This window comes from Antechinus flavipes, chromosome 3 (assembly GCF_016432865.1).
Source record: "Antechinus flavipes isolate AdamAnt ecotype Samford, QLD, Australia chromosome 3, AdamAnt_v2, whole genome shotgun sequence".
Classification (NCBI taxonomy): Eukaryota; Metazoa; Chordata; class Mammalia; order Dasyuromorphia; family Dasyuridae; genus Antechinus; species Antechinus flavipes.
This window is the reverse complement of record NC_067400.1, coordinates 121881769-121953857: the sequence shown is the minus strand read 5'-3', so window position 1 is coordinate 121953857 and position 72089 is coordinate 121881769. Positions and strand designations below refer to the sequence as shown.

The window sequence follows — 72089 nt, the reverse complement described above, 5'->3', positions numbered from 1 at the left end:
CATCATATTTTAGGTAATCAGCTTATTCTGGGTGGGACATAGTTCCAAAGAATCCAAACCAAACAAAACTGATAAAAGTAGAGAGTTACTGGACAGTTCAAATCCTGGTATTCTATAAAAGGAAGAGTTTAGATTCCTATATCTGCTAATTAAAGTTCTTTACGACATGGCCCCTTCTTACCTTTCCACATTTATTAAACATTACTCCCCTTCATATGTATTATGATCCATCTCCTCTCCCCACCTCCCAGTGCCCTTTCTCTTGTCAAGGCAGGGACTTTCACTTTCATATCTATAGAATTTAAAACAGCAACTGGTTCATAAGTAAGTACTTAATAAATGTTTTTTGATTGATTGCTAGTGATATTCAATGACTAATGTTGGATCCAGTGAGATAAATAAATGACTTTAGTTCTTGAATACTAAAATCTTACACTTATAGTTGAAGGTTATATACTAGCAGAAGGTAGACTCTGGCAGGTTCATCCCTAGATGATGAATTGAAAGGTGAAAATTATTTGAACATGGCAACTTAGAAAACTGTCTACTAAGGTAGGTCAATAGAGAGGGAATCCATACTGATGAAATCAAAGATTTTTTTCAAGTAATGAAATAAGATGTAGAAGAAAATGATAGGACATAGTACTCCATACAATTAAACTAATATGAAAATGCTAGAATATAAATAAAGTAAGAAATTGAGACTATGGAATTCTTTTGGGGACTCCTGAAAATCAATGGCAAATCAATACTTTTGCTTTGGAAGCTGTTCTTAGCTTATTCCTAACTTACCTTCAAAACCTGAAACTAATGTGATGTGCACAAACCCCTGAATTAACAAACATTTATTAAGTTCCTGCTTTTATGCTAGGCACTGTACTAGGTTTTGATGACAATGAAAAACAATGAAATAATCACTGTCCGTGAGGAGTTTACATTTTAACAGGGAAAATGCTGTGTACATAAATATATACAAAAAACACACAAGTTTGGTTTTTCTTTTTTTTTGAGGGAGAAGGAAGAAGACAGCAATTGGGGGAGGAGAGATGAAGAAATGCTTTGTCTGGAAAGCACTGTTGTAGCAGTTTCAAACAAAACCAAGGATTTTAACACTAGAAGGACTCTATTTTAAGAATTTCTCAAAGAACCAAGCTGCTTCAACAGATGGAGAACATTTTTTTTTTTTTTATCAATAAAGAAAATAGTGATGGGATGAAAAATTTTATTTCAAAATAAAAATTTGTTATCAAGCGATTCTCCTAGAATGATGAAAAATTTTTATTTCAAAGTAAAACGATGATTCCTCCTCACCCCATCAATTGACCTCTTTTGTTTGGTAAAATGGTGAGATGGGAATGTATTCTTAGCAAAGGGATGCAGACATAGTGAGATAGGAAATGGATTGTTGTATGTGGGAAATAGTAAGAAAGACAGTTTGACTGGATTATAGAATAGAGATGGAAATAATAAATAAAAATATTGGAAAGGTAACTTAAGGCCAGATGAAGGTCTTTACAAGCCAGATGAAGGTCTTTACAAGCTAAACAAAGAAGATTATACCTTAGAATAAAGGAAAGTTCCAGTGTTGTCAGTGTCTTACTGTAAAGATCTCTTGGGCAACTTTCTGATGGCTTGTAGCTTATACCTCACACCACTAGATGCTACTCTTTCTCTATCACATAGGAATCTGCACGATAAACAATGCTGATGTAAATGCAACTTAATTCTTCACACCCTGGCTACTATTTAGATGCAAAACATGACCCTATTTTGTATATCTGATTATAGTCATTATTAGAACTGGACAATATTTAGGAAATATTTTGTTGGCTTGAAGCAATGAAGAGACCTCCAAGCAATCAATACTTGGTCATTTTTTGTTTGTCTTTTACACAACATCACAAGGCACCAAATTTCAAACAGTTCAAGGCTTTTCAGATAGTCATTTGCTGACATTTCTTTATGATCTAATTAATCTGCAATTACTAGTTACCCAATGTATTTTTTTAAATTGCCACAGTGATGACAACCTTTTCATTTTTTCCCCTGCCATTACAATACAAGTTTAATACCTACCCAATATTACTTCTAGGGTTATTATTGAATAATTATTCTCATGGAAGAAAAAATTATAGTCACCTTTACCATCTTCATGTCAAATTTCTAAGAATTTGGGGCCCTGTTTAATTTGCTTGTCACAGTATTGACTGCATATTGCTGTTTAGAGAATGCTTTTTGATAAAGAAAAAGTTAAAGGTTAAAGGAACGTAAAATAAAAACAATAAACAAATGCATCTAAACAAAGTGATTGCATGTTATAGTGAAGAAAAAGAAAGATTATGAATCAGGAGATCTTGGATTTAAGTCCTACCTTTGGCATCTACCAGCTGGGTAACTGCGTAAATTACAGCCTCCCAGACAACTCTCTAAATGTCCAACAGGAGGTAGCTGCCAATATGCATTGAAAGTTTGCTCTTTTTCAATAAAATCAAAGATGAGTTCCAACAAAACTCTAGATAAACTAGATACTTAAAACTTATTCTTTGCCTCAGTCTCAAGTTTTTTTTTTCTGGATATGGAAGCTAAGATAAAGGAGTGAAGGGTCCCTCTAAACATACCTTTAATAAAGTAGTTAAAAAAAAAAACAATCCAAAACTTCTTCCTATAAAGTGCATGTTTCAATACATGTCTAAACCTTTTTAAGGCTACAAAGTTCTTAAAAACAGTCTGGAAGGGAAGTATAATAGAGAATAGTAGTTTCTGGTGATGACTAATACCATGATTTTTTAAAAACAACATGTATATCTTGCATCCAATCAAGTCATCTATTCTGAAGAACTACATTTAAGGAACTAAAAGAATTGGCTTATTTAGTTTCTGAGTCACAGTTGGCAATCTTCAAAGAACTGAGGAAGATAGAGAGGGGGCACCACAGGTTTGAGTTTGGACTAATTATTCTTTTGATTCTTAAAATGTTCAAGATAGATTCTTCAAACGATAGTCAATTGGCTTGACATCAATTCCTGGCAAAATTCTGGAATAAATTTCTACAGAGTTGGTATGTGATCACTTAAAAAGGCAAGCTCAATCATTGTGAATCAATATGGGATCAATGAGAATAAATTGACAGTCAAACTTCATTTCTTCCTTTTTTGGGGGGCACAAGATTACTTAACAGATATATTAGGGAATCTGGATTTTAGTGACATGTTTAACAAATTTAACAAATAACAAATTAACAAATGTGGATAAAATAGAGGTACATGGATCAGAGGTATCAAGCATGCTTTCTGGGAGATAGTCGCACTCTGCAGTTGGAACTGCAATGAGCAACATTTAACAAAATAAAATAAATATTAATAAATATGTAATTTGTGGTTTTCTAAGTCATGATGTAGAACCAGTTTGATATCGTTGATGTAAATGATAATATAATTATTGTTCAGTCCAACCCTTGTTTTTCAATTATGTCTGACTCTATGACACCATTTGAGTCAAAATACTACAGTGGTTTGCCATTTACTTCTCTAGCTCCTTTTGCAAATGAGGAAACTTAGGCAAACAGGCTTAAATGACTTGCCCAGGGTCACATAGCTGGTTAGTGTCAGAGGCCAGATTTGAATGGAGAGGCCTCCAGAACTGTAGGTTGCTGGAATAATGCTCAGAAAAATGCATTGGTCCCAAAGAAATACTAAAGAAGGGAAAGGGACCTGTATGTGCCAAAATGTTTGTAGCAGCCCTGTTTGTAGTGGCTAGAAACTGGAAAATGAATGGATGCCCATCAATTGGAGAATGGCTGGGTAAATTGTGGTATATGAATGTTATGGAATATTATTGTTCTGTAAGAAATGACCAGCAGGATGAATACAGAGAGGACTGGCGAGACTTACATGAACTGATGCTAAGTGAAATGAGCAGAACCAGGAGATCATTATACACTTAGACAACGATATTGTATGAGGACATATTTTGATGGAAGTGGATTTCTTTGACAAAGAGACCTGAGTTTCAATTGATAAATGACGGACAAAAGCAGCTACACCCAAAGAAAGAACACTGGGAAACGAATGTGAACTATCTGCATTTTTGTTTTTCTTCCCGGGTTATTTATACCTTCTGAATCCAATTCTCCCTATGCAACAAGAGAACTGTTCGGTTCTGCAAACATATATTGTATCTAGGATATACTGCAACATATCCAACATATAAAGGACTGCTTGCCATCTAGGGGAGGGGGTGGAGGGAGGGAGGGAAAAAAAATCGGAACAGAAACGAGTGTCAATATAAAGTAATTATTAAATAAAAATTAAAAAAAAAAAGAAAAATGCATTGGTAACCATTCTGGAGAGTCATTTGGAACTATGTCTAAAAGGCCATCATACTGTGCATATCCTTTGATCCAGCAGTGTGTCTACTGGGCCTGTATCCCAAAGAGATCATAAAAAAGGGAAAAAACCTACATGTGCAAAAATGTTTGTAGCAGCCCTTTTTGTAGTGGTAAGGAACTGGAAACTGAGTGGAGGCCCCTCAATTGGAGAATGGATGAATAAATTATTGTATATGGATGTTATGGAATATTATTGTTCTATAAAAAGTGATCAGCAGGATAATTTCAGAAAGGTCTGAAGAAACATATATAAACTGATGCTAAATGAAGTGAGTGTAATCAAGAGAGCATTGTATACAGCAACAATAAGATTATGTGATGATCAATTCTGATAGACTTGGCTCTTTACCAAAAGGAAGTAATTCAGCTTTTTTGTTGTTATTTGCTTGGTTTTTTTCCTTTTTTCTCATTTTTTTCCTTTTTGATTTGATTTTTCTTGTGCAGCATGATAAATGTGGAATGTATAGAATGTATACATTTATAGAAGAATTGCACATGTTTAATGCATATTGGATTACTTGCTGTCTAGGGGAGGTAAGTAGAAGGAAGGGAGAAGACAAATTTGGAACACGAGGTTTTGTAAGGGTGTATGTTGAAAACTATCTTTGCATGAATTTTGAAAATAAAAAGCTATTATTTAAAAAAAGGAAAAAAGAAAATATGTGGTAGCGTATTTTGGTAAAATTCGTTGGTAATATATTTTAATCAGACTGGACTGTTAGCTCTTCTTAAATGATTTTCCACCTGTGCTACCACTATACCCAGAACATTTTTTCTATCTATAAAGGATAGAATATCCTCTACCCTTTATTCAAAATTCAAAATGCTAACTTCTATACAAAGCCTTTCTTGATACTCTCTCCTGCCTCCCCTTTTCCAGTTTCTTAGCAATCTCTCCCTTGTGAAATTAGTTTGTATTTATCTTTGCAGATGTTGTATATCCATGGTGGAATGTAAGCTCATGGAGGTATGATTCTTTCATTTTTGTTGTGTATATGCTCAAGGCTTAGTACAGTGCCTAGTATCTAAAAACTGACTGTTGAATTGAATTATTTTTTCCACAATCAGGAAATATAATCTAGTAACAAGGCTTTCTACTTTATAACTATGTACTTTTATTAGAACATCATTAAAGTTATTTGTAATTTTTGTTTCTCCTCAACATGTTCCTATTAATCTAACAAATTTTCAACGGGAAGAAAGAAATTGGCATAGCATTCTGCAACCTTGGGTTATTTTTCAAGGGAAAAGCACAAAAATTAAATATAGAAAGGAGGGAAAATGCATTTACCCTTTTTTACATAAGCAAAGGTGAAATCATTTCCAAATGAATACTTTGCAAAATCAAATTAGGAATCAAAGGAGAATGGAATGATTGATGAATTTTGTGAGCAAGAGTTCTGCAATACAAATGTATATACTACTGTAAATTTAAAAATCAATGGCATTAAGTACTGCATTTAGCACAGTGCATTAAGTACTTTATACATGTTAGTCATCATTATTATTACTATCATTATTATTGGGGTGCTCAGTGGAGTTATATCTTTGGTGTGAATCTTTTTCCTGGTTACTCATCCATCAGTCTGCCTGTCTCCCAACTCACTAGTGGTTCCAAGAAGCTGTAGCTAGTAAACCTTGGTAGATGGACTGAACTAGATTGAGGATAAATGAAAGTTCTCAAACCTGTTGGTGAATTAGGTGGATATCTACCCCCATGACTGAAGACTCCCTGGTGGAATGGGTGAATGAGAACAATTTATTCCAATGGCCTTGAAGGTGGCAGAAGCAGGTGCTGCACAATGTTTAGAGCTTGGTCAGACATTGAAGATGCCAAGGATATCCACTGCATTCTGGCCCATTGTCAGACACTTTGACTCTCATCCTGTCACTGAACTTTAATGTCTCAGAAAGAGAAAGTGAGACTGATGACTTTGTGCAATTCTGTCTTACTTAAATCCATTCATGCACAAGTTAAGATATCACCAGTGATGTCACTGGTCCTTTTTAAAAACAAAAGACAAGCAATAATTACTCTTTTATTACATGCAGAAGGAAAGTAAAATCTGAGCAGCAGTCCTACCACTATTGTCATTAGTGCTCAAATTTTATTTTTGTGTCATTTACAACTAGTAAAAATGTAGAGAATTTGAAGGTAGTCCAGAAGCGATGGTCAGAAAAGAAGATGCATACAATTGAATAATATCTTCAAGCACAGTTTTGGGAGAATGCAAGGATGTGCTAGAGACAGCTCAGGAGCCAATTGTTAAATTTTCAATGGGAGCATTTACAACTCAGAAATAGGCAAATGCTACAAAGTAGAGATTGATCTATTGTTTTGTTTATGGAATATAATATGTTAATAATAAAGATTAATTTTTAAAGTGTGTTTTATATACTTTTTTTTTTGAAGAACCATTTTAAAATATTTAACAGCTTCTGGGAGAAAGCCAGGCTGAATTAAGTAAAAATTGGAATTGTAAACATTTAAAATAGTTTTAGGAATTTCTAGATAAATAGGCATATATACCCACACACATATATAAAATATTTGTATGCGTACATATATGTATAATCAATTTACAAGCATTTATTATGCTTCTATTATATACCATAGAAATGTAACTCTTAAATGTTTCTAAATATTTACCTTACTTTAAAAAATTAGTATTTATTTTCCCCCAGTTACATGTAAAATTAGCTCTTAACATTTGTTTTTAAAACTTTGAGTTCCAGATTCTCTCCCTTCCTCCTATCTCAATCTTCTATCTCTTTAGAGATAGTTGTAGTGCTCCAAATGTTGGGGCCTCTTTATTATAGAAAATGATTTAAAAAATCAATTCAATTTAATTCAATATAGGTTACCTATGTATAGTTATGCAAAACATTTCCTTAACAGTATTGTTATGAAGGAAAACATAGGCTAGAAAAAGAAACCTTCAAGGAACATAAAGGAAGTAAATAAAAATCTGCTTCAATTCTTTTTTTCTGGATATGGATAGCATTTTCAAGTTGACTTGGACTGTATTGCTGAGAATACTTGTATTATTGTCAGATGATCATCTTACAATATGTATTTGTATATAGTGTATTTCTCTTTGCATCAGCTTGTAGAAGTCTTTCCAGGTTTTTTGAAGAGCATCCTGCTCATCATTTCTTATAGCATAATAGTTAGTATTCCATCATAATCACATAACACAATTATTCAGTTATTCCCCAATTGATGGGCATCTCCTTAATTTTCAGTTCTTTGTCCCAGAAAAGAGTTGCTATAAATATTTTTCCTTTTCCTTTTTTAAAAACATCTTTGGGATAACTGTTTGGACATGTATACATATATTGTATTTAACTTATACTTTAACACAGTTGTTCTCAAACTTTTGTTCTCAGTATCTTCATGTTGTTAAAAAACTATCGAGGATCTGTTCAGAGTTTTTGTTCACATGGGTTATATTTATAGCTATTTACTATATTATAAATAAAAATGATTTTGAATTTGTAGACCCTCTGAAAGGGTTTCAGAGACCCCAACAATTCTTTGGACTACACTTTGAGAATATGCATAGTTTTATAGCCTTAGGGCATAGTTCCAAATTGCTCTACTGAATGGTTGAATCAATTCACAACTCTATCAACAATGCATTAATATCTCATTTTCCCCACAGCCCTTCCAACGTTTTTAATTTTTCTCTTTTATCCCATTAGCCAGTCTAATAGGTATATGGTAGCATTTCATACTTTTAATTTGCATTCTTCAATCTGTAGTGATTTAGAGCCTTTTTTTCATATGGCTACAGATAGCTATGATTACTTCATCTGAACACTGTTCCTATCTTTTGAACATTTATCAATTGGATAATTCTATTTTGCTTTAATAATAAAATATGTCTACATATTTTCATAATTTACTCTCCTTTTAAGTCAAGTTTCTTCTGGGGTAAATTGCCATTGTTCCTACTGTCTCAAGGAATGCTTATTTCCTCTAATGGAATAACTCTGAAGTCTAGGTGAGAGTTAAATGTTTTTGACAGCTTTTTAAAAGTGCTTACTTTCACCTGGAAAGATTCCATCTTCTATTGTTCTAACCAAGATGTATTATTATATCTGGGGGAAAAATTGCATCTGTCCTCTTCATACTGAGTGTGTGAAACAGGAATATTAAAGTATATGCTGTAAGATTCATCTGTAATAAATACATTCATTTAACGACATATATCTAACGTTCCTAAATTAATAAAGGCAACATATTTATATAAACAGAATAAACATGCTCCAATACACTTATTGATGGTGTTCTTTCAATTTAATGAAGACAAAGGTAAACCAGCCCTGTTCATGTGGCATTATCACAAATTCTTAATCGATAAACTCTAAATTCAAGAAAAGGGCATTAAATAGGGATTATGACCAAATTTTTTGTAGACCAAGGAAGAATGCCCTTAAATTATTGAAGGATGGATGTTGTTTTGACAAAAGAAGTAGCTTCCTGACTATAAGAATATGAGATACTGAGGCAGACAGTTGCAGGAGAACTACATAATTTTCTTTCCAGGAATCTTTAATAACGGGGTAGGCACTTACCTGTATGGATGAGAAAGATGAAATAGAACTCAGATTCAGGGTGACAGACTAGATGCCCTCATGGAATCTCTTTCCATTAGTTTCAGTGGCAGGGACAATTAATTCGATAGCTCATGAAATGGTTGATCAGTTCCAATTATCATCCAGCAGACACTAACAAATGAACCTGGAAAGTAATAAGATTTTTGTAGGGTGAGTGGATGTGATGCAAATATAATTTTAAAATCATTTTCTACAATAAAGAGGCCCCAACATTTGGAGCACTACAACTCTATTACATTAATAAATTTTTATATTTATAGTAAAAGCTCATAAAAGTAGTAAATGTTTAGCCCCCAAGTTAACAGATGTTCCATTTCCAAATTAGTATTGTTGGATTTGTTTAAATGGAAAAATTAAAGTGATTGAAAAGCACTTTTGAAATGTGTAGTAATCATAGTGATAATATGACATTGATGCCAAATGTAGCTAAGGTTTTTAAAAAATGAGCAAGAACCATGGACCTCTTTCAAGCATAGCAAGTACTATTTAATAAGTAAGGTTTTTGCCATCAGAATACAGTCAGCCTAATTTTTCTTTCCTTTATAAAACAGAAAGGACTAATAAAAAGGCAATATAAATTCTCACAGCAAGATTTGTTTAGCAAGTTATTATTCATCCTCAAAGCATCTTGGAGTTCCAAGGGAATTTAGACATAATTCAATTCTACCTCCCTCCGCAAAAGAGAATTCCTTTAACAGCATGTCAACAACAACAACAACAACAACATCTCATCACTATTTGAATCTTTCAGTGATAGTGAGCTCACTAATTTTTGAGGGAGACCATTGCTCTAATGATTATAAAGCTTTTCAATATCCTAAGCTAAAATTTGCCACTTTTTAAAGGTTTTAACCTTTAGTTTCTTCTTATCATGGAAGAAAACAGACTAATCCTTTTCCAAGTTTTTCAAGTATTTAAAGGCAGTTTTATACTTTTCCATTTAATTTCTTCTCTTGGCTAAAAATTTTCAGTTCTTTTGATGATTATTCATATATCATTTCAGGAGATTTTTAAAATGCTGGGAAGCAACAACTGTTTCACTTGTCTTTTTATTCCCAATATCTAGGAAAAGTAAGTGACATAAACTGTAAGAAAAGTTTAATAAATATTGAGTAATATGACTTCCAGATCCTTTCCATCTCAGACACTCTTCCTAGTTCATCAGTGTCCTTATTTTAAAATGTAAGTATCCACAACCAAACACAGTACACTAGATATGGTTTGATTAATAAGTCCATTATTATTCCCTTTTGATCTAGACATTATACTTCTACTAACAGACTAAAGTTGATTTTAACTTTATTTGTGGTCATATCACAGGATTGCCCAATATTGAACTTATTGTTAATTCTAGCACCAAGTTTTTATCACACAATCTAGCAGTAAAGGGCATCTAGGTAGCACAATGGATAGAGCACTGAACGTGGATTCAGGAAGACCTCAATTCAAATTTCTCTGCAGATACTTACTAGCAGTAGAACCCCGGGCAAGTCACTTAACCCTGTTTGCCTCCATTTCCTCATCTGTAAAATGAGCTGAAAAAGGAAATAGCAAACTACTGCAATATCTTTACCAAGAAATCTTTAAATTGGGTCATGAAAAGTCAGACATAACTGAAACAACCAGACAACAAAAAAGCCAACTTGTCTGTATTAAACATATGCAATGCATTCTTTGAACCTAAATGCAGGCTTTTTTCCCATCCTTTTTTTTTGGGGGGGGAGGGGTTATGTTTGAGGCAATTGGTGTTAAGTGACTTGCCCAGGGTCACACAGTGTGAAGTACTTCAAGTCACATTTGAACTCAGATCCTCTTGATTCCAGGGCCCAGGCTCTATCCATTAGACCACCTAGATACCCCTAAATGCAGGATTTTAATTTTTATTAAATATTTTCTTGTTGGTTTCTGCCTATTGTTCCAGCTTGTTGAAATCTTTTTGAACAATCATTATTTCATTCATCATATTAACTCTCCCTTCTAGATTTTGCCATCTGTAAACTTGGTAATCAAATTTTTTATGCTATCATCTAAGTTACTGATTAAAAAAATATTGACTAAGACAAGATATTTCACTATAGAACTTCTTTTAGTTTGACATTCCATTAATCAATATTCTTTGAATAAAGTCTTCAACTAGCTTCAAAGTCTAACAATACTTCCATCCCTCCCACATTTCTCTATCTTGTCCACAAGGATCCATCTGACACTGAGGATCAGTTATGAATGAAGTGGTGTATCTGAAAAATTTAAGCTAAAAAAAAAAGATTGGCAATTTCATAGTGAAAATGAGGGATAACAGACGGATAGTTTTTGTATTCTACTGATATCCAAGAAATGTTAGAAAAATGCAAGGAAGACTCTGAGGGCACTGAGTGAATTCCTTTTGATGAATTTGTGGGAGGAAATGGTTGAGAGCTACAAAGGAGGAATAAGCATGGATTAGAGTGACCTACATCTTTGGGGAGGGGGTGGGGAAGGGAATGTCTGCATTGATGAGACCACAGACGTACAGAACTATTGTAGTATACATGGATATCATGAAATACTTTTTCAAATGTCTTGTTCATATCTGCATTTGATATGTCTATGATATGTCTTCTAATTATCAGCTTAGCAATCTTTTCAAAAAAAGAAAATGAAGCTATTTGGAATGACTAGCTCTTAGTGAACCCTTTGCTATTTCCATGTCATTATTATTGCCTTCTTTAAAGGGTGACAAACCCCCAATGTATAGCCCTTTTTAGAGTTCTGTTTGAGATTAGTGTGAAATTTACTAATCAATAATTCCCAAGATCTATATTTTTATTCTTTATTTTTTTAAAAACATGAATTTTATTAGGCAGGTCTCAGGCAGTTCTATGTATAACTATTCTGCCTACTTGTTTCCAATGAACTAAAAATGCTAGCCCAAAGCTCAGGGTGAGAAAGATTTATGGAATAGATGTGAGTATACAGTCACTAACAAATCAGTCAAGGTATTCCTGGTTTCTCTAATTCCTTCATTAGTCAGTCTATTGATAAATATCTATTATGTATCAGATATAAATCTCTCATTGGAAGCTGAACTAAAGTACCCCTGATACTAAAGTATCTCTTCCAAATCTAAAACTCAAATTCCATGATTTCAGTATTTTTGTGTACATGGAAAATATGTATATTTTTAAACATATCCATATCCATGTATGTGTATAACACATTGCTTTTTTGCCAGCTGATGTGTAACTATTATGCTGTGGCAGTTGGACTGGGAAGGGGCATTTCTAGTTCCCTTATGGATCTGAAGGGGAACAGTAAGACCAAGTATTAAGTATCAGTTCTTATTCCTCTTACAACTTTTGTTGGGCATGAGTTTTGTACCTTCAGTGTATGAACAGGAGACAGGTTCTCCTCTGCATTGTTGTGTTTTCATTTCTAGCATCATCTGCCACAGCTTGACAAAATCCGTGTTTCCCTTGAGGCAAGCACAAGTTTTCTTTCCCTTATGAAACCTCTATGGAAAGCAAATTTCAAAGAAATAATTGCTACAGTAATTTCTTCTATATAGGTCAGTTCCCAGCTATCTGTCAACCTCCAACCTAACCTAAGAATTACTGGCCCCTAGCCAGGAACAGCCTGAAATATTCTTATGCATGGGACTGCAAGAGGTGTTTGGCTTCTGAGATCTTTCTAGTAGAAGGTAAGCTCCTTGAAGTCAAGAACCATTTGGTTTTTTATTTTTTTAAATCTCTATTACACAATGTCTTATACATAATAGATGCTTACTTAATGTTTGTTTAATTTTTTTTTTAAAGTCAGACATTTTAATCAGGATTCAAAGTTTGAAACATTTTACATACACTATGTCATCTGAGTTCCATAACTATTCTGTGAGGTAGGTACTATAGATGTAAATTCCATTTTACTGATCAATTAATTGAAATGCAGTGATTTCAAGTGACAGAACCAGTAAGTGTGAGATTTGGTCCAACTCTTCCTAGAACAGCACCCTAACCCATAAACTAGGCTGACCTTCACTTCTAAATTGACAAAGGGGCATATAGCCCAGTTACCAAAAAGCAAAATGGTCTAAGATGAGACCAAATGACTAAATAAACTGTATGGTGAACAGAGTAGATTATTAACCAAAAAGCATTTTAAAATATCAATATTTGACTAAGATGCTCAGTGATCAGATGAAATAATTACTTTTTCATATGGCACATTTATTTAATGAGAAATTGAATCCTCAAGACAATCTAAATGCTATAGCAATTGCTCTTCTGAGTTTAGGTGCTGTTCCTTCAGGAAATCATTCCTGAGCTGCCAGTAGAGAATCTTTAGGAAACCTATTTGACAAGTACTAATATTTACATTTCTTAGCCTTAGAACTCCAATTATACTTCCTCTTGTGTTTAGGAAGGTATCTACATTTGCTGTATGTTGGTTTCTGAAGATGGTAGATTTAAGAATGAAAACAGCATCATAAACTATTGTTTTACTCTGTTGCTTAGAATTCCCCTTTGTCATCTTCCATTGCAGCTAGGACTAAAAATAGCTTGAATTGTTGAAGTAACACTACCCTTGCAAGGGATAATGTTGTGTAAAAATTATCCTGGCATGGATTCTGTCAATACAAAGTTATTATTAAATAAAATTAAATTTAAAAAAAAGAAGTAACACTACCCAAAACATCTTTATGTAGCCGTATAAAACTCCATCTATTCTATCCTTCCTTATTCATAGAAATTGAACAGGAGTAAAATGATCAAGTTTTTGCATAAATAAATACAGTAAAGCAAAGACCAAAAGGGAAACAATTGGGAAAAAATCTTTGAAGCAAGTTTCTTTGATGAAAGTGAAATTTGCAAGAACGGATTCAAATTTATAAAAATAAGATCCATTCCCCAATTGACAAATTGTCTAAGAATGCACCCAATCTCCGTGGCGTGTTTTGAACTCCTATGTATGATCAGCTACCATCAGACATATGATCAACCATTGCCGGTATGTGACCCTAATATCATTTTTGTCCTATTCAGGCACAAAGAACAAACAAGAATGTGAACAAGTAGTTTTCTTTCTTTCTTTCTTTTTTTTAATTTATAAATTTAATTTTAAAATTTTTTTTTTATTTTTTTCCTCCCTCCCTTCACCCCCTCCCCCAGATGGCAAGCAGTCCTATACATATTAAATATGTCACAGTATATCCTAGGTACAATATATGTATGCAAAACCTAACAGTTCTCTTGTTGCACAGGAAAAATTGGATTCAAAAGGTAAAAATAACCTGGGAAGAAAAACAAAAAATGCAAACAGTTTACATTCATTTCCCAATATTCTTTCTTTGGGTGTGGTTGCTTCTGTCCATCATTGATCCATTGGAACTGAATTAGATCTTCTCTTTGTCGAAGAAATCCACTCCCATCAGAATACATCCTCATACAGTATCGTTGTTAAGGTATATGATGATCTCCTGGTTCTGCTCATTTCACTTAGCATCAGTTCATGTAAATCTCGCCAGTCCTCTCTGTATTCACTTTGCTGGTCATGTCTTACTGAACAATAATATTCCATAACATTCATATACCACAATTTACCCAACCATTCTCCAATTCATGGGTATTTGTTCATTTTCCAGTTTCTAGCCACTACAAACAGGGCTGCCACAAACATTTTGGCACATACAAGTCCCTTCCCCTTCTTTAGTATCTCTTTAGGGTATAAGCCCAATATGAACAAGTAGTCTTCAAGGGAAAAAACTCAGCCTATATATAACTATATGAAAAAAAATGCTCAAAATAACTGCAATTCAAGCTGCAAATTAAAACAGTTTTGAGAGTCTGCCTCACACCCATCAGAGTAGCAAAGATGGTAAACGGGAAAAACAGATACATTGATCCACTGTTGGGAGATCTGTGGATGGGTATAATAATTCAGAAGCAATTTTTTTTTACTAAACAGAGCATACCCTTTGACTCAGCAATAGCCTAAACCTATATACTTCAAAAAACATTTTTTTAAAAGGAAAAGGTCCATATGTGAACAAATATTTATAGAAACTTTTGTGTGTGTGTGTAATGGCAAAAAAAGGACTAGATATTCACTTACTGCTTTAACAATTTGCTTTTTTAATTACAAATTCTACTTTGAAAAATAATTGAAGTTTCCATATTTAGGCTAAACTGCAAATTTTCTTGGGCAAATATATAACACTAGTTAAAATTTTCAGTGGGGTTGAGGATCAGCCTTTCCAGAGGCAACATGGTATGATGATTGGATTTCAGGATTTGGAATCGGGAGATCTGACTATTCCAGGCACATCATTTAAGCTTTTGGAGTCACAATTTCTTTGTCTATATAATAGAGATAATAGTATTTGTATTTCTTAGTTCACAAAATCATTGTAAGGAAAATGGTTTGCAAATTATGAATTATAAATGGGAGAAATATATGATATGAAGTATACTGAAAGTCTTAGCAGTTTTAAGCTATTAAAACTTAAAATATAGGTGTCCTATATTTTAGGACACTGTATATTATTTCCTGTCTATTTCTATTCCCTTACTTTGCTTTATGGATTCAGTCACCATTAATTTATTGAAGTCTTGAGAGGAATACTTGAGAATGTAACCAGTGGGATCAACCCTTCAAAGCTGGCTGCTTGGATATTGGAAATGTAGGAAAGCAAGGAATCTCATTGAACAGTTGATAATTTTAAGTTTCAGCACATTTTGAGCTTTTGCTTCAAAACAGCTCATTTCTCTGTAACTAGTTAGGAAACAAAATGAGCAGATTTTCCTTTTCCCCACCCCCCCATTATACTAAACAATCTTGTAATTATATGGAAGCCGACCAGGGCAGTCTAGTCAGAGACTTGGCTTAATGTCCTAAACCTCACAGTGAAATATGCAGACATACTGGAACCACATGTTAAAATCTCATTAGTTGATTCAGCCTTTCTTCTTTCTGACTAACCTAAACTCAGGATCATTTAGCCCATTAGAGAACTCTATCATGGGAAGCTTAAAAAAAACTATTATCTAGCCCTGAATAAAATGTCAAAAAATACTCCAACCAGAAACTACCTTTGCCTAGAGGCTGGCCTCATTCTGAACTAATTTCACCCTTGTGGGTTTGAATTCAGGAGGGGAGGGGAACTTTGGAAACAGTCTCAAGGTCAATCTTAGTTGAGATGATCCCAAGAAAATCAGGCATTTTTAGTTGCAATATGGGATTTCAGACCCTTTCTAGAATTGTCTAAGACCAGGACCAGTGGCCTGTCCTAAACCATAATTTTTAGATCCACTTCAGAGGAGTATCTTGGGGGGTTGGGAGGTGCTACACTACTGGATTTTTCTTTTATAGCCTCACCCAAATAATTATAACTTGTGACTATAAAATAACAATTCTAGTTTCCTAATATGGTTTGTAACTTCAATTTAAAAGCAGTTTCCAAAGAGGGGTGTAAAAAATGTTCTGAATGGCAGTATCACTGAAAAAAATAATTTCAATTTGATAAAAATATATCAAATGCCTACTATGTGCCAGGCAGTGGATTAAGTGCTGTGGTTATAAACAAGAAAAAGACAATTATACTTTACCCTCTAGGAGGGCAATGCAAAGGGGAAAAACACACAAAAGAAAGCTGGAAAGTAAGGGAAGTGTCACCATGGAGTACACTGCAGGGGATGGGGATGAGGGTGTGGAAGCTGTTCTATGGAGTCAAAACCAAGCAAAAATGTTACCTATATATATAAAAGGAAGGTTTTTAAAGGAGTTTATTGTTCTACCCTGCAGCACTAGAATAAGAAGGAGAGGTAACTGAGGGAGTTGAAAAGGTATTAGGTGTCAAAAGCTAACATTTGATTTCAGGCGATCAGCTTTTCCAGGGACTTGCTATTTTGAACAACACTATTTTTGATACTTTGGTTTAAGCATACAGGGAAGAACCATAGGATTTGTTATTATTTTTCAGTTGTGCCTAATTCTTTGTGACCCTATTTGGGGTTTTCTTGGTAAAGATGCTGAAATAATTTGCCATTTTCTTCTCCAGCTCATTTTACCAATGAGGAAACTGAAGCAGACAGGATGAAATGACTTGCCCAGGATCCCATAGTTAGAAAAGTGTCTGAGGCTGGATTTGAACTCATGAAGATGAATCTGCCAGACTCCAAATACAGCACAATATTCACTGCACCATGTAGAGTCAGCTTTAAATCCCAGCTCTACTGGTTAGTAGCTGTGAAACAATGGGCAAATCCTTTCATCTTTCTGACATTTTTAATCTATAAAACAGGAATCAGACTATTTGTAATGTATTATTTGTAATCCTTCCTCATTTATAACATAAAGAAAATTATACCTATCTCTAGAGGTTTGTATAATGATTAAATGAGATGGTGCATGTCCAGTGCTTTTCAAAGATAAACCCCTTACATAAATGGCAGCTATTGATATTCATAGTCAAATATTACAAGATTTTCATCAGATAATTTTAAGGCCACACCTTCAACTTCTCACATTCAGACATTTTACCATTCCAATCTGGATCCATCAAGATTTTTAGATATAGGTGACCCGATTGTTATATGCTTTGCATAACAAGTAATGGCACAGTTGGAGTGACTTCTTCCAGTTAATGAATCTCAGAAGACAAATTGTGTATTGTTGGTCTTTTGGAATACTGGAACCTGGATCTCAGCATTTTGAAAAGGGATCGTTTTGTTTTTGTCTAAAGCTAATAGATTAGAATAAAAATGAAGAAATAAACTAAGAATATGGCTGCTTCACAGGTAGCATTGAAATAAAAAAAAATAGCCTCCTAAAAAACAAACATGATTGATTGTTGAACTTCATTCTCCAAGAGCATCAAAATGACTTAATTACATTGGAATCAAGATACAATGAAGCCGAGCTCCGAAGACTCTACTACAGGTAAAGCACAAACAGTCCAGAAGAACTAATCCAGATAAACCCATTTGGAGTAGATATGTCTCTAAATTTGTGCATCTCTCATTTCTTTTGAGCTATTGCAATTCTGCTTTGCATAAAGAGCACAGTATCTTTTTTTGATGTCCCTTCTATGCCAGTAGCTCACTATCTCACTATCAATTCCAAAATTCTTCAGAAAGACCTTAAAAGACACATATACTTATTGTAAGACTACAACTGAGCACGAAATTGGCTAAGACCAGCTACTTGTTTTGCAGCCCCAAGGTTTTTTTGTCCTGGGGAACTTACTACAATGGTATCAATAATGACAGAAGAAAGGAATTAGGGCCCAGGATTCATCAACATTTTGCACCTTGTTCATCCTTGGACCCACTTTGGAATTTATGTTAACTACTTGGCTAATGTTTTTATGCTCTGTTTATAAGGACAGAAAAATAGAACATCCCAAACATACTCGCAAAATATTTATAAAGAACTTTTGTTCCTTTGATTAGTTTCAACAGTATAGACATGTAGAAGAATAAACATGTCACTGCATATTAAGATTTTATTTCTTAGTCACAACACTTTGGCAGCACTCTGGACAGAAAGCGTTCTCCTTTTCTTTTAGATGTTGGCATATGTTTTTCTAAGAGTCTTTCAGTATCTGTCTTCTTTCAGATTTATTTAATCTTCATTTTATTTAATCCCTGTGTGTCCAATTCTTATCTTCTTCCATATCCAGGTTTGAAGTCAATGACTTTCACAAGTTTCTGCATACAAAAAAGATTCACAGATGTAGAGAGGATGATAAATAGCTTAAATATTTGCACAGGATATTTTCTGATCTTGCCTCTTCCCACTGCCATTTATTTTATTGTCTCTCTTTCCTTCACTGTATTGTTGCACTCACCTTTCCTCAGTTTCCCATTTTTTTGCCCTCCACTTAAGTTTTTGCTTCTTTCAATTTTTTTCATCTCTTTCTTGTGATGCCCCTTTATATAACATTCCACTAACATAATATTCTTATTTGTACATCACCACCTAACTATTCCTTTCCTGGTTCTCTTCTCTGAGATGAAAATGGTTAATCTATTTGGGATCTCCTAAATGTATCTTTGGTTCACTTTACCAATATTCTTGGAACATTTTTACTTCTGAATTTCACAAACCAATAGATTTGAAGTAAAATATAGAAGAATTCATAAATGTCATTCTCACAGCATATAGTTACAGTTTTGAGACAATTTATTATTGGATGTTTCCTATTCTTCTGAATGTTTACCTTCTGAAAATAGACTTTCCTGCCAATAAATTGCCATATATATGTATGTATATTTGTAGGAAATGAGTTGTTCCCAATGTACTCTCTATTCTATAGAAATAAGTATTTATCAAATTAAGGATTCATTTTCTTTCCTTGGAAATAGGATTAGACTGTAGAGATAATGGTGACATGTATGTGTATCTATATCTACATATATGTATGCACATATATATATATATGCATGCATGTTTGTGTATATATATATATATTCTAGCTCTATAACTTGTTGGCCATATGAATTTGGGTAAGACACATTACCTATCTGAGCTTCAATTTCCTCATCTGTCAAACGAAGGCCTTGGATTAGATAATTTATGTGATTTCTTTCATCAATAACATTCTATGATGAGGGATTTATATAGTTCTTAAGCTATGGAAAGCTCCTGTACTCTACTGGAATCTGAATGATATTAAGAAAAAGCAAGGGAGGCCTTCAGTATATTAAATGGACCACATGTGGTGAGTTTATGGAAGGATATGTTTAAGGATTATCACCAATCTATTTCTGCATTTGAGTGTTTGAGCATAATCTTTAATAGAGGAATTGCTACTTAGAAACTACAGCCCTAGTTGGGTCACAGAGCTTTTTCCCTCTCTATTTCCAATTTTGTATCTCTCTTCCCTCAGCTTGCTATTGCTTGAAACTAACTCCATCCCTTACCACCATTCAATCATTTTCTCTGAGCTCCATTTCTTACCTTGAAACTTGTTCAATTGCAGATTTCAGTCATATGATTGGTAGAACCATCATCATTAACTTGGAGCTGGGGGAAATTCTGCTCCCATTGCTTAGTTGAGCAAAAAGAAAAATAAATAAAGCAGGTAAATCAAAGCTTACTGGACTGCCATATTGAAGGAAGAGAATTCAGTTCTGCCTGATGAAGTATCAGAGTTGTGTTCCTGGTATTTCTCCATGAAACTCTGAATGTACTGAAGATTTAATTATAATTTTCTGTATTATTTCTATGGGAAAAATATATTCAAACCTCCAAATCAAAAGGAAGAAGGTAAGGAAAACAATATTTATTGTTTACTATGTGCCAAGTACTATGCCAAGTGCTTTACAAATACTATCTCATCTGATTCTTGCAAAATCCTGGAGTTAGGAATTATTATTATTACTCCATTTCAAAGCTAAGAAATGAAGACAAACATTAAGTGAATTGCCCAGAATGACATAGCTAGTAATTATCTAAGGCTAGATTTGAATTCAAATCTTCCTGACTTCAGGTCCAGCATTCTGTCCCCTTTACTACCCAGCTATCTCTAAAAGAAGACAACTTATTAGTAAATAGTAAACCTATTTACTAGAAGGGAATATCAGATAAGAAAATTCTACAGAGTTTATACCTATGATTCCCAAATCAGAGTAGTATGAATAGTAAAGAACAATTTTATTGGTTTTATGGAGCCAATGACTCTGCTGTTTTTGTAGCATCTTTTCACAAACATAGCTGCTAAACAATAAAGATGCAGCTTCTCCAACCCCCGAATTTGGTACTGGTTCGCTTGGAACTTTGTGTTATCTATTAGTCATAAAAACAAATAAAAAAGTGTGGGAAAAGATATTTGATCTCATCATAGAGGATTTCCGCTATCATTTTGCAGACTGTAATCTAGCCATGCCTTTTCATCCCCCTCAATTATTGTGTCCCTGTCTGCCCTTCCAGAGATTCTCCATAAAATATCCTACCTAAAATGCAGAAGTCTTCTCTGGAGCTTTTATGAGTATTCTCACAGAAGGCAACATTTGAAACTAAGAATGACATTTACTGGGAAAATTAGTTGGTAAGCTCATTTTAGACAATGATATGGGATAATTATAAAGGGAAAAGAACTAGCATTGAAGTATTTTTGGGAGAATCTGCATTAGTTTAACTATTCATTTATACTGATCAAGTTGACTATTAAAGACGTTAGAGCTGGATAGAACCCTAAATAGGGAAAAATGAGAACCAGCCTGAGATCATCTGGCTAAGAAGTGATTGAGCCAGGACTGCAATTTAAGTCACAAGCAATGTGGCGAAGAGAAACATACAGATGATTTATAAGTGGAGATGCAGGATTTGAATTCTGGCTCTGTCTCTCTCTCTCTCTCTCTCTCTCTCTCTCTCTCTCTCTTTTTTTTCCTGAGGCAACTGGGGTTAAATGACCTGCGCAGGGTCACACAGTTAGGAAGTGTTAAGAAGCTGAGACCAGATTTGAACTCAGCTTCTCCTGACTTCAGGGCTGGTGCTCTATCCACTGTGTCACCTAGCTGCCTCTGGTTCTGTCTCTTAACTAGCTGTGTGATCTTAGGACCTGTTTTCCTCATCTATAAAATGAGTTGATTGGTTGGAGTGGATAAGCACTAAGATCTCTCTAATGTATATCTTTAATGATTGCACTTTGACTCTAAAAGTAGTTTCATTTTCCTATACTTGGTTTATTTTCTCTGTCATTTTGCTGCTTTGTTACATATAACCTTTTATTCTGCCCTGATTCTTTCTTTATTTATTCCTTGCAGCATCTGTAGCAGTGACTTTCTTATCAACAACTTAGAGATAACGTTATTGACCTTATCTCATAGAAAAAGTATCTGTAAAAGAAAATATTCTCATTGAAATGTGGGAGAGGCCCTGACATGGCCTACATACAGAGCTGCCTGCTGTCACCACTGGGGGTCAGAAGAACAGCAGAGCTTTGAAACCAGCTATCAGAGATCTGAGTCCTTTCTTAATTCCCAAAGCATCGGAGGGGCCAAGGGAAGTTAATCGACCAAGCTAATGAGTAATGGAGCAGGGACTAGCTAGAACCCAGGTAGAAAGAAGTCAGTTTTCTGGGCTCCAGGAGTCAATGCTCTTGCCACTCCCCTCTCACAAGCTACTGCCTGCTCTTAAAAAAAAAAAATTCTGAAGACATGAAATAAGCTGGCAGGGCAAGCTCTTAATAGAGAAATAAGGGCTAAACAATAGTATCTCTAAATGAACTCAGTTATACTAATCGCTTGGCGTTTGATCTTTTAGAAATAAAAAAATCTCTTTGGACTTAGAAGGAATTTGACAGCTCTTGTGGTCTCCCAGCCAAGATTTCACTGAAATAATCAGAGATGGAGCTTAATGATATTTCATGAAGATATCTCACTCTCTCTACGTAATCTACGTGATACAATCTGGAATTCCTCCCAATAGGAAACCTAAATTGTTCATGTTATAACCCCAAACTTGTTTTCTCTATTTTGAAGACTTAAGGAATCTTCTTAATCTGAAAATAAAACACGTTAAGGAACTCCCCCTCCGGTTGTATACTAAATGGAAACTAGTTTGCTTATGAGAGATTCTTGAATACATACATTAATGTCCACGAATCACCCTACCTCTAAGTGGAGAGTATTTTAGTCAATCTTGATTCTCTCTGGAGAACTTCCAGTAACGTAAGGATGCTGCCTAATTAGAACTGCTATAGCTTCAACTTTCCTAGGCACAGCCCAGCAAGTTTTATCTTTTTTTCCCTTAAGGTTTCATGCGTTCTTAAAAGATGCAGAGCTCTCCATCCAAGCTCAGGACCACGCCTCTTTCCTGCTAAAACCCTCCAGTTTCTCTCTCCCACCTCTTTCCACCTCTTCTTCAATATAGAAGAGAAAGAAAGTTGAGGGAGAGAGCGCGGCTCTAACTCGGTTTTGAGTGCGGAACTGGGGTGGAGAAGGGCAAACCGAAGGGTCACCGCAGCAGCTCTCGAAGCTGCGAGCCCGGTGGGGTTGGAGAAAGGCACAACGTCAGCGTTTAACATGCAAATATATTCCCCATCTTCCCCCTCCTCCTCCGCGACAGCCTCCTCCTCTTCTAGTTCCCCCTCCCCCTGCCCTGGGAGTGAGGAGGGAGCCCTCATCTCAGCAGCCTTCAGCTCGCTCCGCAGCTCTGCATCCACCCACGCCTCCTGGGAGTCGTGGCGGCAGCGGGCAGCTCTACATAAACACCGAGCGGGCTGCCGCTGCCCGGGACTCTCCCGCAGCCACAGGAAGAGGTGGTGCGCTGGAGTCGCACCGCGCAGCCCACGCCTGGGCGCACTAGCCGCGCGCTCTCCTTTACCTCCGCGGCTCGCTCTCTCTTTTGCGGGGCCGGGGCGGCAGCAACAGCGAGTCCTGTCCCTGGAAGGTGACTGCCCGAGACTCTCTCGGACGCCTCCTCCTCTTCCCTTGTCTGCTGTTTCTTCTTTCTCTTCCTCCTCCATCCCCATCCCACCCGTGTCTTCTCGATGGCTCTGGCGGACAGCACACGTGGATTACCCAACGGAGGCGGCGGCGGCGGGGGCGGCAGCGGCTCTTCGTCGTCTTCTTCGGAGCCGCCTCTGTTTCCCGAGATCGTGGAACTGAACGTAGGGGGCCAGGTATATGTGACCCGGCGCTGCACCGTAGTGTCCGTGCCGGACTCGCTGCTTTGGCGTATGTTCTCGCAGCAGCAGCCGCAGGAGCTGGCCCGGGACAGCAAAGGACGCTTTTTTCTGGACCGGGACGGCTTTCTTTTCCGCTACATCTTGGATTACTTGCGGGACTTGCAGCTTGTGCTGCCCGATTACTTCCCCGAGCGCAGCCGGTTGCAGCGGGAGGCAGAGTACTTCCAGCTGCCCGAGCTCGTGCGCCGCCTCGGGGCTCCCCAGCAGCCCGGGCCGGGTCCCCCGCCGCCCCATTCGCGGCGAGGGGTGTACAAAGAGGGCTCCGTGGGGGGAGGAGGGGACGAGCTGTTGCCCCTGGGCTACCTGGATCCGGAGCAGCAAGAAGGCGCTTCGGCCGGGGCTCCCTCACCCACTCTGGACCTAGCTAGTCGCAGCCCATCTGGGGGTACCGGGGGCCCGCTGCTCACTCCATCCCAGTCCCTGGACGGCAGCCGGCGCTCGGGCTACATCACCATCGGCTACCGAGGCTCCTATACCATCGGGAGGGACGCGCAGGCGGATGCCAAGTTCCGGCGGGTGGCGAGGATCACGGTGTGTGGCAAGACATCTCTGGCCAAGGAGGTGTTTGGGGAGACCCTGAATGAGAGCCGAGACCCTGATCGGCCCCCCGAGCGCTACACGTCTCGCTACTACCTCAAGTTCAACTTTCTGGAGCAGGCCTTCGACAAGCTTTCCGAGTCCGGCTTCCACATGGTGGCCTGCAGCTCCACGGGCACCTGCGCCTTTGCCAGCAGCACAGACCAGAGTGAAGACAAGATCTGGACCAGCTACACCGAGTACGTCTTCTGCCGGGAATGAACCATTTGGACACCCTCCTTCTTTTAGCCATCTCCCTCCTCTCCTTCCTCCCCCCCTTCCCTGCATCCCTGAGGGATATTATTTTATCACTTCGCCCTCCACCTCCATAACCTCCTTCGTTCCTCAGAGACACCTTCTGTTATGACTTCTTGTCTATAATAGCCCATCTTATCCTTTCACTTAGTCCCAGCCCTTGAACTTGAAGTTCAATTCTTTTCTTTGCTGATCTTTTAGCCCCGGTTCACAGCTCCTATCGAGAAGGGTTGAAAGGTTCATTTCTCTCCTTCCGCTTGGCTATCAGATTCCTCTGTCTCAGTACTACTCCGATCACCACTCCCTCCCCCATCTTCTTTCCAGCCTATCTTAAAACCTGGATCAAGTGAGACAAGGTTATCACAAAACAGAAAACAACAACAACAACAAAACCCTACCGAACCAAATACTTTGGACTTGACAACAACGCCTGGAACTGTTCAAACTCGTATGGGAAAGTATCCAGGTTGTTGGAGAAAGTAACATTCCTTGAAATTTTCTCAAGTGCTTGTGACTCATAGGTGGTCTAAAAGGTTCAGAATTGGTAATGTTAAAAGTCTGAGGAAAGTTGATGATTTTAAACCATGATAGTGCAGCCTTTTTTTGACTTCCTTTTAATGATAGATTTTCACTGGGTGCAAAGGCTGTTAGAGACTGGGAGTAAGAGAGGCTGTACTGGAATTTGGGACACATTGGATACAATTGAATTACTCTAAATGAATAAAGTTTTTTAAAATGTTGAAGGTTAAAGTAAGAAAAGAACAAATGGCTACATTTTTAGTTCTCTCCATTTTCACGTAGAATAGTCTTTGCCAGCTACTTACACTTGCAGAAAGGGAGCTAGATGACTGCTTTGCTTCCTGAAGCTGACTTCCCTGGCCCTTCACCAAGAGCACTTTGCTCTACTTTAGTTCACATGGCAGTCATTATTGGCAACAGGGAGAAATATTGCTGCCACAGAAGACAATAAGTAAGCCCAAATCTGCAGCATTGCATGAAATAATTTGACAGTGAGTTTAAAAAACAGTAGGATAGCCGCTATTTTCAATGGAAGAGCCATGAATATGAAAAAAAGCACCAGGTGTGGTTGGAGGGCTCTTTTTCTTCCAGCGGGAGGAGATTTGGTCCTTGCTTAGCTTTAATTAGCAAGTACATTGGAATTAGGGAGAAGAGTCACTTGGTTTGAAATCTGAACATTTTTTCCCATCTGTTTAAGTACATGCATGATTTTGATGCCAAACAGTGCAGGAAAGCACATGCTCAGCAATTTATAAAGATGTTAAATAACATACAGTAAAACAACAGTTAGTGAAAAAGTAGCTTATTAAGTTCATTCTGATTTCTAGCTTAGAATTTACTAGTGCTTGTATGACCTAACCAAAGAACTACCCAGTAGGGTTTTAGTCTTTAAACTTTATTTCCTCATTCTGGAGAGGAATTCTAAATGAGAAAATTTAAAAATCCTCTTTTACTTGAGTAAAATATGTTTAATTTTGGTTACACATAGATTTAAGGCCACTTATTGTTATTTTCTAAAAGTCAAATGCTTGTTTGACTGCTGAGTAAATCTGAAAACAGTATTTTTGCATTCTTCTCTCATCGAATTTGTTAGAAGAAAGGTGGAATCTATCCAGGTAATTCATTTGCAGAGAAATCTAAGTACCAAATGCTGTCCAGTTGTAGAGACATAAAATGAAGTATTTTAAAAAGAAGACAAATAAATGCTTAAAAGTTATTGGAGCAATAAAATGGTAACTTGAGGCTAGTGCAACAGAATATAGAATGAGACCTGGTTGCCTTATGCCTTTACTCTAAAATGAAATAAATCCCCTTTTGCATAGCCTATCTATGTTATAAAAGAAAGGAAACTGATCTTAGCTCCTGAGTATGTAAGATGTCATTCTCTGGAGATTTCCTGGCCTCCAGGTCTTTCTATTTTTTTGTTTGTTTCACTACTTTTCTTAGAAGTATCTTTTGAAAAGATTTTGTAAAAAGCAATTTTCATGAAAAGTATTTGAATTTGTGCTTTTTTCTTTAATTCTTAAAAAAAAAACAAAATGAAGCTTGTACTGTATCTTATTATGCCCATTAATAGAATTAAGGATGGAAACAATTTTAACCTTAGATGACTTATGACCCAATGTACATATAGAGTATATGAATATTTTACGTTCATCTTTTAATTTTAAAATTCATTTACTAATGCTATGAAATGTCACAAATTAGCCCAGTCCCTTATATCATGTGCTGTATATACTAAGGCACCATATTCTGATCAGTTTCCTTATTCCCATTACTGTGAAAAAATTGAGTATGAAAGAAATATAATTGTACAACTGAGTTTGGTCCACTATTATTTGCTTGAATCTTAGTCATCCCTAAATTTCTATTGATTTGATGCCATCTTAAAATTAAGTATTCTTTTTTTTAATCTGCCACTTTTTTCTTCTTTTTGAAATGAGGATAATGAGGGTTAGAGTTTTCTATTAGAATGTCTGCTTAGCAACAGGTTTTTTTTTTTTCTTTCACAAAGAACTGTTTTTATGATAGAATCATTGAATGACATAAAATGATAGGAATGAGTGATAATATAAGGAAAATAATTTCATTTCTCAGTATTTTAACTGCTATCTCAGATTTGATAATTATTAAAATGTTAATCTCACTGCAGTCTGAAGTAAGTTAGTATTGTTTGTTCAATGTCTAGTGGACAGAGGTGAACACCACAAAAAATTAGTAAGGCCAAATTATATTTATTTATTGGTTCATTAGACAAGCATATCCAGAACTTAAGTTTTAGCGATTTATATCTGAAACTGAATTCAGAGATCATTGGGTTCAACTCCATCTCTTTGTGGATAAGCAAACAGATCTAGAAAAGTGAAGTGATTTTATGGAGGTCTTTTGACTCCAAATACAGGGTGGTGTTTCCATTATACTTATTCTTTCTTTTAAGGGGGACCTCAAGAGGACATACTTAACAATTGAAAGGATTAGTGGTTTTTAATGATTGAAAGATTCAGTGATTTTTATTTATGTCCACATACCCATAAAATTCCATCCTAACCATCCAGCAAGGACTTTCCATAAGTACTAGGTTCTCATCTCTCAAACTCATATGCCTGTCTTTATAAATTTTGTGAATTGTTAATCTATTAAGTCTTATGGTTGAATTTGATATTTTGTATATCTTTTAGTTGGAGAACTAAGGATTCAATAGTTAAGAGGAGTTGACTGTGCTTTTCTTATAAAAATGAATCCCTTGCCCTTCAAGTTGGAACTAAGATGCCCTAAACCAAAACATAGCCTTTAATAAAAAACTGCTAATTTTCTGGTGAAATTAGACTGTGTTGATGTTCTACATAATTTTGGTAAAGAAGTCTACTCTGAGATCTGTGTTATTTGCTTCCCAAACCCTCTATTCACTTTGAATTGAGACTGTTAGCTGCATCTCCACAGATCAAAACAAATTGAACGTTGGCAATCACCTGATAAATATTGACAATGTTGATAATTAATTTGGGTAATTCAGGCCTTAGAAAAATACTTATGCCTAAACACTTTGGGAAAAATTGGGAAAGAGGAGAGAGGCAGGGACACTGATTGTCTAGGTAATATTGGCCATTATAAAACTAGTTAAGATTAGATGAAGATTATTCATGATGATCCATAAATTCTTTGATATTTGGAAGCTCAACTTCTTAATCATTAGTTTCATTTAAAAGTGAAAAGGTGATGGTGAGGCATCTTGAGTTCACTAGCAGTTAAAAAAACAGGTACCATTATTATTAATACTGTTTAATCTCTTTTGAAACCATATGTTTGACAGGATATCTATTTTTATACATGTAGATTATGAGCCATATTCATCCTAGTTTTTAGACTGAATGGTGTAGAAAATAGAAATCCCTTGAGGATGTTAGTGACCAAATTAAATTTTTTCAATACTTACTTTACTCTTGTGTTTTATATTGGGTTGTATTTTGATTAAAGTGTTAAAAATCTAGAACACATTGTATTTGACATTATTGTGTTTATAGCTCTAGCAAGGAAAAAAACTTCCCAATTCCACATTCTTGCACAACATATTATATACATGGCAGCTTCTCTGAAGAAATTCATTATTAGTTGAGGAATATTCACAATTGGTTTATTTTCAAGTAAACTCACAATACAAACTGCTTATGATCCAGTTTTCTTTAATGCAGGGAATTTTTATGGAGCTTGGATAAAGTACTTTCTTTGTGTAGTGCCTATACATATCACTGAAATCATACTGAGTTCCCCTCAAAGAATAGATATTATTCTAATCTTACAGAAAAAATCAGTACATTATTAATGGAAGTTATGATAATTTTTAGGAGAATATTGTCACATAGAAAAGTCTTGATGGAGAAGTATAAACTCATGAAAAGTTTCTTTCACAGGCAAAATTATTTTATTTCAGTTGATTGAAGGTTTACTTTAATAACAGGCTATAGAGTATGAATGTATGTTGTGAACCTATTGAAAAAGATTCTTTGTCCTGGATTTTGAATAATTAGTCATTTATGATTATTAAAAGGGCTATTTTTCTTCACTCTGAAGACATTTAGATAGTGGGTGAAATTTCTTAGATGGCTTGTTTGAATCTTTATTTTTTCAAAATAAGTCTGTTATATACAAAGTCCTCTTTGGTTTCCAAAAGTAATACTGCTGGCAAAACAACTTCTAGTAATTATAGACTAAAAGGTAAAGATTTTAATTCTATTCTGGGGTGTCCTGAAAACTTTATTTTCAATATAGAAAAGAGTAATTTTGAGTAGGTAGAATATGGACAAGTGGATTTGTATCTTCATCTAGGTCATATTTTCTAATAAGTATGGAGGTATAAGAACAATCATAATGTAAAATAATCCTGTTGCCTTTCTGACTTTAAAAGTAGTTGAAAGTTCCTCTATTTCTGTTTCAATACAAATACCAAAAATATGCAAGACTCCATCATTGATGGTTATTTGAAAGAAGTCAATGATCATACATAATTTACATTTTTTCATGTAGACTAATAATTTGATAAATTGAAGAATTCTCTGCTACTAATTAGCTATGTGAATTTGAACAAATGATTTCACTTTTCTGGACCTCAGTTTCTTTATATTTAATGAAAAATTAGGCTGGATGGTCTCTAAAGTAGCTTCCCAGCTCCCTACCACTATAACTCTGTGAATAAAAGTTGCTGTTCTACTGTCAGCTGAACAATGTAAAATTCCCACACAGCAATTTTTTATAGCTTTCAGTAGGTTATTTCAGGTTTTGAGATCTTTTCCCCTCCTCTTCTAAATTTTGTGGAAGTGGTATATGTCATTTAATATAAAATTTTAAATCATTATTGTGAACTAATCAGGAGACCAAGGAAGGGAAATTACCACTTCATTTGATAATAAGCCGATTTAAAACCTTTCTCATTTGTAAAAAGTTATGGGGAAAAATTCTTAAGATGTCTCCTAAATGTTCTAGAGATTTTTGTTTTCCATGTTCACAACTAGTTGTATAACATCCTCAATAGTGTTTCCCTTCTATTATTGTGGAGTAATAAATCCTTGATTATGTGACTTGTTATGTATTCTATTAAATGCTAAAAGCAAAATAATCATTCACTACTTTAATTATTCCTTCTGTTTATTGGGTATGAATTCATAGGAATCTTCTCTGATTTCAGTTAAAAAATTTCCTAAACAGTGGGAAAACTTCCCAAGTTGTTATGGGAATAATGATGTGTTTGGTACTATCAAATGAACTTCTCATTATGTAATTGACCAGCTGTGCCAGGAAGTGAATAGATTCCTTCCCTTGATGAGTCTGTGCCCAAGAAGGCACAGACAACATGGCTCAGAATGGAAGGAAAAATTCTGATTGGTGAATGTTTTTCTTTACCTCAGTTCTCTGTAGCATATGTACCTTTTTAGGAACATGGGGAATGTAGGTGGTGATGACAGCAGAACTGTGGATCAAAGCTGGTAGAGAAAAGGAAAAATATAAAGAAATATGTCTTAATTAAAATTGATATTTGCAAAGGTGAAGAGCAGAGATAGAGAAAGTGGTTAGCTCCATTTTTAATATTGGGGGATTTTACTGCATGAACATCATTTACTGAGATTATGCAGTAAAATTCCCCAATATTATCTCAGAAGGTATTCTTTATCATTGTTTTCCAGATTGAGGGAATCAAAAAAGCTATTGCTAGGGGACACCAAGTACCTATTTGTGCCATAGAATTACAGCAGCAAACTGTGTTTTTTGAAGAGTATGAGTCAACTTTCCCCTACATCTTTTCTCTTCTATGCCTCTTAGGGTGAAAAAAAAAGACTTTTGGGTGCTTTCTGGCATTTAAAGTGACAATGTGGTTTGTGCAAGCTGTGTAAGATGGTGGGACTGGGGTAGAAAAAAAATCTTGATCCATTTTAGGGAAGAGGCAAGTTTATAAAGTTATGTGTAGATAATGTTTAGGTTTTCATATTTTGAAGAGAAGATTTCTTTTTATTTCTGCAAGCCCTTTATTACTTATATAAAAATCCATTTTTAAAGACAGTTCTTGTTCCTTATTTATGGTAGTCAATTGAGCCTAGGTTATCCAAGCCTAAGAAAGTGTAGCTGGAAAGTGATATAGGACCATTAATGTGTGATGTGTGAATGTATGTGTATGAATGCATATGAACTAATAGATGCATATGTGTGTGTGTGTGCAAGAACAGATTATTGCATTTCTTTTGTACATGTAGTTTAATTGATAGTATAGAAAAAATTCTCAGGGAGCTTCATGATCTCTCTCTTTTATTCACATGAAATCTCCTATTTAAAAGTCCCCTAAATGTACCCTTTATTAAAAAAAAAAGGCCATTCTCATCTTTCTCACCTTTTGTTTCTCTTGTATTGTCTTTCTGTCCAGCCTATATGTGTGCATAGATAAAAGAGACCATATGCATGGATTCCACTACTGCTGATGGACAGCAGTAATACTGCTGCATTTTCTGGTTTAGGTTAATCATGGCTACTTTTTAGTCTGTCATGATGGAAACATAGTCTTCATCTAGATGATGTACAAATGTACGTAGATGAGAAGGTATATAGGTGAAATTGCCTACATAAGCAGGTAAAAGGGTATTGTGTTGAATATTCTTCTGTTGCTATGACTAGGTCCTGTACATAATAGGCCTTTAATAAATTAAATACTTGTGAATGAGTAACAGATTGATCACTAGACTTCTACCTGAAACTCTTCTAATTTCATATAGACCTTCCAAAGCTCATGCTCCATTGTCAGTCTTTGAAGACACAGGGCCATTTCCACATAATGGAAAAAGGAAATATCATGGAGGACTTCAAAAAATATATAAATCACAATAAAATGATAATATCAATACACTGCAGAAAATGGAATTTGTGGATAACAACAGTTACTACATTAGGCCAGTTTTCTAAGTATTAAAATGACACATCCTAAGTATTAAAATGAAACATGACATTTACTAGATGAAGAAATTGAAGTAAGAACTGCTATTGATTAAATGTAGTTATCCCAATATATAGAGAGGCTTGTTGAAGTAGTAGGAGGAAGGGAAGAAATAAACATTTCTAGAGTACCTGCTATGTGCCAGGCACTGTACAAAGCACTTTCCAATTATAGTGTATAGAAAGCTAGCCAGGGAGATTTGGGTGAAAGTCTAACATATGTTTTCTGTGTGAACCCTAGGCAAATCACTTTAATTTCTTATGTTCTGGGCAATTTTCTAAGATACCAGTCTGTACTGGTGGAGAATGTTTCCTCATTTGAGAATTCCCTATCTCACCTCTCCCTTTCTCTTGTAAAACTTACTATTTGTAGTTCTTTTAAAGTTTACTCCTCATTTAAAAAAAATCCTCTTTCATCTCTTTATTTTTTGGAAACTAAGTCAAAGCTAATTTATATTTTAGGATGGATAAAAAGGTTCTCCTCTTAGGTCCTTAGCTTTTTTCAGAATTCAAAAAACACAATAAAAAGGTCATTTCAACTTGAGAAGAATGCCAGGGGCAAGAAGCTAGAAATTATACTTTACACTTTATTACTTGCCTTCTAATTCACTGCATGACCTTAATTTTAGTTTAGCCCTCACATATAATTCTTTTATCCCCCACCCCGAGGCAATTGGGGTTAAGTGACTTGCCCAGGGTCACACAGCTAGGAAGTGTTAAGTGTCTGAGGTCAAATTTGAACTCAGGTCCTCCTGATTTCAGGGACTATGCTCTATCCACAGCGCCACCTAACTGTACCATCTATCTGTCCCCCTCACATATAATTCTTTGTCAGATTTAGGTAGTAATACTTTATGCAGCATTTAGAAATTTAATTGTTTTATGCAACAACTTGTGTGTGTCAACCTATTTTTTTCCTCGTGCAGTAGGGAAAACTTGGTTTATTGAGGGTACTATATACAATTTCAGAGAATTAGATATTGAATATTACCAACTTTGCTTTGTGCTAAGTAGACTTAATAAGTCAAAACTCATTCATAATTGCTTCCTCTAAATTCATATTTTATGAAATTATAAGTATGGATTCAAAAAATTATTACTCTTCCATCTGACTTGAAAATCACTTGCTTTGATCAAACAAAACAAGTTTGATATTTTTTCTGAATTATGATTAATTGGTTGTCAGCTGCTACAAGGCCTCATGTGAATTTTTGCCCAAAAATATTTTCATTTTATAAAGGAACTCAAATTCACTGACAACACTGTTATAGGCTTTCTACCGGGATAACCATTTGATATGTGGTTTTGATGATCTTAACTACAAATTTTCAAGAAACATTGTTAAAAGCCATCGGAAAAGAATTTGACCTACCTAAAAAGTTGTAGTACATAATTCCCATATCCACAGCTGAGACTTGTGGACTTGTTAAATGAAGGCTCCAAAGGCTGTTTTCTTTATTAAAAAAAAAGTTCTTTTTGAGGAGTTTTGACCTTATAATAGCTAATGTACTGTTTTTCTCTCTATTCAGAGGCTCACTCTTCATCACGTGATATTTTTCCCATTTGGGTCAGTCTGTTCAAAGTGTAAGTTCTATACATGAGCCAGTATCTGAAACACAGCTGTTAGGTCAAAGTTTAGGCCCACCAGCTTTGAGAGTGTTCCTTTTAAAGCATGAATAGCAAAAATACAATGAAACTTTATCCATGCTAGTTTCCATCATAGAATGCTTAAAAACCTTCAATTCTCTAACAAAGTGCCATGAACAAGTAAGATATTATTATCAACATATTATCCAATTAAAAGTGTTTTTTTCTTAAGGTATATTCATATGAAATTCGAAATTGTTGCACTGAGATTGTTATAAGGATTATCTGGGCAAAATGGGAGCTTGAATTTTTGGAAGTAGCAAGTGGCTTTTTTATGGTTAATTTAAATTATTTAAACTTTTGTATCATTGTCTACTTTACTTTGTATGCTCTAACACAGTTTATAATATAAATATAACCAAAAGAAACTTTTCCTGCTAAAAGGAAACTGTTTATCTTGATAAAAGGAAATTGTTCATGAAGCTCTAGCACTTCTGGTGTGAGGGCTGCTCATTTACTTTTTTAAAAAAATTAATTATTATAGCTTTTTATTTACAAGATATAAGCATGGGTAATTTTTCAGCATTGACAATTGCAAAATCTTTTGTTCCAATTTTTCACCTCCTTCTCTCCACCCCCTCCCCCAGATGGTGCTCATTTACTTTTGGTATCCATTTGTCATCCAACTTTTACCTATGGTTTCAAGAAGTTGTGGCTTGCACAACAGCTATATCCCAGTACAATTGTCTCAGCAGACTGTCTAAATCAGGTTGAGAGTAACTGACAGGTCTCAAGCCAGTTGATGAGTTAGGGGATTGTCTATCCCAAGCAAGGAAAGACTACCCAGCAGAATGGGCAGATGAGAACATTTTGTTCCAATGATCATGAAGGGGCTGTGGAGGATTTAGAGCTTGATTAGACATCAATGGCTCCAAGCTCATCCACTGTATTCCTGTTCATCACCAGTCAGCTTGACTTTTGTCTTGCTATTGGACTTGATGACTCTAGAAGAGATTTTGAGGTTACAACTTTGTGCAACTCTGCCTCACTTAAATATAACTCACAAGTCAAGACATCACCTCTTTGAAAAAGGAAGGATGGACAACAGGAATGCTCATTTTCATATCCCTGGTTAATGTAAGGATATTCTTTCCTCCAAGATTAGTAAATGGAAATGGGAGCTAGAGAAAGGTAAAACACAGAATTACAGTTTCAAAAGAAAATACCATGAAATTTATTTACTCTTTCTTCCCTCTCACTCAGACTCTGCTAGGAATGTATCTGAAAAAAATTCAAGGAAATAGGAACTTATTCATTCAATAAAAAAATTTATTAAACTGCTTATTATGTGCTTGTCAGTAAGAACTAAAGATACAAAAATACAACAGTTTGTGAAAAATGGAACTTATTGACTGGTCCTTGCCAATGAATCTAGTTGTTTTGACTAAATAGACATAAAACACTTTATTTTGTTTGAAAAAAGGAAAAAAAAATCTAACATTTTTCTTATTATATTTCAGTTTTTGGTTTCTTAAAATTTTAAAAAATGAGTAGTTACCTTTTCTTATCTATCGTGTTTCCCCGATAATAAGACACTGTCTTATTAATTTTTTTTGGACAGAAAAACACCAGAGGGCTTATTTTAATGAACATTGACAGCAATTTTAATAAACAGGTAAATGTGAACAAAAAAAAGTACCTTTATTCAATAATGATCATGTCATCTTCTTCAACAACATCGTCATAAGTGTCCATACCCTGAATTCCATCCTGGATGTCTTGCGCCTCTATTTCCTTCAGAAGAAGTGGACCCAATCTGTCATGTCCAGCAATATAGCTCTCTTTAAATGAACATGTCTTGTCCAGGTAACCTGCTCATAGTGCCTTGGCGACACAGCTGTCAGTAATTTTATCCCATGACTTCTTCACCCAAGTCATGACTTCTTGCAGACAGGGCTTCACAAAGTTTCCACGCTGATTTCTTTCCATTCTATTTTCAATGCAGTCATTGACTTCATGTGCAAATGGTCCTTGAATGGCTTGTTTATTGCAATATCAAGGGTCTGGAGATAGGCAGTCATTCCTGCAGGAATCATTACTTGCTCTATTCTTCTCTCTGCAAGGAAGTTCTTCATTTCTTTAGTGCGATGAGTGCTGGCTGAGTTCTTCTTTTATCCTCTATCATGCCCCCTGAGTTCTTCTTTTATCCTCCATCATGCCCCCTCACTCCCACTTACATACCTGGTTTTTATGTTGTCCTGCCTCAGCTCTCCTCCGCGGCACTGCTGTCAATGGCGCCAGCAAGCAAATCACTGGGGAAGAACAGGATGATGCGCTCACTGCTGCAGCTCTGATTGGATGCAGCTCGGAGCACAGCGTGTGTTTCACCCGGGGCGGGGGGGAGAAGAAGGGGGACGGTGCATACAGAGGGTGCCGTGATGTAGTGTGTAGCACAGGGGATCACCTTCACTACATTAGCAATCTCAATAGGGCTTATTTTCGGGGGAGGGCTTATTTTAGAGGAATCTTACACAGTAAGGGGAGGGCTTATTTTCGGGATAGGTCTTATTATCAGGGAAACATGGTAGTAGAACAGTGTTTATCAAACCATTTTTCATAAACTCTAGTATGCCAGGAAGTATTTTTTCCCCCAAAGAGTATCTAAGTCATTGGAACTTTGGCTAAGTGAGTATATTTGTTAGTGTCACTCCCATAGCTTCCAGACCATGTCTCTAATACTGCATAGAGGATTAAGCACTGAGTCACCACAGTTTTCATTGTTTCATGAAGTTGAACAACACTGATTTTAGGGAATTCTATGTGAGGGAATTATAGTAGCAAGTGGTAATGGAAATTGAATGAACCACACTGGACTAAATTTTGGAGCTAGCTCAGTTCTGTTTCTATTCAGTTACAAGTTTAGAACAATTTTTGTCTTATGAGAGAATTATTCAAATATGGGAATTGGAAGAAAACTTTGCTGCATTGTTTAAAGCTATCTCTGTTTGACTAGAGAGCTGGACTCCTTCTACCTGCTGCTCAGGGACCCTTAACCAAAAACCTAGGTTATGCTGATCAGAAACTCAGTCAGATCCAAAGATAGAATCAAGGAGTTTTTTTTTTTTTTTTTTTTCCTCACATTGCAAGCAACCTACTGAAAACTGACCCTACTGGTCAATCAATTATTATTTATATTTTTCTTTGATTGAATACTGGCTCTCCAGGGAGTGAGATACCTTTCCCCCTCCCTGATTTCAGGTGTTTATACTTACTTTCCCCCTCCCAACTTGGAAAGTCCCTAATCTTATCTACAATTAGAAATCAGATGATCTAATTTTGTATACTGATTAATTGTTTTCTTTTAATTTTATTTCACTTTCATTTATTTATTAATTATGGCCAATTTATTAATTGGATTAAGAAACTTGTTTAGAGTCACAGAGCTAGGAAATGCTAAGTATCTGAAGAAGGATTTGAACCTCTTGACTCCAAGGTACATGCTTTTTCCACTGCATTCTTTAGCTGTCCCTATTTTTTTTTTTAATTAATAGGTCTTATTTGATTTTTTTTTAAGCATGTAAAATCTGTCTCCCTTTGTATTTAGGGTACAGTGTCAACACTGAGGGGCCTAGGCCTGGTTTGTTGGGCTTGTGTTAGTTAATTAATAAATTAATATGCCAGGAAGTTTGAACTTTGGTTTTCTCAGTCATTTCGTTTTTCATCTGAAACACCTATTAGTTTAGTGGTACTCACTGGTTTTTAACTAGAAACATATTTATTTATCTATTGAATGACAGATTCTACAAAATGAGATTATTATTATAAAATAAGTAATACAAAATAATGGGAACTATATATTAATATGCTTTTGCCTTGATATTTTTGATTGAATCCATTATCTCAATGTTGGGATTCAAACAGAAAATCTTGTGGTGTTGTCTTTGAAAGAATCCAGGACTCAGGCTGTTTCCAAATCAAGTAAAGGCATTTATTTTATTTTTATTTTTGCATTGATATATTATTTTATTTTATAGCTTTTTATTTACAAGATATATGCATAGTAATTTTTCAGTATTGACAGTTGCAAATCCTTTTGTTCCAACTTTTTCCCTCCTTCTCCCCACCCCTTCCCCCAGATAGCAGGTTGATCAATACATGTTAAATATGTTAAAGTATAAGTTAAATACAATATATGTATATATGTCCAAACAGTTAATTTGTACATTTTGAAATAGTGTACAATTAGCCTGTGAAGGAAATCAAAAATGCAGGCAGACAAAAATAGAGGGATTGGGAATTCTATGTAGTGGTTCATAGTCATCTCCCAGAGTTCTTTCTCTGGGTGTAGCTGGTTCAGTTCATTACTGCTCCATTGGAACTGATTTGGATCATCTCATTGTTGAAGATGGCCACATCCATCAGAACTGATCATCATGTAGTATTGTTGTTGAAGTGTATAATGATCTTCTGGTCCTGCTCATTTCACTCAGCATCAGTTCATATAAGTCTCTTTAGGCCTCTCTGAAATCATCCTGCTGGTCATTTCTTACAGAACAATAATATTCCATAACATTCATATACCACAATTTATTCAGCCATTCTTCGATTCATGGGCATCCACTCAGTTTCCATTTTCTAGCCACAAACAGGGCTGCCACAAACATCCTTGCACATACAGGTCCCTTTCCCTTCTTTGAAATCTCTTTGGAATATAATCCCAGTACAAACATTGCTGGGTCAAAGGGTATGCATAGTTTGATAACTTTTTGAGCATAGTTCCAAATTGCTCTCCAGAATGGCTGGATGTGTTCACAATTCCACCAACAATGTATCAGTGTCCCAGTTTTCCCACATCCCCTCCAACATTCCGCATTATTTTTCCCTGTCATTCTAGCCAATCTGACAGGTGTATAGTAGCATCTCAGAGTTGTCTTAATTTGCATTTCTCTGATTAATACTGACTTGGAGCATCTTTTCATATGGCTAGAGATAGATTCAATTTCTTCATCTGAGAATTGTCTGTTCATATCCTTTGACCATTTATCAATTGGAGAATGGCTTGATTTCTTATAAATTAGAGTCACTTCTCTATATATTTTGGAGATGAGGTCTTTATCAGAACCTTTGACTGTAAAAATGTTTTTGCTTCCCTTCTAATCTTGTCTGCATTAGTTTTGTTTGTACAAAAACTTTTCAATTTGATATAATCAAATTTTTCTATTTTGTGATCAGTAATGATCTCTAGTTCTTCTTTGGTCATAAATACCTTCCTCTTCCACAGGTCTGAGAGGTAAACTATCCTATGCTCTTCCAATTTATTTATAATCTCATTGTAAAGGCATTTATTAAGATTAACTGAGAATCATGCCCTCAAAGTGGGCTGTCTTTTTAAGAGCCAACCAGGAGTTAGCAGGAGTCAGCCACCCAACAAAGCAAGACAAAGATATTTATGGAATCTGATTATGTCATAAGATATTTAAATTTTGAGATTATAGGAGGAATTCGCTAACATGGGGAGGTGCTAAAACCTTGATGGAACTGCACATGTGGTTGCTCAAAATGCATACAGAAAAGCCACTTAGGGAGGTATTAATGTATTATAATCATATTATAATTATCCTGACTACATCATAAGTTCACCCAACAGGACAACAAAAAAAAGGGTAAAATGCAAGCGTCATGTTGGGGAAAGATTAATTAAAGGTTGTGGTTTAGTGTCCTAGTCTACAGCCTGTTGGTGTTACGTTTGTCTTTGTTGTTTTCTATGGTACATCTAGAATTGATGGGTGATGGAGTTATAGACCATGTAGACCTGTGCCTGTCCCAGCCAGCTAGTGACTGAGGTTTTTTTGTGGGGTTTGGTCTGGGGAAGCAAAAACCAGAATTCCATCCTTGCTGGCACTGGTAGTGTAGATTGTAATCCATCTATAAGTCCTCATCCTGTCCCATTCTTTTTTTTTTTTTTTTTTTTTTGTTTATGCTTATCTATAAACCTTCCATAGAGGACCTATCCAATATGATGGTAGCCTACCTCCTGGACTTTAAGAATTTTATTTTTTTGGGGGGTGGTAAATAGTATTTTATTTTTCTAATTACATGTAAAAATAGTTTTCAACATTCATTTAAAATAAGATTTTGAGTTTCAGTTTTTCTTCCCTCTCTCCTCTCCTCCATCCCCAGGACAGCAAGCAATAAGGTGTAGGCTGTACATATATGACAATATAAAGATATTTCCTTATTATGTTGTGAAGGAAAAAGAACAAGGAAAAGGCACAAAAAACAAACAAACAAAAAAAAACAAAAAAGTGAAAATAGCATGTCTCAATCCTCATTCAGACTCCACAGTTTCTTTTCTGAATGTGGCTAGCAATTTGTGTCATGAGTTTTTTGAAATTGTCTTGGATTATTGTATTGCTTCACATAATGTTGTTGTTACTGTATATATTGTTTTCCTGGTTCTTTTATTTGGTTCAGAATCAATTCATATAAGTTTTTCCAGGTTTTTTTGGAGCACAGTAGTATTCCATTACATTCATATACTATGACTTCTTCAGCCAATGTCCACTTGATGGCCATTCCCTCAATTTCCATTTCTTTGCCATCACAAAAAGAGCTGCTATAAATATTTTTGTACATGTGAGTCCTTTTCCCCTTTTTTATGATTTCTTTAGGATACCAACCTAATAATGATATTATTGGATCAAAAGGTATGCATTATTGCCCTTTGGATATAGTTCCAAATTGTTCTGGAATGTTTGGATCAGTTCATACCTTTATCAAGCATTAGCATTTCAATTTTTCTACATCTCCAACATTTATCATTTTACTGGCATCTTAGCTAATCTGAGATGTTTGAGATATTTCTTCAGTTGTTTTAATTTGCATATCTCGAATCAATAGTGATTTAGAGCTTTTTTTTCCATATGACTATAGCTTTAATTTCTTCATCTGAAAACTGCCTGTCATATCCTTTGACTATCAATTGGGGAATGATCTGTAGTCTTATAAATTTGACTCAGTTCTCACTATATTTTAGAAATGAGGCCTTTATCAGAAATATTTTCTCTAAAAATTCCTTCCTAACTTTCTGCTTTCCTTCTAATCTTGGTTGCATTGGTTTTGTTTAATTAATTTAGTGTAATCAAAATTATCCATTCTGCATTTCATAATGACTTCCATTTCTTGTTTGGTTGTGAATTCTTTCCTTTTACATAGATTTGACAGGTAAATTATTCCTTGCTCTCTTAATTTGCTTATGGTATTATCTTTTATGTCCAAATCATGTACCCATTTTGACCTTGCCTTGGGTATATAGTATAAGATACTGATTTATGCTTACTTTCTGCCATACTATTTTTTCCCAGCAGATAATGAGTTATGTCAGCTATGAGGACAGATAATGAATTACTATCTTAAAAGCTGGAGTCTTTGGATTTATTAAACAGTAGATTACTATAATCATTAACTACTGTGTCTTGTGTATCTAATATATTTCACTGATCCGCCACTCTATTTTTTACCTAGCAATAGTTTTGATGATAGCTGCTTTATAATATAGTTTGAAATCTGGTATAGCTAGGCTACCTTCCTTTGCATTTTTTTCCATTAATTCCTTTGATATTCTTGATCTCTTGTTCTTCCAGATGAATTTTGATATTATTTTTTCTAGCCCTATAAAATAAGTTTTGGTAGTTTAATTAGTGTGGCACTGGATAAATAAATTAATTGAGGTAGAATTGTCATTTTTATTATATTAGCTCAGCCTGCTCATCGAGCAATTGATATTTTTCTGATTGTTTATATTTTACTTTATTTGTGTGAAAAATATTTTGTAATTATGCTCATATAGTTTTGGGGTTTGTTTTGGCAAGTAGACTGGCAAATATTTTATTTTGTCTACATTTATTTATTTATTTATTATTATAGCTTTTTATTTACAAGATATATGCGTGGGTAATTTTTCAGCATTGACAATTGCAAAACCTTTTGTTCCAACTTTTCCCCTCTTTTCCCCCATCTCTTCCCCTAGATGGCAGGTTGACCAATACATGTTAAATATGCTAAAGTATAAATTAAATACAATATATGTGTACATGTCCAAACAGTTATTTTGCTGTACAAAAAGAATCAGACTTTGAAATAGTGTACCATTAGCCTGTGAAGGAAATAAAAAATGCAGGTGGACAAAAATAGAGGGATTGGGAATTCTATGTAGTGATTCATAGTCATCTCCCAGATTTCTTTCACTGGGTGTAGCTGGTTCAATTCATTACTGTTCTATTGGAACCTACATTTATTTTCAATGGAATTTTCTTTTCCATCTCTTTTTGTTGAGCTTTGTTGGTAATGTATAAAAATATTGATGATAAAAATATTTATAACCTGCAACTTTGCTAAAGTTGTTAAATTTCAAGTAGTTTTAAAGTTGATTCTCTAGGATTCTCTAAGTATACCATCATATTATCTGCAAAGAGTTAAAGTTTTGTTTCCTCATTACCTAGTTTGTTTCCTTCAATTTCTTTTTCTTGTCTTACTGCTAAAGTTAACATTTTTAGTATAATATTGAATAGTAATGGTGATAATGGGCAACCCCTGATCTTATTGGAAATGCTTTTAGCTTATCCATATTACATATAAAGCTTGCTGATGGTTTTATATAGTTACTTCTTATCATTTAAAGAATAGCTTCCTTGATTCCTATACTCTCTAGTGTTTTTCAAAGGAATGGGTGCTGTCAATAGTTTTTTCTTAAACTATTGAGATAATTATATGATTGATAATCTCAATGTAAGGTCCTTGCCCAACAATAAACAAGTTCTGGTTACTTCTAGAAAAAAGAAACCTCATCAATATTGACATTTTTTCCCCTATAAATGAGCCTAAATATGTTTATCTAGCTATAGACATAGATATATAGAGAGATATAAAGAAGTTGCAGATAAACTTTTGGAGGGTAACGCAGGTTTTTGTTTAAAAAAAAAAAGCATGACTAGTTTTATTTTGCAGAAAAACAGTATTTCAAAAGAATTTCTATATTTTCATTAGAGTTTTATCATCTATGATACTTGAGCCACTTCATTTGATGCAGATTAAATGTTTTTATATACATGGTTGTTGCTTCAAAGTTCTCAGGGTCAAATAATTCATCACCTAATGGCTAATGATAACCAGATCTTCTATATGTAGCTATATCAGTGCTTAGAAAGTAGACAGTCTATTTCCAGAACCCTATTTGAAGGCTTTGGGACAGAAGCTGCTGCAGCTTGGAGTTTTACATTACTTTGAGAACTCAGAGTCATCTTCACACTATAATGAGGTACTTAGGCCGCCATGGGATCCTGTACCTCAGTTCTACTTGGACACAACGCCTTTCCCAAACCCCAAACACCCCTCTTCCCATTGCTTTTTAAAAAAATATATTTTGCATTTTGTAGTTTTGTTTTCCCCTATTAGGATATAAACTCCTTTAGGGCAACAATTGTTTTGATTGTTATCTTAATATCAACAGTAGCTACTATAATGCTTTTCAAATTGAACTGGAATCAGAATTAAAAGAAAATGCTGTATTCTGAGAAACTTAATAAAGCCTCTATAGAAAAATTATTCAAAATTGTGTAGTCCTTTCTCTTGAACTTTACCATTGTATTTCCTACTTCTGCCTCCCCAACTGCCCACTCCCAAAAAACCCTTCACTTATTCTGAAGCCTTGTCATGATGTAAACATGACCTTAAATTTGTCAATTGCTTGCAAGCTCTGACAGGTTCATTTATCTGAATTCAGGCATTTGTTGGTATTGTTTACATAGGCCAAAATCCATTGTCTTCTCATTTTCAAGAGCAGTGGATTCCAGAAATTTAAGTTACAAGAATCTTGACATTGCTTTTTCCCCCTTATAAGACAGGGCTTTGGCTCTACTTAGAAAAGAAACTATTAAATAAAATAAAGGAGATCTGTTTTGTTTTTGGTTAGAGTTATTTTTATACTGTGGGAGAACTGGTTTTTGTCTTTGAGTTCAATTTATCCAGAAAACTTCATGTTTAAATAAAATAAAACAATGTCTTTATTTTATATATACAAAGCTGATAGTTGTACAGTTAACAGTTGATTACTCATTTTGTAGCTATCTAAGGCAACTTATGTTTTTTTTCCTGCCAATGCTATATCCCTTGATGTGAAGGTAGGGAAAGCTAAGCAGATTTCCTAGATCTAGATAGATGCACAAATCCAAAGTCTAGAAAGGTCAACAAAACAGAGAGGATAAATCAACAAGAATAGTGAAAGATCTTGTTATTTGTGATTCTTGTTTATTTTCTGCCTCTGTTTACCTTTCTGTTGTGTGTGAATGGTTAAGACTTCACAGGTCTTATATTGCTTATAGCTATTGAGAGTTATATACTCAAAGATATCTCTAGATTATATTTATAATAGAAGTAGGAGACTAGATCTCTGAATATGAATGAAGCAATCAGGTAAAGACTTTGGTACAATGAAGAAGGGAGGGATGTAGACATTTTGTAGAAATGATCATAATATAATAAATATAGAACTGAAAAGAACCTCACAGTCCATCTAAGTTAATCCTTTAAATTCATAGCTGAGGAAATCAAGATTTTAAATGATTTGCCTAAGACCACACAGGCAGCAAATGTCAGAAAGTACTTGAATGGAAAGTTTTATGGTTCTCTGGATACTAAAAGATAATAAATTGAATGTAAATATACATTTTGAAGACTTCCAGAATTGAAACACCATCAACTAGATTAATATTAAAAATTATTTTAGCTTGAAAAATTGCAAAATAAATTCAATATAAAATTTTTAAAAAGTCAGATTTAGTGAATAGAAAAGATAGGATGCATTCAAATTTCTTCATGGACTTCTTGGCTTGGTCTTTTTTTAGGACTGATGCTTTTATTCACATTTTATAGTAGATAGAATACTATTAGACCTGGAGGAGAAAATGAATGCAATCTCCAAGGGAATAGCAAAAGCAGAATGTTAGACATATCACAAAAATGGATATGATCAGATCAGTTCCTCAAAGGAAATTGCAGGAGATTGTGTGACTTGCTTCCATTGTAATAAAGGCATAAATTGTTGAAACACATTGTTCTTTCTAGGGTAGAGTTAGATCATGGGACTATAGTATTTAGAGCTTGGAAGGATTGCAGAGGGCACCCAGCCCAATCCTCTTGTTTTGTAGGTGTGGAAATTGAGACCCAGAGATGTTAGTGAATGACTTGGCTAAAAGTAGCAGACACAAGTTTCAATGTTTCTACTTTTGTGGTAAGGTTTAAACATTGAACGTGGAAAATGTTCTTTTCCTTCTGTTTCTGATACATTTAAAATGGGAGTGGGTGAAGGCCAGTTATGGGAAACAGTTTCATTTGCCTGTGCCTGCTGCAGCAGAGTCTGATGTCAATTTAATATTCTTTATTATTATTTTACATGCAACCTCCTTCCTAGCTTATGATTCCTGTCAGGTCTGTGCATTATTACACATTAGTCATTTTTCATGGTTCGGCCTACCAGGCTTAAAAGGAAGACTGGTGTATTTCAGTAATTTTGCTTACAATTTGATTTGTGTTCACTAGAATCCCAATTTAGTTTCATCAGCACATTTCAACACACAACAGCTGGTCCCCTGGTTGTGATCATTTACATATATTAGCAAATGAAGGCTAGGCACTAGCAGCTCCAAAATGTCATTTGATACCCTCCTGGAGGTGCATCTGACTTCTCTTGTGGTGAGCTCTGCCTCCACATTTTAACAGCTTGTCTGCCTTAGCGACTGTAGTCTGTGAAACCATTTATTTTTAAGTTGTCAGGTACCAGTGACTTTTGAGCTCTGACATTATGAGATTCCACAATGAAGGTAATCTGATAGCTTGTTCTGTCTTTCTTCAAGGTCATGCAGAAATGATTTTTCTAAATATGTTTGTCATTAGATAAATGGAAAGCCTTCAAGCAATTGACTCTTTATTGGGTAATGGCAGTTTTCCTTAGGTGAGTAATCAATAAAACAATTAAGAACATATTCTTTGTGTATGAATGGAACTGAGGTCCCATTCAACTGAAAAATTTGGTCATTCTATGAACATCACTGTTAACTGGAAAATTAATTTTTTTTTGGCATGGTGACAGTATTCATTATGACTAATATAAGGAAACTGATTTTGGTTTGTGGTTTGTGAAACTACTTTTATTACTATGCATCTCAGGATTTTTTTTTTGACAGTTTCCTTTATATGCATATTTTATGCATTAAAATGCTGGATTAATGACTGATCCTACCTTTGGATAAAAAATGAGGAAATGTACTTCTCTCCTTTTGGTTTAAATGTGGGGGACTATAATTAAGGATGTTGCATATATGTGGCTACGTATTAGTTTTACTTATTGTTTTTATGTATTACAAGGGATGGCTAGTCCACTAGGTAAGGAGATGGATGAGGTATATAAAGAAATTAAGAACCACCAAAAACATTAGTAAAAATTACTATTTAACAAATGAAAAGTAGTGTTTCTTGAAATATGGTCTGGAAATTATTGGTTATCTATAAATTTCTTCATGGAATTCTTGAGTTGGCCTTTTCCCCCCCTTTTAATTAATATTTCTATCTATGTGATACAGTAAGTAGAATGCTACTAGACCTAAAGACAGCAAGACCTGACTAAATCCTATCTTTGAAACTTATTAGCTATGTGAACATGAGTGAGTCCTTTCCACAACTGTGAGTTTCTTACCTCATAATAAAATAGTTGTGAAAATCAAACGAGTTGTTATAATCAAAGCCCTTTGCAGTCTTCAGAGTCTAGATTAGTCAACAATGAATTCATTCCTATCATGATGCACTTATTTATCATCCATCTATCTATCATATAACATTATTGGTGTTTTTGTTTCTGGTATGAATCAAGATATAACTTTTTATAATTCTTGTTATATATTGATGTAATATGATGCCCTAAAACTTTTGGTTTTGGAGTCTGCCTCAGGAAACTCCTATACCCAATCTGTCTGATTCTGAATAGACTATTTCTCAATTCATTGCTAACTGATGATCTGGTCAGTGATTGTAGAGGGTCACAGACCATGGGAGAACTCTCAGTGAGGTATAAGACCTTTCAGCCCAGAGGGAATCTGCTGACAATGTCTGGTTTGGCTCTTATCTCCCCCTGGGGGTGTCTCAGTCTTCCTGAGAAGTTAGGGAGTATGACAACCTGTGTTCTACTTGGAGCTGAGATACTTGCAGTAAAGATGCATTTACATAATAATAGCAAGGTGCTTATAGTTAGCACATGGACAGTGTGCTGTGGTGATGTAATTGTACTAAGGTATTTAAGGTTGAGAGAACTTAAACTAAATGGACTCCATATTTGACCATCCATGTGGGTCCCTGCCTCATCACTCCTCCTCTAAGACCAAGGACTTGGGCTGGTCCCAAGATCTTTCAGAGAGCTAGTCTGGATGGTACATTTTGGTACCCCAACATGGGGTTCTAAAAATCATGGTACATTTTGGCACCGCAATGTGGGGCTCTAGAAAGTACACTACAAGGAATAATCAAATTTCAAAAATCACCCCTCAATCTGGAGATACTTCTTAGCTCTATCCTTGGTCTGTAGAATTAACCTGCCAGTGATACACTTTCTAGCCCTTGAGTTATAGAATTAGCATATCTACGGTAGAAGCTGGATAAAATGACTCTTCTTAGTTCTGTTTTTTTATTGGATTCCCTTAGAATCCAGTCCTCTTAGTAATAGCATACCATTACTTTCAATAAAACATTGCCCCTTGGCTAGGAGATGGGTTCAAGCCTGCAAATTCTTTTGAGACATCTTGCAACACTGGCCAGGGACATTGGGGGTTCCCCCTTCCCAACCTCAACAATATTATCTAAAATAGATACTTTAGTCTTGGATTTTTTCGGGAATAGCAAATGGAATTCAGTAAAATATATCGGAGATAACATGGCATAGTAAAAAGGACCTTGGTTGTGGAATAGAAAAGGCTTCAAATCCCACCTTTGACACTACTTGTGAGACTTTGAGCAAATTACTAAATCCCATAGTTATCTCATATGTAAAATGAAAAATATTTGAGGTAGGTTTCTTTTAACTCTGGAACAATGATCCTATGATCTATAGAATGGTTTCCTCTGCTGAAGTGGTCTGTAGATGAGAATATTTTGTGAACAACTGAATTAAAAGATTCTGTATTCCAGAAGAAAAGATAAATCTCTTCTGCCCAACAGTAGGAATTTATCTTTTTTCATATTGGGTGGGACAGTATCATTCATAAAAACAATTAGAGACTCTTAGAGTAAGAAAAAACAAAAGGGCACCTCCCATCTGACAAGGTTTTTGTCAGTGAAAAGGATGCAAAACATATACTGCAAAGTACCATACCCTAGGAAGAGTAAATTAAATAGCTTGACCTCAGAAGACCCTAAAGCCCCCCCCCACCTCCCGCTGGTCTTTTCTCCCATTATTTGGGGAAGTCCAGGCTTACATTCTACATCCCAGACTTACATCCCAGAAATCTAACCTAGAAACAAAAGAATCTAACTCAATAATAATAAACTCTTAATTTAAGTTTCCCTGGAGAACTAATATACAGACAGATATAAAATTCAAAACCATCATCGCCTTTAAAAGAAGTACTTAAATGCTAATTAAGAAGTGGTGGGAAAACAGGAGGGAACAATCACCTGCAGCTTTTAACTATAGCTCTATTTGTTATTATAAAGTTTCAAGTTACAAAGTATAGTTTAAGAGTATATTTCCATGAGAGCATCTTCACTCAGTTAATTCCTTACAATATTTTGTTTTCACTTCCCTTTTTTTCTGGTAAAGTATAGTCTAATGTAAACAAACCATTGTGCTAAGTGCTTTATTGCAGTGCAAATTGTTGGAGGAACACTGATATTGATGAGAGTATAGAACCATTTGAATATTGGAATCTAAGTACCTTAGACAATACGACTATTTTTTGCTGCACATAGGTAGGATTTTATAAACTTTTTATATAAAATTTAAAAATATCTAAATGAGTTTTTATTACAGATTTTTATCAAATATAATAATTATGTGATAATTCAACAAACATTTATTATATGCCTACTATTTATAGAGAGCTGTGTTACAGAATGAGAGAGATACAAAGTTTAGGTAAAACTGTGCTCTTGAAACTTATAGTCTGATAAGGGATATGACAATGGTGCTGTCTCTTTTTAGCAAAGTTGAAGGTTGGAAGGGAGAAAGGACAGAAGTACAGAAATGTAAAGAGGAAAGTCTTCAGATGTAAAGGGAATATTCAGTTTTGTAGAATGGGTCTGAGAATTGAATATGTCAGTTACTTATGAAGAGGCAAGCAAGACAATAATATGGTCCCAGAAAAAGATTGCATCAATAGCCTCTCAAAAACCACTCATATACATTAGACCTAATGGGGGTATGGGAATGTATTTGGCTGGTTATCATAAAGAAAGGTGAAGTCCAAAAGTGAGGGAGAATATTTCTGTATCAGGAAAGTTGTTAATCAAGAGAGTTTCTCCTAACTCCTTTCTGGAGGTGATATACCTCAGAGTTAAAGTTTAGAGGAAGTAAAAGAAGAGAAGCTTTTGCAATTTTAGGCTAAGGGTGTAATGATGAAAGAGTACAGAAGTCCTTGAGTTAAACAGGACACTATAACATTCTGGCTGAATAGTGTGCAGTACTATTAGCAGAACCAGTAGTAGTGGAAGATTGAAGAACAAGCCCGGGAAGTCCAGAAGAAGCACCATACCCTAGGAAGAGCAAAGTTGCCTGACTAGCACAGTTTGGCAGCAGTCTCTTAGTCTAGTAACTTGCCTACTTCAGCCCAATAGTAGCCATAGTGAGCAAAGAGCCAGATTCAAAGTTAGGAGCACTTTGGTCCAATTCCTGCCTCTGACACATATCAGCTGTGTGATGCTAGCTAAATCATCCTACTTTTCATTCCTTTACATAATGCTGAAAAAAGTTGCAGAGGAAAATGCCAGTCTACATTGAGTAAAAGGTTCCTTGGGTTCCCTATTCTAGTGAAATTTGATTTTGATTATACATGTGAGGTCTTGGAAAACATATTTGCATATTAGCCATGTTGCAAAAGAAAACACAAAATAAAACAATAAAGATAAAAAATTTAAAAGAGTATGTTTTAATTTGCATTCAGAATTCATCAGTTCTCTGAAGATGGATAGCATTTTTCATCATGGATGCTTTGGAATTGCCTTGGATCATTGTCTTGATCACGCTGATCATCCTTACAATATTTCTATTATTGTGTTCAATAGTCTTCTGGTTCTACTCACTTCATCAGTTCACATGTCATTCCATGTTTTTCTGAAATCAATCCTGCTTGGAATTTCTTAAAACACAATAATATTCCAACACAACCATATAGTACAATTTATTCAGCCTTTCAACAATTGATAAGCATCTCCTATTGTTCCAATTTGTTGCTACCACAAAAAAGAGCTGCTATAAATATTTTTGCACAAATAGGTCCTTTTCCTTTTTATTTGATCTCTTTGGAATATAGACCTAGTAATGGTATTGTTAGGTAAAAGGGTATGAACACTTTCATAGCCCTTTGGACATAATTTCAAATTGTTTTCTGGAATGGTTGGATTGGTTCACAACTCTACTCACAATGCATTAGGGTCTTAGTTTTTCCATATTCCCTCCAATATCTGCAATTTACTTTTTTCATCATGTTAGTCAAACTGATAGATGTGAAGTGATATTTCAGCGTTGTTTTAATTTGCATTTCTCTATTCAGTAGTGATTTAGAGCATTTTTCCCCCTTGTGCCTATCATTAGCTTCTGAAAAGTGTCTATTTGTATCCTTTGACTGTCAACTGGGAAATAATTTATATTCTTGTAAATTTGACTCAGTTCTCAATGCAATCAAGAAAGGAAATCTTTATCAGAGAAACTTGCAGTAAAAATCTCTCTCCCCTAACCCTTTATTATGTTCCTTTTAATTTTGGCTCTATTGGTTTTCTTAGTATAAAAGCTTTCAAATATCTGTGTAGTCAGATTTATCCATTTTATATAATATAGTATTCTCTATCTCTTGTTTGGTCATAAATTTTTCTTTTATACATAGATATGACAGGTAAACTATTTTCATCCTCCCCTAATTTGCTTATGGTATCACCCTTTATGTCTAAATCACGTATACATTTGACCTTATCTACCACTCTTTTTTTTAGCTAGTAATAGATTATTTTTATGATTGCTAATTTATGTTATAATTTGAAATCTGGAACTGATAGGCCACCAACAGTCACATTTTTACCCCCATTGATTCCTTTGATTTTTTTGATTTTTTATTCTTTCAGATGAGTTTTCTTATTTTTTCTAGCTCTATAAAACAATTCTTTGGTAGTTTGATTGAAATGACACAATAACTATATTAGCTCAAATGGAATGATCATTTTTATTATATTGGCTTGGCCTATACCCATGCAACTGATATTTCTTTAATTGTTTAGATCTAACTTTGTGTGAATAGTGTTAGGGCCCTTTGGATACAGTTTTGTAATTTTGTTCAGATAGTTCTTGGGTTTGTCTTGGTAAGGAGACTTCCAAGTATTTTATATTATCTGCAATTATTTTAAATGTTGTTCTTCTTTCTATCTTTTCCTGCTGGGTTTTGTTGGAATTTATGTGAATATATTTTATTATAATGAAGTTATTAATTATTTCAAGTAGTTTTCTGGTTGATTCTCTAGGATTCTCTAAGTATACCATGATATCTGCAAAGAGTAATAGTTTTGTTTCCTTATTGCCTATTCTAATTCTTTCCATTTCTTCTTCTTCTCTTATGCTATTGTATGGAATGGGTTCTAGATTCCCTTATCCAAATTAATTAACCAGAGACATCTTCAGATACAAAGAAAAAGCATTTATTCAGTCCTTGCAAGGAAAGGCCCAAGCACTTGAGCATAGAGCCTCTCAGCTCCCATCTCCCAGCATGTGTCAGGCCTAATGAGCAGGGAATAAGAAATCTATTGAAACAGCAAAAGACCCAAGTCTTTTTATTGGATGTACTAAAAAGGAAGTAACCATTATTGACCAATGGTCAGCAGTATGTCTGCCTCCTGTGTGTCCTGTCACTTCCAAACCTAGGGTCTGACTTTTCTGCCCTACAGAATTCTAGGCCTAGAGATCATATGATTTCCTGCAACTTGGGCCCAAGGCCCGACCTTCCTGCCCCACAGAACTCTAAGAATAGGGTTCACATGACAGAGCTGTGGGCCTAAGATCTGACCCTTTATCTCAAAAATAAAAATTTTTGAGAAACCTTCACCTGGTCCCATTCATTATAAAGCTATCACTTCTAGTACAATATTGAATAACAGTAATGATAATGGGCATTCTTCCTTCACACTGATCTTATTGGGAAGACTTTTAGCTTATCCCCATTACAGATAATGCTTGCTGATGGTTTTAGATAGTATTATTTATCATCTTAAGGAAAGTTTCATTTATTCCTATATTTTCTAGATTTCCTGCCCCTCAACATACAAGCTTTGTATCTTATCCAAAGCCTTTTCTGAATCTATTAAGATAATATGATTTTTCAAATGGATTTAGTCAATTACGTGGATAGTTTTCCCACTATTGAGTTGGGTCTCCATTTCTGGTATAGACCTCACCTGGCCATAGTGTCTTATTGATGTATTTCTATAATCTTTTTGCAAGTATTTTATTTGAAAATTTTTAAACCAGTATTCATTAGAGAAATTGCTCTATAATTTTCTTTGTTTTTGCTCTTTATGTTTTAGGTATCAAAACCATATTTGTTAAAAGGAATGTGGTAGGATTGTTTCTTTGAATATTTTTTTCAAATAGTTTATATTAGTATTGGAATTGTCCTTAAATATTTGGTAGAATTCATTGTGAATATATTCCCTTGGGAAATTTTTTTTAGTGGTAGCTTGTTCAATTTCTTTTTCTAAAAGAGCATGACTTAGGCATTCTATTTCTTTTTCTGCTAATCTGGACAGTTTATATTTTTGTAAATATTCATTCATTTCTCTTAGAATGTTAGATTTACTAGCATGTAATTGGACAAAATAGCTTTACATTCTTCTTCATTGGTGGTGAATTAACCCTTTTTATTTTTGATAGTGATAATTTCTTTTTTTTTCTCAAATCAAATTAGCCAAATGGTTTAGAAATGTTATTGTCCTCCCTTCCACCATAAAACCAGCTCTTAGTTTTATTTATAAATTCATTAGTTTTATTACTTTCAATCTTGTTAATAAGTTCCTTTGATTTAGAGGATTTTTAATTTGATATTTAATTGAATATTTTAATCTTAGTTGCATGTCCAATTCATTCATCTGTTTTCTCTTTTGCTGATGATTTAGAGATACAGAATTTCCCTTAAATACTGTGGGCTTTGTCATATAAATTTTGCTATGTGGTGTTTTCTTAAATATAATTTCTATTGTATTATGGTTTTCATAGGAGGCATTTAACATTTCTGCTTTTAGCATTTGGTTGTAAAACATGGAACATAGTAAAGTTTTGTGAAGGTGTCATTGCATCTGAGAAAATCTATACTCTTTTCTATTCCCATTGAATTTTGTCCAGAAGTCTATTGTATCTAATTTTTCTAAAATTCTATTAATCTCCTTAACTTGTTTCTCTTTTATTTTTTGGTTAGATTTATCTCATTCTGAGAGGGGAAAATTAAGGTCACCCACTAGTATATATTTATGGTCTGTTTTCTCCTATAACTCATTTAACTTTTTCTTTTAGTTTGATGCTATGCTATTTGGTACATGTATATTTAGTATTGGTATTACTTCATTATCTATGATGCATTTTTAACAAAATATAGTTTTCTTGCTTACCTGTTTTATTTAGATCTATTTTTACTTTTATTTTGATTCAGATGATGATCACTACCACTGTTTTTTTCTTCCTTCTTCTCTCTTTCCTTCCCTCCCTCCCTCTCTCTTTCGGCTCCTCCCTCCCTTTCTCTTTCTCTCTCTCTTCCTTCCTTCCTTCCTTCCTTCCTTCCTTCCTTCCTTCCTTCCTTCCTTCCTTCCTTCCTTCTTTCCTTCCTCCTTCCCTTTCTCACTTTCTCTCTCTCTCTCTCTCTCTCTCTCTCTCCTTTCTTTTTATTTTCAAAACATATGCACAGATAATTTTTCAACATTGACCCTTGTAGAGCCTTGTATTTCAGATTTTCCCCTCCTTCTCCCCATCTCTTCCCTTAGATGGCACACCATCCAATATATGTTATACGTGTTAAATATATATATTAAATCTGTGTAAACATATTTATAAATTCTCTTGTTGCACAAGAAAAATCAGATCAAAAAAAAAGAAAATGAGTAAGAAAACAAAATGCAAGTGAACAACATCACAAAGAGTGACTTGTTATGTTGTGATCCATATTCAGTTCTCACAGTTCTCTCTCTGGGTATAGATGGTTCTCTTCATCATAAGATCATTGGAACTGGCATCAGTCATCTTATTGTTGGAAAGAATCATGTTCATCAGAATTGATCATCATATAATATTGATGTTGCCATTACAGCCAATTCTCATGAAAGCAAGGTTCAAACATTTACCTCAAGCATTACCTCCCCCTCATTTTACTTTTATTGTAAAAGCTGTTTCTTTTGTACCTCTTTTATGTAACATAAGGCTCTTCATTTTTCTTCTCCCTTCCCTCTTTTTCACTCCTTAATTCTACTTTTTTGAAGTCACCATTGTCAATTCACATCCTTATCCTCTGGTTATATATACTCCTTTCTAACTGTTCTAGTAATGATAAAGTTAGGACTTAAATTATCATCTTCCCATAGAGGAATATAAAAATTTTCCATTTTAGCCTTATTGATTTCCTTATAATTTCTCTTTCATGTTTACTTTTTTATACTTCTCTTGAATCTTGTATTTGAAAGTTAAATTTTCTATTCAGCTCTCTTCTTATCATAAGGAATGCTTGAACATCCTCTGTTTCTTTCCCCACCCTGAAGGATTATATTTAAATTTGTTGGGTAGGTTATTCTGAATTGTAATCCTAGTTCTTTTGCCTTTCAGAATATCATGTTTCAAGTCCTCTGATCCATTAATATGGAAGATGCTAATAATTGTGATACTCACTATGGCTGTAAAGCATTTGAATGGTTGCTTTCTGACTGTTGGAAGTATTTTCTATTTGATCTAGTATTTCTGGGATTTTGCTGTAATATTCCCGGAGTTTTCACTTTGGAATCTTTTTTAGGAAGTGACTGGTGGATTATTTCAAATTTTATTTTATTTTGTGATTCTAGAATATCAGGGTAGTTTGACTTGATAATATCTTGAAATATGATGTCTAGGCTCTTTCTTTGGTTGTGCTTTTCAGGTAATCCAATAATTCTTAAATTATCTCTTCTCCTTGATTTATTTTTCAGGTCTGTTGTTTTTCTGATAAGATATTTCACACTTTCTTCTATGTATTAATTTTTTGACCTAGCTTAAAAGTCATTAGCTTCTACTTGTCCAATTCTAATTTTAAAGGAATTATTTTCTTAAGTTTTCCTTTGCACTTCTTTTTCCATTTGTCAAGTCTTGCTTTTTAAGGAGTCATTTTCATTAATGATTTTTTTTTTAATCTTCCCCTGGTCATTCGACCAATTCTGTTTTCTAAGGTATTATTTTTTTCAGTGTTTCTATGCTTTAAAAAAAATCAAATTGTTGATTGTATTTTCATAATTTCCTTCACTTTTATTTCTTTATAGATATTTTATTTACCATCCTTACTTGATTTTGAAATGAATTTTTTAACTTCTAGGAATTCGTATTAGGCTCATATTCAATTACATTCTTCTTTGGGTCTTTGCTTGTTGCTGTTTTGATTTAATTTTCTTTTTCTAAGTCTGTGTCTCGATCTTCCTTGTCACCACAGCAGTTTTTTATAGTTAGACTTTTTTATGGTCTGCTCATTTTCTTTACCTTGTTTCTTGTTTTGAAACTTTTGTTATTGTTCCCCAGCTTGAAGAGTCTGGGATTGGAGAGGTTATGTTTTAAGCTTTAGATTTTTTTCTACTGTAGTTTTCAGAGTTAGTTCTGAGAGTTTTGAAATTTTTGGTACTTCAAAGGTGGTATGGAAGAGATGTGTTCACTGCTCTCTTGGTATGGAATTTGCTCCTTAATAGGAAGGGCCCCTGATTCTTTGGAATTGCAATTGATACCTCTCCTTATATACTTTGGATCTGGAATAATTCTGTTCCTCAGAATCCCTCTTCTGTCACCACCTTCTAGTATCACCACTGCTGTTTCATCCATGTGAATTTTGAGCTAGCCTTTTCCCTCTGTGTTCCAGATCTCTCTTTTGGACATCTCTATTATTTTGGGTTGGAAGAATGAAGCAGTGGGATGTTTTGATGTTGAGCAATCCAAAAGGCTAACTACAGGAAAAAGTTTTTTTTTTTTTTTTTTTTTTCATTTCATTTTCTTTCTGAATCAATTTATCAAGGGAAAATTTAAGGCAAGAGACTATGTGACATAGTAGAGAGAGTCATCTTGGGAACCAGAAAAACCAGGGTTTCACTTCAGACTTCACCTCTGATAAATGTTGATTGTAATGAGGATTGGGGGACAAAATGGTTCACCTCTTGATGAACTTTCTTAGATTTTAGTGTGTAAGCAAGATGCCCATGTACATTTCTGAATGGAGTAGGCTAGGGACTTACCCTATTTTATAGTGATTTATAATTAAGTTCATGTTATAGTTCTTATAAAGAACATGTTGAATTGTTTCACTCATTTCTAACTCTTTGGGATTTTCTTGGTAAAGTTACTAGAGTGATTTGCCTTTCCCTTCTCCAGTTCATTTTGCAGATGAGGAAATTGAAGCAAACAGGTTTAAGTGATTTGCCCAGGGTAGTATAGTCAGTATTTCAGGCTAGATTTAAATTTAGGTCTTCTTGACTACAGGCCTATCTATGGTACCATACACATAGCTAGTACTAGAAAAAAAAGTAAGCAAATATGCAAATGAATGAATAAGTAAAACATGGTTTTAACCAAAAACATTCAGCAATTATTTTAGAAAAATAGAAGAATGTGTGCAACTTTGGTATAGTTAGATAAACTGTCTTAATTTCATCATCTATAAAAAGGGAATAAATAATTCTGCATCTAAATCCTAGGGAACTCATGAGGAAAACTTTGATAAATATGAAATCATCATAATTCTATTGAAAGTACAAGTTTGTAAGAAATACTCTGCCTTTCTTATCTTTGACTCCTCTCACTTATGTCCATTTTACCAGAAAATACACTGAAAGCACATGGGAAAAGACCTTTCAGCTCTATACCAACTTTACTCTTTTCTTCTAAAAGTAATTAATTTTTTTACAACTTTTTATATTTTAAAAATAATTATATGTGTAATATGTTTTTTTCTTAAATCATTCTTTTTTGATACATTGTATTCATCAGATTGTTCACCAGATTTTGATACATATTCTTTAATTCTTCATCATGAAACTATAATTTTGTTATATTTATATATTTATAAATTTATATTATATTATAATATCATTAGATATTACATATACTTTTGGGGGACAATCTATTTCCCCAAATTTAGCTTTAATTATAACCCATAGTTTTTCTTTTCCTTTTTAAAAAAGGTTTTATTTCTATCTCTTGCATGTTTACATCATGAAAAATGTCCCTGATATCTCTCCCTACTCCTTCTCAGAGAGGTTTTCCATTTAAACAAATAATATTTTTAAAGAAAATGAAGAAATCCCTCCCTCCCCACTAGCAAAATATAAATATATTGAAAAAGTCTGAAAACATGTGGAAAGCATTCTACCCATGGAGGGAGTGGAGTGGGATTGTCTATATCTCTTCTTTGAAGCCATGTTTGTTCTTTGTAATTTTACAGCATTCATTCTTTCATTCTTTTATGGTTCTTCTTTCCATTTTCATTGTTCTAGCCATTGTAGATTTTTTTTGGCTTTACTTATATCATTCTGACCCACTTTATATAACTCTTTCCAAGTTTATCTGTATCCATCACATTCATTATTTCTTATGGAACAATAATATTATATTTATGTATCATAGTTTGTTAACCATTCCCAATCAATGGATATCTCCTTTGTTTCTGTAGGTTAGTTTTTCAAAGAGTACTGGGCTTGGAGTCAAGATTAGACTTGGACTCACATATTTACTAGCTATGTGACCATGGGTAATGTCCTTTAGCTTTTTTTTGCCTCAGTTTTCTCATTTGTAAAGTGCATGTTAATACCTATAAACCCTATTTCACACAGAGTTGTGAATATCAAATGAGATCATGTGAGCTCAAAGGTTATTGCAAACAGCATTTGCAGCCATGAAATTAAAAGATGCTTCCTCCTTCAAAGGAAAGCAGTGGGAAATCTGGCCAGTATGCTAAAAAGCAGCGATATCATTTTGCTGACAAATGTCAAAGGTATGGTTTTTCTAGTAGCAACACGTGATTGTGAGAGTTGTACTTATAGTAAGCTGAGCACCACAGAATAATGCTTTCAAATTGTTGTTCAGAAGACTTTTGAGAGTCCCTTGGATGACAAAGAGATCAAATCAGTCAATATTTGAAATTAATTCAGGATATTCACTGGAAGGTCAAATACTGTAGCTAAATTTAAAACTTTGGCCCCATAATGAGAAGATGGGACTCATCAGAAAAGACCCTGATTGAAGGCAAAAGGGGACAGTAGAGGATAAGAAGGATAGATATTATCATAGAAACAATGAACATGAATTTGGACAGATTTTGAGATATGGTGGAGTTGCCATGCTATATTCCACAAGGTCACCAATAGTCAGTCACAGATGAATGAATGAACAACATTAAGAGGTGTTATTATTTTCCACATATCTAGAATCACAGATTTAACTATTTGAATATCCATCCTCTCAATCTCTTTCTTCCATTCCTCAAATACTTTGAAAATAGAATACAGGGGATTTAGTAAAAACAAATGTATATTTTGGTTGAGAGTGTGGTATATTGTAAAAACTTAAAAGCACAAATCATGGTTAAAGAATCCAGAGGTCTTTTTGAATTTAAATTGTAGGATTTTGTTGTTGTTATTGTTTTCCCAGAAGGGAATAAAGAAAAAGACCTGGATTCAAAGCCTGCCTCTGACACTTACTATCTGAGGAACCATGGGCAAGTTATTTAATCTACCTCAGTTTTTTTACTTGTAAAATGGGCATAGTAACACCTGTATTCTCTACCCAACTGGGTAGATCATCTTAGATCATGTAAGTAAAGTCATTTATTTTTTAGATTCATAGAATCAAGGATTGATATAAGTATTTGAAAAACCATTCCCTCAAACTCTTTGTGGAGAGAGAATATGGATTTGCATAGTAAACTCTGAATATTTAAAAGCACAAATCATAGTTTAAGAATTCAGACATCATTCTTTATTTAAATTGAAAGTTTTTTTTTCCCTCAGAAGGGAATAACTTTTGGGATCCAAAGTAGGAAAATTAGAGTTAGGGAGTAACAAGAACACTATATAATTTTGGATACAGTAGAGACACTATTTAAAAGAAACATCTGGTACATCCTTTTGTAAAGAAAAGAATTCTTTTGTAAAGTGAAAAAAATTATTTCCCAATTCATCAGGTTTATAATTTGAGTTTTCTTAAATTGAGGAGCATACGTAAGGTGTTTACCAAGTGGACTAATGATATTAATATCAGTGCATTGGATTTACATAGGCAGACAATGATGTTCCAGAGAGAACCTGATGCTATAATAGTTCTTAAACCTTTCCTGAGATTTCTAAAAATTAGGTAGGGATAGCATTTTTATACCCATTTCATAGATGAGGCAACTGAGAAGGAAAGCATCTCTGCTAAGGTCATGAAAGTTCTTATATTTGCTCTGATCATTCCTGAAGGTTTTTGGCTACTGGAAGACTTTACAACTAGTGGTCAATGTGAAGTTTGCTCATGATCTTAAGGATTGAGAACCCTTCTAGCCATCTCAACATGCTGTGTCATAAAATGGAGGAATTACCGTAAAGACCCATGGCAACCCAGTCCTATATTCTTTTCCTAAAACATGATCCATGTGCTAAGGGAAAGAATTCTTTTCTTTCACTGACTTTTTTTTTTGTTGTTGTTGTTGCTGAGGCAATTGGAGTTAAGTGACTTGCCCAGGGTCACACAGCTAGGAATCATTAAGTATCTGAGACCAGATTTGAACTCAGGTCCTCCTCACTTCAGGGCTGGTGCTCTGTCTACTGTGCCACTTGGCTGCCCCTTTTCACTGACTTTTTCAGTTCTCTTTTTCTGGATTGAATGCCATGATTTCTAAGGTACCATCTAGCTTTAATGCTTGATGGTCCTATGACTCTATGATATCAAGTAGGAAGGTTATATCTGGTCCAGCTTCTGTCACTAGTCATTCATCATTATGAATTTATATAAACCCTTTTGAACCCATTTATATATTTTGCCTATTTTACTTCTTGGGATATTATAAGCTCTATAAGTTTAATATCCACTATAAGAAGTGCTTCCTTTGTTGCACCTTACATTTAACTTGCTAAAGTTTTAAAATGTACCCAGGAGTTGGTGAATAAGTTAATATTTATCTTAACCATGCAGTTCATAATATTTAATGATATGGATCATGTAACATCTTTACCTTTGTTTTTCCAATATGTTATTTTAGTCTTGTCAATCTATCCTTGTATAGAAATCTCTACTTCCCATACCTTATTACTAATAGTAATCATAGTTAGCATTTATTTAGCACTTTGAGGTTTGCAAAGGGTTTTATAAATATCTCATTGGATCCTCATAATCCTGGGCAGTAAGGTTTTTACAGATGAGGAAACTGAGGCCAAAGATCACACAGCTAATAAATTATTAAGGAAGCCTTTGAACAGAGATTTTTCTGATTCTAAGTACTATGTTCTATCCATTGTGCCACATAGCCATTCATTTATCATTCTTTAAACCATCTTTATTTATAGTACAAGCAACCTCTTTTTATTGCTTCACTTTATTTTGCTTCTCAGTTACTTTTTTTTTTAAACAAATAGAATGTTTGTGGCAATCCTGCATTAGATAAGTCTATCAATGCCATTTTTTCCCCCAATAGCATATATTCACATTGTGTCTCTATCACATTTTGTTAATCATAGTAGTATTTCATTTTCCCTGATTATTATTATTATATCGTGGTGATCTGTAATCAGTGATCTTTGATGTTACTATTGTAATTGTTTTGGAGTACCATAAACCAGTGCTCATATAAGATGATAAATGTTGTGTGTATTCTGAGTGTTTCACAGGAGCCTATTTTATTCTCCTTTCCTTCTTCCTGTCCTCCAATCTCTTTATTCCCTGCACTATAATATTGAAATTAAGACAATTAAGAATCTTCAATAGCCTTTAAGTGTTTAAATGAAAGCAAGAGTCAATTAATGCTGCAAACTTTATTGTTGTCTCATTTTAAGAAATTGTCACAGCTATCCTAACTTTCAGCAACCACTATTAGGATCATCAGCAGATGTTGATCTTGAGGCAAGATTATCCACCATGAAAAAGATTATGACTTGCTGAAGGCTCAAATTATAAACCTGTTGAGTTGGGGAATGTTTTTTTTCCCACATCACAAAATAATTCTTTTTTTTTCAACTAAGGTTTGTACATTTTTAAAAAAGATGTAACACTTGCACACTTGATTGCCTACAGTATTGTGTAAACATAACTTTTAAACATAAAAGCTTTGTGTGACTCATTTTAGTTCAATATTTACTTTATTGTGGTGGTCCAGAACCAAATCTACTATATTTCTGAGCCATACCTACATATACTTTATTATATGCCATAACCACAATAACACACTATTCCAGATATGGATTTGAAAGATTTTGGTTTTGTTTTTCATATTTTCTTTATGATTTTCAATAGTTTATTGATCCTTTCAGTTGAAGAAATACATTGAGATAATGACTTATATTATGTGGAATCCGCAAATGTGAGGAAAACCTTAAAAGCCATCATGAGAAGTCTATGGCTGAAACTTTTTAGATTATCAAGACAAGCAAGATTAAGATCACTTATCAGTCCTTCAGAGGCAGTTATATTGAGTAAAAATGCATGCAAACTCTTTGTAAAAGCTTTAAGTCTATTAAACTAATCTCTGATCACTAAGGTCCCATTTTCCTATTTGTACCTGGGATCCCCTGGCTTTTGTTTTGCCAACTCAGTTTTCTCAGTTTACCTCCTGGTTCTGGCCTCTTTGCTCTTTTGATTGACAATGGATTCTTTTGCTCAGAATAATATCCACCACTTTTGGTATCTCCCTGTAGCAAGACATTGCCACTGTGGCCTGTTCCAACCAGTCCAGTCCAACAGCAAGGTTTCAGCTTTTGGACAGTCCTGCCTTCCTCTTCCTTTCATATATTTTTGTTAAATTATTCCCTACCTCCTGTCTTAATTAGGTGTCCTGTTCATGCCCCTATAACTCCAGCTTTTCCTTTCTGCTGTTTATAGTTTGTAAAGAAAAATAATATATTTTTATTCATTCATTTTTCCAAAAGCCTGTGGTAGATAGTAGCCAATTTTAGTGAATCATATGTTTATATATACTCATATGTTTATTATATGTTTATATAATCCAAATGGATTTGGATTAGGACAGCTAGATGGCACAGTGGATTGCATGACAGATCTAGAGTCTGGAAGCTTCATCTTAAGTTTAAATCTGCTCAGAAACTTAATAGCTGCATGACACTGGACAAGTCACTTAACCCTGTCTGCTTTAGTTTCACATCTATAAAATAATCTGGAGAAGAAAATGGCGAACTGGTTGAGTATCTTTGCCAAGAAAACCCCAAATGAGATTACGAAAAGTTGGACATGACTGAACAACAACACATGTTAATTGCTGATTTATCTAATTAATACCTGTAGCTTGTCTATTTCAGGAGACAATTTTCTGCTTAGCATTCATGGCCAAGGCAGAGAATTCAGCTTGTCAGCCATCTGTTTGTCATGCTAGTGCTAATTTGGAATCATGGTATAATGAAAAGAGTATTAGATTTGAAGTTAGGGAGTGACAAGTTAGATTCTTACCTCTGAGAAGTATGGAGCTTCAGCTTTCTCATCTTTCAAATAAGGTAATAATGCCTGTTGTATATGAAATGAAATAATATGTACCATGTTTGCAAGTCTTAAAGTACCTTAGAGCTAGTACAATTTTGAAAATGGGCTAAGACTTTTGGTATACCCTGTATAAATGCCAGCATCTGATTTTTTTCAAAGGAATTCAGAAAGAAACAGTCATGGGATATCATTATTTTGCTCTTATATTTAGATGTATTGTTAATGACTTTTAAGCAAAACTCTTTGGTACGAAGGGCAAAAAGAGTCATAGAAGTCATGTAAGTCCCCATCTTATGTGCTATAGAGAACACAATAGATTCTGAAACTGGTGTTTAACTCATGTGTTTCTGAAAGGTTTTATTTCTTAGTTCATTTTTGGTTTCCATTATCCTGAGATCCAACTAGACTACAAGCTCCATTGGATTAGAATGACTCCTCAGATCTCTGAAATAATTGCTAATTCCAAATAGAACTTGTAGGCTTCATGGAATGGAACAATCCTACTCTTAGTCTAGCAAAGTCTAGATCAGTGGTTCTCAAACTTTTGTTGTCAGTATCTTTATCCTATTAAAAATTATTGAGGATCTCTCCAAAGCGTTTTTGTTTATCTGGATTATATTTGTAGACATTTACCATATTGGAAAGAAAAACTAATTTTGAATTTGTAGACCTTCTAAAAGGGTTTCAGAGATCCCTAGAATTCTCTAGACCATACTTTGAGAACCACTGGTCTAGATAATCTTACAAATTTTGTTGACTATCAGAGAACATTCAGTAACTAGAAAATTGATGCAAACATCTAAGTTAGGCCAAGTTCTATTGTTTGCTTTAGAGCTAAGTCTGACATTTATATGAGATTCTTTTGGAAGGAAGCTTTGGATACAGCGATGCACTTTGGGACTTATAGCTTTTTTTGGGAGAGTAAAGGAAGATATATAGAGTTGATTTTTTTTATAAATCTGAAAAGAGGAGTAGCTGCTCTACTCAATTTTTATGAGCTCAGGAGAGTTTTGTATGTTATTATATTTATTTATTAAGCTATAACTTGATTTCCTTTTTATGATGAAACATAAAATTGGGATGATTAAAGATGATTTAAATATTACTCAACTTGTTTTTAAGGGCATTGATTTCTGTACTTCTGTAAAGGTCCTTCAGATGGCTTTTTATGATCTTGACAATTCTAATTCAGCACATTAAAGTTCAATATAATTTATTTAAAATAGTTTTAAAAGGTTAGGTATCAGGTGTTGCTTAATCTTCCAAGGGATGTTTGGGAAATGCTATCATTTTTTATCAAAGTCATTTTCACAATGAGAAACAAATTGAATCTAGGAAGAAAGAAAACAGGCACAGATGGAAGGCACATGCAATAAGTAATGTAGAGAAACAGAAAAGAAAGGTGAGAAAATGGAAAGAAAAAGATAGATCAATGTTGAGGAAAAACTGAATGCCACGAAGAAGGGCTTACTAAACAAAACTGGCACTAATGTGGAATTTGAGAATTATAGAGAACTGTTTATTTTTATAAGAAGCAAAAAAATCCAAACTGAAAGAAATTTACCTCTCAGGGTTATTGTGAGGATCAAATGAGATACTGCAGATACAGAGCTTTGTAAATTTTTAAAAGTGATATATATATATATATATATATATATATGCATATATATACACATATATTTATTCAGAGATATATGTAACTCACATACATATGTAAAAGTATATATTACATACACAGACACACACACATATATATCATATAGATTGCTGTTGTTCAGTCATTTTAGTTTTGTCTGACTCTTCATGAACAAATTTGGTGTTTTCTTGGCAAAGATACTGGAATGGTTTGCCATCTCTTTCTCTAGCTCATTTTACAGATGAGGAAGCTGAGGCATACAGGGATAAAAGACTTGCCCAGGGTCACACAGATAGTGTTGGATGTCAGATTTGAAAATATGATGATTATTCTTCCTGACTTCAGGCTTGGCACTCTATGTATTGTATCACCTAGTTGTCTTTAAATATAGATATTTATTATTATTGTTGTTGCTGTTGTGATATTATCCCTTTCACCATGAACAACCCTGTTTGGGAAATGATTGATAATATCATCTTCCTAATACAAAGCAATATTCAGTGATATAGAAAGTAGTCTCATAACAATATCACATTTGTACAACTACAAAAATTTAGGGCATGGTCAAGTTCGAAATCATTAGTAATATGCCCCAATACTTATATTCAATTTCTAATCTGACTAGAAAAATACTACAGAGGAGTGTTTTATAATAAACTTTCTTATTGTAAGTGAAAGTTGTTTGCATTATTATTCTATGTTGGAGTTTGTATATTGGAATTCTGTAAAACACTAAGATAGGATTCTAGGAGAAGCCAAAAACGCTTGCAAGAAGGAATGAAAGCCATACTAAAAGTGAGAAATCTCCTTGACACATGGGTAAAGAAGACAGGTACTGGGGAACCAACCCCACAAGTAGAGAGTATGCTTGAATTTCTAGCAGTCTACACTAAATCCTTGCAGGGCAAGGTCCTTGCAGCTGGAACTTGGTTGGAAGGAATACATGGTTTAGTGGAAAAGAACACTCAATCAGTAGTCAGAGAAGCCAGATTCAATTCCACTTACTACCTACGTGACCATAATCAAATCTTTTAACCTGGATAGAGGTCAGTGTTCTCATCTCCAAAATGAAGAAATGGGCATAAATGTGGCTTCTGAGGTCCTTTCCAGTTCTAGATTCATTCCTATGAATGTTTCACAAATTTGAGCAGGGTTGTTGGGCACATTAGGATAGGTCATTGTCCACATAAGGGCTATAATGTTGGATACTAGAAAAGTTGGAAAGAATTCTTCAGAGAGCTGAATCTGACCCTTTAAAATAGAATAGTTGAGCGACTGAAGCTTTCTTTGGAGAAGTAGTTTCAGCCTTCCTCAAAATGAGGGGAATATTCTAGACCAGAGATGTCAAACAAAAAGTTCTTTGCAATAATCCTGAGCACTGGGGGAACAAGACTAAACTGTGTAATGGAAGAGAGAGGAGTGAGCCGCCTGTGTAGAGGGCTCATGTATTACAAGGGGGTTGTGATATGGCTTGAGGGGAGGCAGCATAGTTGTCTCTAGCATCTTGTTCTTCTACCCTTCTCCAAGGAATACTTCAATTCCTGTCAGGAGAAGCAGGAAATTGGGACTGGGTATAATTCTTTTCTTCTCAGAGAGAGGGGGTACAAGGCTAAATATATATCTGCTACCTTATAGATTGTTCATATAGGGGATATAATTGGGCCCTTGTTAGAGTTCAAATGTTGGAGTTCTTGTTCTTCTCAAAGCACAGCCGATTTAGAGGCTTAGAGCCCTTCCGATGTCTCCAAATCCAAAGGTTCTGTCCTTCAGCCTCTGCCTCTGCTTTCTTCTGCCTCCAACCAACACAGAGATGGAATATCTCTCTTGACTCCTTCTGGGGAGCCCAGCCACCAACTACAGTGGTGTGAGATGAAGATGAATCTGGTTGTCCACTGAACTCTCCACTCGTAGCTTTATCCTCTGAAAACCCTTCGTCTGCCACCAGAGTCCAGTGGTTCCTCTCCTCTCGAACCTCTCGAGAGGTTACTCTCCTCTCGAGTCCAGCTGAACTTTCTTCTGTGACCAGCCAGCCAAGAAGAAATAATGTATTCTCCATAGAGCCCTCATCGCTGGCCTTTTATCTGACTCTTCTGAGAGAATGGGATTATGGGTTTTCTCCCATAGTGCTCTCTGGCCCAACAAGCTTCAAGGGAGGTGTGAACTCATTGAACTCCAATGAGTAAAGGTGTGAACACAAGCCTTGTATTAATTAGTTCTACTTAGTACCTTGTTTCAGGTTCTGCCCAAAACATCTTCTTGTAAGATTAGATCAACTCTAATTAGTTAGCAGTTAGTAAGGATTCCAACAGGCCCTAGCTAACTTTTTATTGCTTTGTCATTTCTGAGGGAAAGGGGACACCCAAGCTCTATAACCAAGGCTTGATCCCCTTTTCACCAAATACTAGTTCTAAAATGAACATATATAGAGAATAACATCATCCCATCATAGCAAAATAAAAATCAGAGTGAGTACAAATAGAAGAATATATACAAGATGGTGCACAATGAAGGAGCTCTCTCACTGGAAGTCAGGTAACTCAATTTAACCAAAAATCCTGGAAATGATTCAATGGAATAGTCCCTCAGGTCTCTAGAGTAGCAAACTGGGTATAGCGATTTGATATGGACTGGTACTGTCTTTTGCCTTTTTTTAAAAAGCAAGCTAAAGTAGAATTTCCCTTTTCCACCTTTTCTCTTGGCTAAATCTTGAGTTCTCTGGCTTCTTACTAATTTTGCAAGCCCCTCACACAGAGTTTTGGCCTTCATCTCCACCAATATTCCTATACCAATGGGTGTGTAGAACAGGGGAAGCTCTCTCTCTCTTTCTCTCTGTGTGTGTAAACAATGTAATTAAATGACTTGCCCAGGTACTCTTTCTCCTGTACCCCCAACTGCCCTGGAAATATTTAATAAAATAAATAAAAATACAAAAGGCCATAATGTTGATAAGTCAATATGTGATCCAAAGGGATCCTTATGCTTGAAAGATTCAAAGCTTTTCATAACTTACCCTCCCACTTCCATTCTACCTTTCTGATCTTCTTATATCTTATTTGCTGTCAGAAACCTTTTCAGTTCAATGACAATGATTTCCAGGCTGTCCTACAAACTGAATAGTCCCTCTCTTGGCTCTGGGCATTTTCTCTGGCTATTCCTTATGCTTAGAATGCTTTATCTTCTTAGCTCTGTTTATTGGCTTTTCTGAAGTCCTAATTAAATCCCATTTTATATACTGTACCTTTCCCATTCCTCTAAATTCTAGTGCCTTCCTCTTGGTTAATTATCACCTTTTTATCTCATTTGTAACTTTTTCTACATATATGTTTAGTTGTTACTTCCATTCAATTATAAACTTCTTATGGACTGGTACTGTCTTTTGCCTTTTTGTTTACCTAGTACTTAGCACAGTGCTTGGCACATAATACTGTCACAGTTAATAAATGTTTATTAACTGACTTACTGAGCCAGGATAATATAAGTTAAATGTGGACTCAGATATTTATTTGTGTAAATTGGGCAAGTCACTTAAGCACTGTCTGCCTCAGCTACCTCATTTGTAAAATGGGAATAATAGTAGCACCTAATTCTCATGGTCATTATAAATATTCATAAAACACATGTCATGCTGCCATAGTAGGTGATGAAGTCCTGAACGGTAGGTATGTTGGGCAAAGGAAAACTGAAGCATTGATAATATTGATCAGGGAGAAGGCTCTGATAGAGATCAGTTTAGCTCCATTGGTCCCACCCTCTGGGGAGATTATCCAAGTTATGTCAAACCCTTGAGACTCACCCTCTGTGTAGGGGTCTAGGAGTCATGGGCAGCCTTCCTTTGCCATGTCCTGTCAGAAATCCCAGTTATGTCCCTGAGGTTAAATTTTCCCTATAAAATTTACTTTTGGCTCACGCCATACTCACTGCCCTACTTTGGGTCAGTTTGCCATGATTCTGTCTTGTGCCTTTCCCCTTATTCCTCCTCCATGCTACGTGGTATCTCTCCTCACTTCTCCTTATAGCTAACTAACACTTTTGGGATATTATTCCCCTTTCAGGATTTAGCCTGTCAGCTAAGGGCATGCCCCAACCTCATGGGGGTGCTTACTTTCTCCTGGTAAATGGCAAGTTCCACTGAGGAACTTCTCCTTTCCATAAAACCCCTTTCTATTTTCTCCTAACTCTATTTCATATTTACCATTCCTGGGGTCTATTATATCCCTTCTTATAAATCCACCTTTTGCCAATAAGAATGGCCATTGTGAATTCTTCACATGTCCAGACCCCAACATTTGGTACCTACCATCATCAGCCTCAGGCATACAAAGCACTTAATAAATGTCCCTTCTCTGCAAGGGGTCCCTCCAGGTTCTGAGTTCTGGTTCCAAAACAGACCATGTGTAATTTCTCTTCCATGTAATATCCCTTGAGGGCAGCTATTATGTTTTTCCTAAGTCTGCTCTAAATATGTACAGCTCCTTCAACTGTCCTTCACAACAGCAATAATACAAAGAAGAAGGACTGCTTTCCTCAGATCATCTTCCAGGTTATCAATGTCCCATTTAGATTGTGGTACTCTCTGGAGAGAGGCTTTGAAAAATTATTCAAAGCCAATAACCTTTAGCCACTGGATCTTGGATCAGTTCAGTAAACAAAGCCAGGTCTGGACTCTCTTATCTCTCTTTATAATATCTTAAAACCAAGTTTGCATTGTTGCCCTTTTTGTGCTTATCACAAATACAGGAAATGCTACCTTTGTATAACTTTGTAGCCCCAGGCTCATATACTGAAGCTCTCTCAAGTGTTGATATGACAATGATAATGATGTTTTTTTTCAAAAGTGTTGGCAATTCATCTGGCTTTGAAGAGTCCTTATTGTTTCACAGATTTGAGCAGGGTTGTTGGATGCTTAGGGAATAGGTCATAAGCAATGTGTTTTCTTTTTATTTAAAATCAAATGAAACTGTATTTAGATGGAGGGAATAAGTTCATCAGATGTTTGGATGAAAACTGACATGGAACCTAAAAGCTGATTCCTAATAGCACTGTAATTAGAGAAGCCCTGTGGAGACTTGGGGACCAGGTGAAATATATTATCAGTAATTGTAAAACCATAGGAGGGAATGCAGAGGCAGCAGTAGCTGGAGTATTTAAGGACAAGGAAGGCTTTTACATCGCTAGGGATAATTAAGTTGGCTATAACCTTTTTGCTCTTGATTACATCTGGTTATTTGAGGGCATGGTTGAAAATGAACCTTCAGAGATCAGAAATGTACATGGTCATTCTACCCTCTGAGCTTTTGGAACAGTTTTCCCTTAAAGGCTGATGATAATCATTGTTCAGATACTGCTTAGGCTGTATTGATTATTACTCTGAGACAGTACTAAATCATTCTAAGGAGAAGTTTGAGAATTCTATGAGAATCCAACAGGACAAGAGCCAACTAGCTCTCTTTCCTTTGTCACTGTGATGAGTTTGGTGCAGTTGTGGTACAAGCTTGGAAGGCAAAGTATAGTAATTGTTGGATAGTCCCTTAGCCAGTACAGACTCTTCAGATGTTGTGATGGTTGTTCCTCCATCAGCTACACTTTCATCCTCAGTATTGTATTGGTAAGTTTCCTAGTATTTAATTTGGGCAGTGGGGTGGGGATTTGTTATTGCAAATCTGACAAATATTTCTCTCTATAAAGAGTAGAAGTTTATTTATAAAAACATGAACAAGGAAAACTCGTGTGTGTGTGGTGTGTGTGTGTGTGTGTGTGTGTATACTTCATTTTTTACATTAAATTTGTGCAAACAAAAGAAAAGTTGCTAATAAATAGGGAAACCAATTCAAAGTGGCTTTGAACTCTTTGAGCCACCTTTTATTCTGTTCTGTGTTTTTTCTTTAAATATTTCTTTTTTTTTCTTTTTTTTTTTTTTTCTTGGGGGAATAGTAGGAGAAGACATAGATAGAGCTGCATCTCTACACCATCATCCCTCTGTTAAGAATTGGGCAGCATGCTTTAACTTCAATCTTCACAACAAATTGTTCTTCTGGTTCTGCTCATTTTGTTCTGTACTGGTTCATTTAAGTGTGAATCCTTTGTTTTCACCACTTAGGATTAAGAATATTCTATTCTTAATATTCTATTAGATTCATATGCCATAATTTATTCAATTATTGGCCAGTTGATTGGCATCCTTAGTTGCCAATTGTTTGTTTCCTACAACAAATAGAGGTACTGTAAATATTTGTGCATGAATGGGTCTTTTCCTACTTTTATTGCTTTAGGATCTGTGCCTAGTAATTGTATTATGAATATTGGGGTATAGTTTGAAATGCTACATTGGGCCTCTTCCAACAATTGTCCAATAATTGTCTCTTTTCTTTCTTTCTTTCTTTTTTTTTTTTTTGTCTTTGAAAATCTGTTGTGTTATATAGAAGCTAAAGTTTGTTTTAATTTTATTTCTCCTATTAGCAATTTGGAGCATTTTTTCCCATATAGTTGCTGTTTGCTTTTTCATTTCCTTTGTTCATTTTATCTGTGGTTTTGGCTTTTGTTCATATATACTTGCATCATTTCCATCTATATCGTGGGTATCAGACCCTGAGAAACTTTCTGCAAAGATTTTTTCCCCCTATTTAATTTTAATTTGCTTTTGTTGGTGCAAATTTGATGTAACTAAATTGCCTTATCTTGTTTGATCCTTTCTATCCCTCTAATCTGAATAACAATTTATACAACTTCTATAACATTGTGGATAACTTTTTACCTACCCACATTTTGAAAGGTATCCCCTTCTCTGGTCTGTGAATTTGTACATGGCATGACCTTTTCTATTTGGCTATATATTCATTTGGAGCTTATTATGGCATAAGTGCAAGATATTTTAAATCTAATTTCTGCCATATTGCTTTTCAGTGTTTGTTGAATAGTGAGTCTATCCCCCTGTATTTGTGGTGTTACATTGATCAAATACTTTGTTACTATGTTTATTTGCTATGTGTCTTGGTTTCCTAATTTGTCCCATTAATAAACTTTTGTTTTTTTTCGCCAAAACCAGTTTTGATGATTACTTCTCCATAATATAATTTGTGATGTGCACTTTTTTTATTTTCTCAAAAATTCTTGTCACTTTATTACTAAGATGAATTTTATTTTTTTCTTCCTTAGTCACCCCAGTTCTTCAATGTTGCCTTTTTGTAGTTTGAATTGATCTTGAGTAAATAAATTAATTTAAGCTGTACTGTAATTTTTATTATAATGAGATGACCCAATCATGAATAATTCAGATCTCTACCATTTTTGAAGTAGGTATTTTACTAGTGTTCTGTGATTGTATTCATATAATTTTTCTGTATGTCTTAGTTGGTGGATTACCAAATGCTTTATATGTTTATTTTTTATTTTTATTTATTTATTTTTTGCTGAGGCAATTGGAGTTAAGTGACTTGTCCAAGGTCACATGGCTGGGAAGTGTGAAGTGTCTGAGGCAGGACTTAAACTCTTAACCTCCTGACTTCAGGGCCAGCACTCTATCCACTATGCCACTTAGCTTTCCCTATAGGTTTATTTTTTAATGGAATGTCTCTTTCTGTTCTTTTCTACTGTTTTATTTGTATAGTAACTCAGGATTCACTTTTTGATATAGATAAAATTCAATAAACAGAAAAATCTGGCATCAAAACCAACTTCAGACATTTGCTATCTG

General features: G+C 34.9%; 2 protein-coding genes across 2 annotated transcripts; one reads left to right on the top strand and one right to left on the bottom strand.

The window, feature by feature from the left end:
* Positions 1 to 18474: 18474 nt before the first annotated feature.
* On the bottom strand, positions 18475 to 23503 carry LOC127553322 (uncharacterized). The gene is made up of 3 exons (XM_051983942.1): positions 22603 to 23503; positions 19946 to 20035; positions 18475 to 18693 (listed from the first exon to the last, which is right to left on the bottom strand). Exon 1 carries the CDS (start codon positions 23460 to 23462, stop codon positions 22686 to 22688), a length of 777 nt encoding a protein of 258 aa, XP_051839902.1. The 5' UTR covers positions 23463 to 23503; the 3' UTR covers positions 18475 to 18693; positions 19946 to 20035; positions 22603 to 22685.
* Positions 23126 to 30154, top strand: KCTD12 (potassium channel tetramerization domain containing 12). Its single transcript, XM_051983941.1, has one exon. It carries the CDS (start codon positions 23481 to 23483, stop codon positions 24474 to 24476), a length of 996 nt encoding a protein of 331 aa, XP_051839901.1. The 5' UTR covers positions 23126 to 23480; the 3' UTR covers positions 24477 to 30154.
* Positions 30155 to 72089: the final 41935 nt, after the last annotated feature.

Excerpts from the sequence above, each read along its gene's own strand:
- KCTD12 (XM_051983941.1), top strand. The coding sequence starts at position 23,481 with ATGGCTCTGGCGGACAGCACACGTGGATTACCCAACGGAGGCGGCGGC.
- LOC127553322 (XM_051983942.1), bottom strand. The coding sequence starts at position 23,462 with ATGGGGATGGAGGAGGAAGAGAAAGAAGAAACAGCAGACAAGGGAAGA.